Source organism: Scyliorhinus canicula, chromosome 1, assembly GCF_902713615.1.
Source record: "Scyliorhinus canicula chromosome 1, sScyCan1.1, whole genome shotgun sequence".
Classification (NCBI taxonomy): Eukaryota; Metazoa; Chordata; class Chondrichthyes; order Carcharhiniformes; family Scyliorhinidae; genus Scyliorhinus; species Scyliorhinus canicula.
Genome location: NC_052146.1, coordinates 299533208 through 299594155, shown reverse-complemented (window position 1 = coordinate 299594155; position 60948 = coordinate 299533208). Strand labels below are relative to the sequence as shown.

At 51.4% G+C, this 60948-nt stretch overlaps 2 protein-coding genes across 2 annotated transcripts; both read left to right on the top strand.

The window, feature by feature from the left end:
- The first annotated feature begins 5819 nt into the window (after positions 1-5819).
- On the top strand, positions 5820-25151 carry LOC119965098 (DNA-binding protein RFX6-like). The gene is made up of 10 exons (XM_038795435.1): positions 5820-5996; positions 6977-7043; positions 8619-8700; positions 14392-14515; positions 15589-15650; positions 18250-18327; positions 20802-20829; positions 22070-22174; positions 23273-23504; positions 25141-25151. Exons 1-10 carry the CDS (start codon positions 5820-5822, stop codon positions 25149-25151), a joined length of 966 nt encoding a protein of 321 aa, XP_038651363.1.
- Positions 25152-27170: 2019 nt separating this feature from the next.
- On the top strand, positions 27171-41446 carry LOC119965045 (DNA-binding protein RFX6-like). The gene is made up of 9 exons (XM_038795310.1): positions 27171-27264; positions 28404-28453; positions 28543-28643; positions 30006-30064; positions 30216-30366; positions 30753-30847; positions 35325-35442; positions 39625-39747; positions 41259-41446. The coding sequence occupies exons 2-9, from the start codon at positions 28434-28436 to the stop codon at positions 41444-41446; spliced, it is 855 nt and encodes a 284-aa protein (XP_038651238.1). The 5' UTR covers positions 27171-27264; positions 28404-28433.
- The last annotated feature ends 19502 nt before the right edge of the window (positions 41447-60948 follow it).

Sequence of the window (60948 nt, the reverse complement as noted above, 5' to 3'; positions counted from 1 at the left end):
CCATCTGCCCTCACAGGTGGAGATAAAGGATCCCATGGCAGTGTCATGAGGAAGAGTACTGTTGTGTTATGCTTCTTCGTGTGGCATAAGCTGCTTCCTTGATGTATGCTCTGACAAAGGAAGGTTCAGACTTGGAGATAGGTTTAGCACATTTATTGAACAGTTAACAATTCTCCTACTTGAGTTCGACTCTCCTGCTGATCTTACTATAGTAACTCAATCTAACTAACCAGTCTGCTCTAATCCATGCGGTGGGTGTGATGCTTCCTGATCTGCCCCTGTCTTTCTGAGTATCGCCTGTGGAAAGAGAAAGAGCATGTGTGCCCTGTCCTTTTATATGTGTTGCCCCCTTGTGGTAGTGTCACCTCTGGGTGTCTTGACTGCCCATTGGTCGTGTCCTATTCTATGTGTTCATTAGCTGTATATCTGTGTGTCATGATGTCTCTGGTGCTCCCTCTAGTGTTTATTTAGTTGTAGTGTATTTACATTAACCCCTTGTGTATTTACAGTGATGCATATCACCACAAGTCGGGCAGTTCTCCCTGCTATCCACGCCAATATTTATCCCTCGACCAACATCACTAAGATAGCCGATAGTGTCATAATCACAGGACCTTGCTGTGTGCAGATTGACTGCTGTGTTTCCTAAAAATGTATCTAAATGACTGTAAAAGGCTTTGGGACATTTCGAGCACTGTATGAAATACAAGTCTTTCTTTTTTCAAACTTGCTGCCTTCGCAACTCCCCAGTAAGGGGAGTAATAATAATCTTTATTATTGTCAAAAGTAGGCTTACATTAACACTGCAATGAAGTTAGTGTGAAAACCCCCGAGTTGCCACACTCCGGCGCCTGTTCAGGTACACAGAGGTAGAATTCAGAATGTCCAATTCACCTGAAAGCACTTGTGGCTGTTTAACACAGGGCTAAATCGCTGGCTTTGAAAGCAGACCAAGCAGGCCAGCAGCACGGTTCGATTCCTGTAACAGCCTCCCCGAACAGGCGCCGGAATGTGGCGACTAGGGGCTTTTCACAGTAACTTCATTTGAAGCCTACTCGTGACAATAAGTGATTTTCATTTTCATTTCATTTCATTTCGGGACTTGTGGGAGGAAACCGGAGCACCCGGAGGAAACCCACGCAGACACGAGGAGAATGTGCAGACTCCACACAGACAGTGACCCAAGCCGGGAATCGAACCTGCGACCCTGGTGCTGTGAAGCAACAGTGCTATTGTGCCGCCAGTAGCAGAGTTGATTCGTTTAACCTAATATCTGTTGTAGAAGATTATGATGGCGAATGACCTCATTATTTTTAGATACAAACAGAAGAATGGTGAGAGAGGTTAACCTTTCAGCAGCTTATGATGTCCCTTTAACTTCAAAGACTTTCTGGGGCGTGCGCTAAGTGTTTGGTTGGTAAGGTTTGCTCAAAAGCTCTCAGTCACCCAGATAAGCTCAGTGATGTATGGGAATGGTTGTGAAAGTTCAGATACAGAATTACCCCAGACGGTGATATCATGTATCTTTGAAGCTTAATCCTTTCGCCCAGCCCATGTATTTGCTTTGCTCATTGAAGCAGTCCCCAACCCATAGCTTCATTCTGACCTTCAGCTGCCACTACACTCACTCTGCCCCCCTCCATCCACACCCACCACACCAGTCAAGAGGGCAGAAAAGTGTCTCCGAATCTCATTAATAAAACTCTCCAACAGAAAAGTTATATTAATTCATTCCTCAGGATCTGGGCCTCATTGGCAAGATTGCATTGCCCATCCCTCGGGAAGGTGGTGCTGAGCTGCCTTCTTGATCCGCTGCAGTCCGTGTGGTGTAGGTACACCCACAGTGCTGTCAGGGAAGGGGTTCCAGGATTCTGACCCAGCGACAATGAAGGAATGGCCGATATATTTCCAAGTCAGGGCGGCGAGTGGCTTGGAGGCGAGCCTGCAGGTAGTGAGGTTCCCAAGTATCTGCTGCTCTTGTCCTTCTGGATGGTAGTGGGTTTGGAAGGTCTGGCGAGTTGCTGCCTGGTGTAGTACGCACCGTTGCCACTGTGCATTGGCGGTGGAGGAAATGAATGTTGAAGGTGGTGGACAGGGTTGCAATCTGGCAAACTGCTTTGTCATGGATGGTGCATTGTGGCAGCTACACTCACCCAGGCAAGTGGAGAGTATTCGGTTTTTATTGAGGAGTAGACACTTACTAACCCATAAGCAGCCATGTGTAGATTGATCATATAGTTTCATTTGTTTTTCATATTCATTAAGCATTTTCCAATTTGGTCATTCCAATAGACTTTGTATCACTTTTGCAAATGGCTAAAATATCCATTGAAGAAAACTCCCTTAAGAAACAGAGAGGCCGACTGGGAACCAACACCAATCACTGACTCCGAAGCTGCTGTTCATTCATCTTTGACCTGCTTCAAACTGTCTCCACTCACAGCCCACACTGAATGAATACTGTTTGCACTGTAAGCTCGGGCTACTCAGTCCTCTATAAAATAAATGGTTTCCTAGCTGCCAATTTGTCTTCCAATCGTCCTCAAAGAGCCAGTAATTAAACATGAAGGGCGGGATTCTCCACCTCGGAGACTAAGTGTTGACACCGACGCAGAATTCGTGGAGTTCCACGACAGCAAAACTGGCGCCGAACCTGGATCGATTCTGCTACTGTGGAGGGGCTAGCACTGGTGCTGCATGGCACACAATCCATTCCAATGAAAAACGGTGCAGGATTCGCCGGGTCCGTGATTGACACCTGGGAGGCTGACAAGCTGCAGCCGCACACACACATTACACTCCCCACACACACTCATCCCAGCCGCACACACACATTACAGTCCCCACACACACTCATCCCAGCCGCACACACACATTACACTCCCCACACACACTCATCCCAGCCGCACATACACATTACATTCCCCACACACACTCATCCCAGCCGCACATACACATTACACTCCCCACACACACTCATCCCAGCCGCACACACACATTACACTCCCCACACACACTCATCCCAGCCGCACATACACATTACACTCCCCACACACACTCATCCCAGCCGCACATACACATTACACTCCCCACACACACTCATCCCAGCCGCACACACACACATTACACTCCCCACACACACTCATCCCAGCCGCACATACACATTACACTCCCCACACACACTCATCCCAGCCGCACATACACATTACACTCCCCACACACACTCATCCCAGCCACACATACACATTACACTCCCCACACACTCATCCCAGCCCCACACACACATTACACTCCCCACACACTCATCCCAGCCCCACACACACATCACACTCCCTACACACACTCATCCCAGCCGCACATACACATTACACTCCCCACACACACTCATCCCATCCGCGCACACACATTACACTCCCCACCCACACTCATCCCAGCCGCACATACACATTACACTCCCCACACACACTCATCCCAGCCGCACATACACATTACACTCCCCACACACACTCATCCCAGCCGCACACACACACATTACACTCCCCACACACACTCATCCCAGCCGCACATACACATTACACTCCCCACACACACTCATCCCAGCCGCACATACACATTACACTCCCCACACACACTCATCCCAGCCGCACATACACATTACACTCCCCACACACACTCATCCCATCCGCGCACACACATTACACTCCCCACCCACACTCATCCCAGCCGCACACACACATTACACTCCCCACACACACTCATCCCAGCCGCACATACACATTACACTCCCCACCCACACTCATCCCAGCCGCACATACACATTACACTCCCCACACACACTCATCCCAGCCGCACATACACATTACACTCCCCACACACACTCATCCCAGCCGCACATACACATTACACTCCCCACACACACTCATCCCAGCCGCACATACACATTACACTCCCCACACACACTCATCCCAGCCGCACATACACATTACACTCCCCACACACACTCATCCCAGCCGCACATACACATTACACTCCCCACACACACTCATCCCAGCCGCACATACACATTACACTCCCCACACACACTCATCCCAGCCGCACATACACATTACACTCCCCACACACACTCATCCCAGCCGCACATACACATTACATTCCCCACACACACTCATCCCAGCCGCACATACACATTACACTCCCCACACACACTCATCCCAGCCGCACATACACATTACACTCCCCACACACACTCATCCCAGCCGCACATACACATTACACTCCCCACACACACTCTTCCCAGCCGCACACACACATTACACTCCCCACAGACACTGATCCCAGCCGCACACACACATTACACTCCCCACACACACTCATCCCAGCCGCACACACACACATTACACTCCCCACCCACACTCATCCCAGCCGCACATACACATTACACTCCCCACACACACTCATCCCAGCCGCACACACACATTACACTCCCCACACACACTCATCCCAGCCACACACACACATTACACTCCCCACACACACTCATCCCAGCCACACACACACATTACACTCCCCACACACACTCATCCCAGCCGCACATACACATTACACTCCCCACACACACTCATCCCAGCCGCACATACACATTACACTCCCCACACACACTCATCCCAGCCGCACATACACATTACACTCCCCACACACACTCATCCCAGCCAACAAGATGGCACTGGTTGTGCTGGAGCGCGCCCATACAGCTGATGGGTCGGCTGGGACCAGAGGGGGGGATGGCCTGGGGGGGTCACCTATGCAACGCGTGGCCCTATGTTCACCTCGGCTGTTGACAGCATGCGCAGCTGCATGGCTGTCTTGCCCGCTGCGGCAATGGTGCTCTGTGCCTGTCCATCCTGGCCTCACAGCCCACCACCTGGCCACCCCCTGTTACTCCCCCGGGCCTGGCAGCAGCCTCCCTGCCACCAACCTATGGCCATGTTGGACACCTTCCGTACCCCCTCTCTCTCGCTCAGCAGCCACGCCGTCTGTTTCACAATTTTTAAAAGCACAAGTGAACCGCGCTGTTGTAAACTCAGCCCATCAGTGGTGGAGGATCGTGGAGGCCCCGGAGAATACTGGATCGGGCCTGCTAATGACGTGCAAATAGTGTTTACTGTACGTGCGTTCCGGTACGCATTGACGCCGCAGTTGAGGTGACGGAGAATAGCGATTTGCCATCAAATCGGGACCCGCCACAATTTTAGTGTCGGAATGTATTTTCCACTCAATCGCGTTCCGTGATTTCAGTGCCAGCTAACGGAGAATCCCACCTGAAATATCACAGGCACGGCCGTTACTAAGCATACGCTAGACTCTGCCAGTGCCAAGGTAAAAATCCAACTGGAAACAGCTAAAAGGAGAGTGATGAGGAGAGGGAAAGGAAGAGGGAGAGAGGGGGAAGGGAAGAAAGAGAAAGGGAACCACAATTTATTGCGGATGGAAAAGGGGTTTGGAAACAGTTTAATAAACAAGGTTGCTTGACCACATCAAAAGGTTTTGTGGTGGGGAGGAGTGAGACACCCGGATCAAACACATACACCATTAAATATCTAGTTAAATGTTTAACTGGCGCAGGTCACATAGTGGGCACGGACCCTTCAGAAGGAGGGCTAAATGTCACTATTCTAACACTGCATAAAGTGTATAATTGGGGAGTGTTGCTATCTCGATGTGTCACATGTCTCCTCACTCCCTATCCACAGCCGGGGATACGAGCCTCTCCCATCTTATCTTAATCTTAATAGAAATGGCTCTCTAAGGAAGGTGACAGGATGCATTTGATGGAGAACTTTGTCCGTGATAACTCATGTACACTCAGGCTGACCTCCAGTAACGCTTTCATGAGCTTTCGAGTTAACCTGAGATGCAATCCTCTTTCACTAAAGTTTCAAAACCTTATGATACATCAGGCAGGCGGGCGTCTGACAACATGCAGACCGGTTGGTCAGGTAAGGTGCCTTGTACCTGAAAACTTTAATTGTTCTTTCAGTAAACACCACAAATCTTCCATGTTAAAGTGTGGGGCGTTTTGCTGGTTGAAGAATAACGTTGTTACAGTTGAAGTCGGGGAGATTGTTGGCTACGTAACCAGTTGCCCTACAGGACTGGCAATGATATGAAATGGGATTCCCCTTTGAATTGGCAAGATTCACGGGGTGTACCTCGGCTGTGAAGTCAATGGAATTTGATTAAACAAGGGAAGGTGCGAGAATCAAGAAGAAAGTAAGGTGCCATCCACGGCAGAGTGGGTAGCACTCCCACCTCTGAGTCAGAAGGTTGGGGGCTCATAGCCCCACTCCTGGACTTAAGTATGACAGTCAAGGCTGACCCTCCCAGTGCAGCAATGAGAATGTGCAGCACAGCCAGAGATGCCACCTTTCTGATGAGACATTAACCCAAGGGTCGCCGTCTGTCCTCTCCAATGGATACAGAAGGTCCAATGGCACTATTTCGAAGATGAGAAGGGGAATTATCCTGGCCAATATTTATCCATCGGTAAACTACGCAAAAAAGGGGCAGCACGGTGGCACAGTGGTCAGCATTGCTGCCTATGGCGCTGAGGACCCGGGTTCGAATCCCGGCCCTGGGTCACTGTCCGTGTGGAGTTTGCACATTCTCCCTGTGTCTGCGTGGGTTTCACCCCCACAACCCAAAGATGTGCAGACTAGGTAGATTGGCCACGCTAAATTGCCCCTTAATTGGAAAAAATAATCGGGTACTCTAAATTAATTTTTTTTAAACTACGCAAAAAATTAGATTATCTGATCATTATCACTTGCCACTTGTGGGATCTTGCTCTGCACTAATTGACTGTGGTGTTTCCTGCAATACAATAGCGACGGCACTCTATCGCCTGAAAGGATGTGATTGTCAACAATGTTGTGCGGACGCGAGGTTTTCTTTTTTTAACCTTTCGAATTGCTTTTAGTTCGGCATCGAATTTGACACAGCTGCGAACTGTGTAAAGTTGAAAGAGATCGGCCATAAAGAACCAGGTCTCCTCAGGACTCTGGCCTGAGGTGTTAATCAACGTTTTCCTTCTTCAGATGCTGACGGATCTTTGTACTTTTAATATTCTTTTACGCTTTTCGGTTCCGGGTTTAACTTCCTTTCGTCTGACTCCTGCATCTTTTTTAAACTTAATTTTCTTTAAAAACTATTCCAATGGCGAGCTGATTCGGTGAATGAACTTTGCTAAAGGTCAGTTTAGAATCTGGTATAGCAGGACTATAGCAGAGCACTGTTCTCCAGTTTACCCTGTCAGAGCGCTGTGTGTAGCTGGCAGTACGACTCGAGTCTGCTCATTTTTTATTCCGCTATCCTTCATTCCGTGTCCCAAAATATTAGACTTCGACCATTATCAATGTCAGCCTTGATTGTCCCAGGTTCGATCCCGGCTCTGGGTCACTGTCCGTGTGGAGTTTGCACATTCTCCCCGTGTTTGCGTGGGTTTCGCCCCCACAACCCAAAGATGTGCAGGTTAGGTGGATTGGCCATGCTAAATTGCCCCTTAATTGGAAAAAATGAATTGGGTACTCTAAATTCCCGTAACAGCCTCCCCGAACAGGCGCCGGAATGTGGCGACTAGGGGCTTTTCACAGTAACTTCATTTGAAGCCTACTCGTGACAATAAGCGATTTTCATTTCAAATTTATTTTAAAATAAATATAAAAATTGACGCGCCTCCACCGATCTCGGGGGAGGGGGGGGGGGGTGGTAATGGTGGATGTGGGAAGGAAAGTATTTCCCCTCCTCTAATAGCTGTTGTGTGAAGAAGTGCTTCCTAATTTCACTCCTGACTAACATTTTTGCTTATTCATTCGTGGGGCGAGGGCTTCGCTGGCTAGGCCAGCATTTTTATTGCCCATCCCTAATTGCCTTTGAGAAGGTATTGCCATTTTGAACCGCTGCAGCCCGTGTGGTGTACGTGCACCCACTGTGCTGTTCGAGAGGGAGCTCCAGGGTTTCGAACCCAGCGACACAGACCTGACACTAATTTTAAAATGATGTTCTCTTGTTGTGCATTGGCCCACCAAGACGTAACGGCTTCTCTCTATCTACCCAATCAAAACCTTTAATTATTTCAAATACTTTAGCGGGCGGCACAGTGGTTAGCACTGCTGCCTAACGGCGCCAGGGACTCGGGTTCCATTCCGACCTCGGGAGACTGTCTGTGCGGAGTCTGCGCATTCTCCCCACGTCTGCGTGGGTTTCCTCCGGTTTCCTCCCACAAGTCCCAAAAGACGTGCAGGTTAGGTGGATTGTTCATGCTAAATTGCCCTTCGTGTCCAAAGGTTATGTGGAGATAGGGCAGGGGATTGGGCCGAGGTAGGGTGGTCCTTCAAAGGGTCGGTGTAAAATCGATGGGCTGAATAGCCTCCCTCTGCACTGTAGAGATCCTATGAATGTACTGAAGGAGATGCAAATCAGGTTTATGAAACCTGCCCTCAATTGAACCTTTTAAACCCTACCATTGTGATGGTGAAGCTCGGCTGGACCCACTAAGGCAGTGAGGGAAACATCTTCTTGTGAAGGCTGGTGTATCTAACAGAGCTACTATTGCTTTACAGAATACGCTGCCCCAGAACGAGATTCCATTTGCTTCAAGGCGTCACCAGAAACACGCGGCCAGCTGTCTGTGACCCTGAAATGGTAATGAAAGAAATAAAACAATTATTTTTCTATATTCTTCTTGGTAATTAGCTAACAATAGGGTCAGTGCTCTGATGTTTGAACCTAGATATTGCATTATCATAGTTGTCTGCAAAGGAGGCTCGAGGCCAAGAGGTTTCTACCAGAGCGACTGTAATGATGCACTTTCACAGGTTTCATTTGTAAATACCAGGAGGATTTATTAATAAGAAAACAGCAGACTCATGACTGAACCCAGCTCCCTACATGTCTCCTGCCTAAGAGGGGACTCCACAACCTGGGGTAATTATCCACTCTGAGTCTCCATTGATTCCCCCCTCCATACCAGGTGACCCTTACTCTGCTGTGTTGCCCTTAAAGGGATAATCACCGCAAATCATCACAACTATGCTAAAGTAAGGTTGGTTCGGGTGAGATTGTAGTGAAGCAGCTGGGGGTTACTTTTGCCAAAGTGTAAAAACAGGCACTCAAAGTGCTTATCAGGCACATCTGTTTGAACATCTGAATTTAGTAACGCTTTCACTCTTAATTGATGCAATGATTTGAAATTTCTTGGAGGTGTTAAACAGACACCTGCAGATTTAGCATCAAGTGCTGATTAGATACAAGTTTCGGGAAGCAGCATATGTGGGCTGCTCCGAATGTGAGGATATATGAACCTAAATACGAACATACAAATTAGGAGCAGAAGCAGGCCATTTGGCCCCTCGATCCGGGTCCGTCGCTCAACGGCTGATCTGATTGTGGCCTCAAATCCACATTCCGCCTACCCCCAATAACCTGTGACTCCCTTGTTGTTCAAGAATCTCTGCCTTAAAAATATTCAATGACCCTTCCTCTTCCACCGCTCCCCAGGGAAGAGAGTTCCAAAGAGTTACCACCCTCTGAGAGTAAACATTTCTCCTCGTCGCAAACTTAAATGGGAGACCCCAGGCGGTATTCTCCCCACAGCCCCCGCCGGGTGGGAGAATCGCCGGAACGTCGCGCAAATTGCGCTATGCCGCCCCGACCCCCGCACGAGATTCTCCCACCTCTCCGAAACCAGCGCCGCGCGAATCGCGCCGGGCCGCTCAGAGAATCGCTGCTGTTAACCCTTCGTGGGATCTTTCCCTGTATCCTCTCATGTTTCTCTCAGACCAGATATTGCCAGACATCCATGTTTCAAATGACACATCTTTCCATATTATCAATTACACTACCCACATCCACCATTACCACCCCCCCCCCCCCTCCCCACCTCCCCACATAATGGAAATCCCCCAATGGGTTCCCTTGAGGTCCTGCCTCTGGCCCTTCCCCCGGCCCATCCCCTGATCCTACCCCTACCACTTGCTCCGGCTCTGCCCTCAGGCCCAGCACTGCCCCCTGCCAAGGCATGTTCCAGCTATGTCCCTCACCACCCAGGAGTTATACTCACCTCTGTGAGTTCTCCAGATGTGGTCTCACCAATGCCCTACAAAACCAGCACATGAATGAAAGGGGTGACGGAACTTCAAGAAGCATTTGAAACCCACATCATAGTCGCGTTTACTCCAGGAGCAGCGAGCCAGTCAGTGTTAGGTGAGGGATTTAGGACAGGCCCTGGCAACCAAAATACCATGCAGCCTTTTAATGGACGCCAATGGGTATTTCAAAATGGCTGCCCATCAACGAGCCCTCAGGCAGCTGTTACCCGTCCAATCCCTTTAATCCCTTTACCAAGATGGACTAAAGGCAGACTAAAGCAGAATTTCAGTTCAGGGTCACCGTCTGGGTGGAGTCTGCACGTTCTCCCCGTGTCTGCGTGGGTTTCATCCGGGTGCTCCGGTTTCCTCCCACAGTCCAAAGATGGTCGGGTTAGGTGGATTGGCCGTCCTGGAGGGTGTGCAGTGCCTGAATGTGCTGTCTGAAATCACCCCCTCAGGGTTTTAAATAAACTAAGCCTCAATAAAGTGCTCAATGTGAGCAGACACTCAGTTAACACGGACATTGACCCATATTCAGCACAGGAAAGTTGTTTCAATTTAACTGTGCCTCACAGAGAGGTGTACGTGTGTCTTCTGTCTTTGATCGACCACCTTATCTTACTTCAGGCAGTTCCCTTAGGCCGTTTCCATCTATCCAAAAACCTTCCCCTCCCGCCTTCAAATGCTGACTTGCAGGAGTTGTATTATTTGCATCTGCTCCACCATCAGCCATTTATATTTCCCCAGAACTGTTCATAAGGTCTGTTAACGAGCTGTTCATTAACGTCCATTCAGCCCAGAGTCCAACTCATCAAACTGCTGAACCATGGAGCGATTTATTAAAATAACTTCTTTTCTACTTCCACTTGCTAATTAACTCAGGAATGTCTGCAAGTGGCTCAATTAACCAGGGTTAAACGAAAAGACAACCTGTTTGTAGAGTACGGTTGATTGTTTTTCGAATGTGGATAAGTGTAAGGTTATCCATTTTGGTCGGAGGAGTAAAATTGGCAACTTCTTTGGGGCTGGTTTAGCACACTGGGCTAAATAGCTGGCTTTTAAAGCAGACCAAGGCAAACCAGCAGCACGATTCCCGTACCAGCCTCCCCGAACAGGCGCCGGAATGTGGCGACTAGGGGCTTCTCACAGCAACTTCATTTCAAGCCTACTCGTGACAATAAGCGATTTTCTTATCAAAATGGAGAGAAAATTCGAAATGCTTCAGAGGAGAGGGATCTGGGTGTCCTCGTACATGATTCGCAGAAGGTTAGTTTTGTGAGGGTCACGAAGAATCCGGCATGAGTTTGTTAGAGTCAAACAAAAAGTAACTTTATTTATGTTACAACCTGCCTGCTTACCATTGGCTGAGGACTAATGACAATCCCACAATCCTGTGGGAGTATAAGCTTCCCCAATGAGGGGGGGGGGGCGGAGAAATCATTAGCAGACTCCCTGCATAAATAGAGCCGGCCAGTTTGGAACCAGCAGAGAGAGAGAGAGGAGTGAGTTGCAAGGGTAGTTGCTGCTGTTGTATATATATGTTATCGTAAATAAATGTTATTTCTTTGTATCCTGAACAAAAAGCCCTCACAAAAATTTACAACAGCCAAAGAGAAAATGCTGGAAAATCTCAGCAGGTCTGGCAGCATCTGTCGGGACAGAAAATAGCTAACGTTTCGAGTCTAGATGACCCTTTTGTCAAAGATGAGTCATCTTTCATTCTCACTCCACAGTATAAATATTTCCCACTCTGTCTGTTAGCTTTGACAAAGAGTCATTGGACTCGAAACGTTAGCTCTTTTCTCTCCCTACAGATGCTGCCAGACCTGCTGAGGTTTTCCAGCATTTTCTCTTTCGTTTCAGATTCCAGCATCCGCAGTAATTTGCTTTTATTTACAACAATATGTACACAGGGCCAATAGCTCACTCCTGGTTCCATCTCTAGCCGGTACCACACTCGCCAACTCTATTTATACAGCTGCACTACTAATGATTGCCCCCGCCACCCCCACTCCCACATTGGGGGAGCTCATACTCACCAAGTAACCAATTATCCCCAAGCAATAGGATCCGGGCAGGTTCTAACAGTTAGTATGCGACACAGTGACACAGTGGTTAGCACTGCTGGTTTAGCACACTGGGCTAAATCGCTGGCCTTTATAGCAGACCAAGGCAGGCCAGCAGCACGGTTCAATTCCCGTACCAGCCTCCCCGAACAGGTGCCAGAATGTGGCGACTAGGGGCTTTTCACAGTAACTTCATTGAAGCCTACTCGTGACAATAAGCGATTTTCATTTCATTTCATTTCATTTCGTAGTGCCAAGGATCCAGGTTTGCTTCTGGCCTTGGGTCCCTGTGTGTGCGGAATTTGCACGGTCTCCCCGTGTCTGCGTGGGTTTCCTCCGGGTGCTCCGGTTTCCTCCCACAGTCCAAAGATGTGCAGGTTAGGTGGATTGGCCATGATCAATGCACTTGGTGGTGGGGATAGAGTGGGGGAGTGTGCCTAAGTAGAGCGTTCTTTCGGAGGGTCGGTGCAGACTCAATGGGCTGAATGGCCTCCTTCTGCATTGGTAGGGATTCTATACTATCCTATGTAGGTGCAGCAGATAATAAAGAAGAAAAATTGAATTTTTGCATTCATTGATAATGGATTCGAGTATATGAGTAGTGAAGTGCTGTCGCAACTGTACGGGGCATTGATGAAACGGCATCTGGAGTACTGCACAAAGGTTTGGTCCCCTTACTTGAGGAAGGATGTAAATGTTTTAGAGGCAGTTCAGAGAAGATTGACTAGATTAATTCCAAGGAGGAAGGATTTGACTTTTGAAGAGAGATTGAGCAGTTTAGGCCTATACTCACTCGCTGGAGTTTACAATAATTTTTTTTTTCTTTTTACAAATTTAGAGTACCAATTCTTTTTTTCCAATTAAGGGGCAATTTAGCGTGGCCAATTCTCCGACCTGCACATCTTTGGGTTGTCGGGGTGAGACCCACACAGACATGGGGAGAATGTGCAAACTCCACATGGACAGTGACCCGGGGCCGGGTTCAAACCCGGGTCCTCAGCGCCATGGTGAAGTTTACAAGAGTGAGAGGCGATCTAATTGAGGTTTATAAGGTGCTAAAGGGGATTGACAGAGTAGATATAGAGTGGATGTTTACCCTTGTTGGGCATCCTAGAGTGAGAGTATTGACTGGTGGGGTAGGCTCGAGGGGTGGAATTGCCCCCTGGAATCAAGACCCCAGGGGTAGAATTCCCGCCTGCCAAGAACTGCCAGCCAGTCAGAGGCTGCAGCTCTTGTGCTCAACAGCATCAAAGGGGAGGCTGTGGCTGCGTCCGGAAAGGCAGCCTCCAGAGCCCCAGGTTGGTGATGTGAGGGGCGTAGGGTCTACGTGGGACGGGGATAGGTGGGTGGGGTTTACTTGGAGCCGGGGGGGGGGGGGGGGGGGGGGGGCAGCTCGTGGGGAGAGGGGTGCGGGCCATCGGCAGCAAGGTGTCCCCACCCCACCTCCTGATGTCCAGTCCCTCAGCTCTGAGAGCCTTTGATCAAGACACCCCCGGGGGGTTACCTGGCCACAAGGGTTTAGCTGCTGGGCACGCCTTTTGGCAACAGATCTGCCTGCGGCTGGGTTAATACCTGGAGTCCCAGGATGTGGCCCTTAACTGGTGATTAATTGGCCACTTAGGACTTCAATGATCGACGGGGCAGGAGGGTTGACAATGGGCCTTCTTGCCTATAACCTAATTCTGGCAGAGGCGGACGGGTTCTATAGTAGACCATCATCCTGCCTAATATTAAATGCCCTCCCCTCCACGCTCTGCACTAGCAAGAGCTGCCTTTGATTCCCGTCACATTATACCCACTTTGCTATAATCTGACAGGAGGTTCTCCTGACCTCCAACCCATGACGATGGCAAAGTCGAAGGCAGGATGTTGATCTCGCCTGAACATTTCTCCCCTTCCACCCAAAGACAGGCTTCGTACACAAGTACCAAAGGCTGGAAATTAATGGGCAAAGAAATCAGGCCGGGCGCGTGCGTGTGAATCTTCCCACTGGATTTGCTTCTCTGTGCTCCATTGTGAGGTGGTGTTTAACACAGAGGGGGTAAAGGCCTGAAAACTGTCCTCTCTGAAGTGGGAGCATCTGCTGGGCCGCTGCTTTCTAAACCCGCTAAAACCTTCCTTCCTCCTTGACCGTTCTTCTTTTGAAATGCCGATAACGCCAACGTGTTCTTTGCTGCCAGGCTTTTGGACACCTATGAATATGCGGAGGGAATCTGCCTCCCCAGGTGTGAGCTGTACGCCCACTACCAGGACTTCTGCCAGAGGAGGGAATTCAAGGCAATCAGCCCGGCGAGTTTTGGCAAAGTGAGTACAAAATACGGGATTCTAAACCCCCGAGGCCCAACCGTGAAGCAGGACGGACGAAAGGACCAGGATCAGGAGTAGGACCCTTGGCCCATCGAGCCTGTTCCTCCAGTCAGTAAGATCATGGTTGATCCTCTACCTCAACCTGTGCTGTCCTTGTATCCCGTAATCTGGGACTGTAGTGACTTTCCTTTTATTATCCCAAAATTAATGATGCATGTCGATGGAATATTGCTGTGTGTAAATGGTGCGCTACCAATGATGCAGCACCCCCTCAGTATTACACTGGGACATCAGCCTAGAATTTGTCCTTTGTGGTGGTATGATTAGCATAGCTGCCTGCCATTGGTGCAGAATACCGGCTTACCATTGGCCCTGTTCGGTCATGTGCCTCTCGACCGGTTGGTTGAGACCAGTCATGTGACGGCTCCCCGATTGGTCGAGAGGCTGAGTTAACCCCGCCTCCAGGGCGGAGTATAAATACCCAGTACTCCCGGCGGTCGTCCTTCTACTGTAATCGACCGCAGGGCTTAACATCTAGTATATTAAAGCCATACTTTTGTTCAGCAACTCGTCTCGTGTTCAATTGATGGTACATCATCCTTTCAGGTATTTACGTGTTAAAGTCACTCTACAAATGGAATTATTCACAATAATACATTGACTGTAAAAGACAGGATGTGGAGATAGGCCAGGGAAGAGGAGATGGGATAGAAAATCAGCCAGGATCTTATTGATAGTCGGAGAAGGTTCGAGGAGACATGCTGACTACTTCTGCTGTGACTTAATTTGTTTTTAATCAGCCTTTCCCTATAGCTGTGGTAGTTCAGCATCTTTAAGGAGCTTGCCTTGACTCGGGGCCTATTGTGCAGTGGTGCATGAACCCCGACTACTGGGGAAAAGGCGCAGGCTCAGGGAGTGAGCCCGGGAGCCAGAATGTGAAGGCCTGTATTGAGACTGTGCCTGTATATAAGTTATCCCTTTTAGTTGCCAATAAACACTGTTATCCCTTACCGACATCTACCTGGTATTGCCTCGAGCCATCACAATAACTAAGATCTCCTGATTTACAGCTGATAAGACAACAGTTTCCGAAGTTGAAAACCAGAAGACTCGGCACCAGAGGTCAATCAAAGTACGTGCCAGAATTCTTTTATACTCTTTAAGCCCGTTCCCATCAGGTGTAGATAATCTTTAAATATTCAGCCACTCTCGTGAATGCTGTAGATCAGGGTTTATCAGGGCGGGTGTCAGGGGGTCGCACAGCGATCTGTCGCAACATTCTCGTGATGGTCCCGATAGCGGGAGAAGTGCCCAACGGCCGCTACCAGCTTTTAATTTGAGAATGGCGGCCATTACCGCTTTTTAAAGAAAAGAAATAAGGCTGTGTGCAGTCCTCCGGCCAGCAGCAGCAGCAGCGAGCAGGTCACTCGCCCTGCACATACACTTGATGTCAAGTGTCCTCCGTATATGTGTTTTTGGTGCCAAATCACGGAGCTGAGGGGGCTTCCATTTTCCAGCTGCTGGCAGGGGGACTGTGAAGATGAATCATTTTCTTCAAAGTAAGAGATGGCCATTGTGATGAATGATAACTGTATACTGTATAGCTGTACCTTACCTTTAATGCGATGGCCCCTTTAAGACCGGGCTTGGAACCCTGGGGGACTCCAACTCTGGCTCCGCCCCCAGGAAACTGTATATAAGGTTACGTTTAGTGGGCAGCGTGCAGTGAGCACACTTCTCGGCAGCGGTCCGGTTCTCTGGTAATTAAAGCCTTTGAATGACCAATCTTCTCTCCTGTGTCGTAATTGAGGGTATCTCAGCCAGAGACTTAAATAGGCAGCGTATCTACTGGACAGGATCTCACAACAGGATCTGCTGGAGAGAACTGCTCAGGAGAGTCCAGGACAGGACAGAGCTGTGCTACTGTTCGCTCTGTACAGAGTTCCAGGGCCTCTGGTTAACAGCCTACAAAGCAGAAACTTAACTCAGGAACAAAGCTATAAAGATGATTTCCTGAGGTAGCAGAGCAGTTTTTTCATACCTACTGTCCTGACCCCACATGATGTTGAACACTTCTATCAAATCTTCTCATCTCCGAGGAGATGAGGCCCAGATTCCTTTACTCCCATTTCAATGCTGCCAGCTCGGAACTTATATTCCGGCTCCTCCTGTGTGCAATGAGCTCTTCATTGGAAGCAGATGCCAGTCAGACACTGCTCGGCTCTGAACGGAAGATTTGGCCTATTGGCACCGTGACCCTAAACTGTTGAACACCTTATTGGGATCATCGCTGTAGAGTACATGGCGCGGATTTATCCACAAGCTTTCCTGACAGCTGAGGAGCCAATCACGTCCGTGGAATTGTATCGGGCTGGGGGCTAGAAGCCGGGTGCTTCTCCCAAGAAGAGGTGGGAGAGAGAATCCATCCGGGATCATTCTTTTACAATTCCCGTTGGCCTTGGGTGCAGATTGCTCAGTCATCCTGACAGCTTGACCCTGGAGTTGTAAGTCCCTCAATCTGCTGAAAGTCAGAATGCTGTGTGAACGGGCTTTGTGCAATTCCAATCCAGTTTATTTTAATAGGTTCGTTTTTGGTGTAATAAGGTCAGCATTTATTGCCCATCCCTAATTGTCCTCTAACTGAGTGTCTTGCTGGGCTATTTCTGAGGACAGTTACATGTCAACCACATTGCTGTGTGTCTGGAGTCACACAGAAACAATGGAGAAACAGCGATATAGATCCAAGGTATTTATAGATATTTGCCTGAATGAGTGCGGCTCCAACAATCAGTTTGCACCAATTCAATATAAAGCAGCCCATTTGATTGGCCACCATTCACCACCTTAAACATTCCCTCCCCCCATCACTGATGAACAGTGGCAGCCGTGTGCACCATCTACAAGATGCACTGCGGTAACTTGCCAAGGCTCCTTAGGCAGAATCCTCCACGACCGCTACCATTTAGAAGGACCAGGGCAGCAGATGCATGGCAACACCGCCACTTGCAAGGTCCCCTCCAAGTCACTGACCATCTGACTTGGCAATATATTGGCCGTTCCTTCACTGTCGCTGGGTCAGAATCCTGGAGTTCCGTCCCTTACAGCACAGTGGGTGTACCTACACCACGTGGACTGCCGAGGCTCAAGAAGGTGGCTCACCACCACCTTCTCAGTATGACGCTGGCCTAGCCAGCGATGTTCACACCTCAGGAATGAATGGGCGGCACGGTAGCACAGTGGCTAGCACTGTTGCTTCACAGCGCCAGGGTCCCAGGTTTGATTCTCGACTTGGGTTACTGCCTGTGTGGAGTCTGCACGTTCTCCCCGTGTCTGCGTGGGTTTCCTCCGGATGCTCCGGTTTCCTCCCACGAGTCCCAAAAACGTGTTGTTAGGTGAGTTGGACATTCTGAATTCTCCCTCTGTGTACCCGAACAGGCGCCGGAGTGTGGCGACTAGGAGACTTTCACAGTAACTACATTGCAGTGTTAATATAAGCCTACTTGTGACAAAAAATATTATTATTAAAAGAATAAAAAAGCTAGAAATATTAATCATGTATTCTATATGGTCCCTACACTGGCTTATTGAAGTTGCAGCGTAGAACACGGTCAATTTACTGGACTGACTGATTGAAGGCTCCACAGAGAGAAGGAGCTGTAAATGCAATTCCACACATCGAGTTGTACAGACAGTGATGGAATGCCATAAAGCATGTGTTTCTCTGTTCTCAGGTATCATTATTACGGTATTGGAATTAAAGAGACATCGATTTATTATCAGTCGGTGTACAGTGGATGTGGCCTAACAAGGTACAGTACTCACATACACTGTCAGACACCACAATGCCAGCCATTCACCCTGCCACAGCCTCGCGATAAGGATTGATTTTATTTTCAGACTGATAGGAGGAGTGATTGTGGAACTTTGCAATTCCCCATCCGAGGGGGTTGTGGATGACCTGTTGTTGAATATATTAAAGGCAGGGCGGCATATGACACAGTTGTTAGCACTGCCGCCCACTGCGCTGAGGACCCGGGTTCGAATCCCGGCCCTGGGTCGCTGAGTCTGCACATCCTCCCCGTGTCTGCGTGGGTTTCACCCCCACAACCCAAAGGTGTGCAGGTTAGATGGATTGGCCACGCTACACTGCTCCTTAATTGGGGAACAAAAATAATTGGGCACTGTAACATTTTTTTTTTAATATTTCAAAGGCTGAGATCATAGAATCCCTACAGCGCAGAAGGTGGCCATTTGGCCCATCGCGTCCGTACCAATCCCCTGAAAGAACACCCCATCTAGGCTCAAACCCCCACCCTATCCCCGTAACCCCACCCAGGGGCAATTTCTCATGGCCAATCCACCTCACCTGCAGATCCTTGGGCTGCGGGAGGAAACCGGAGCACCCGGAGGAAACCGGCGCAGACACGTGGGGAGAAAGTGCAAACCCCACACAGACAGTGACCCAAGGTCGGAATCGAACCTGGGACCCTGGAGCTGTGAGGTAGCGGTGCTAACCACTGTGCCACCATGTCGCCCCTGGATTTTGATTCCTGAGGGAATCAGGGGTATGAGGAGCGAGCGGGAAAGGAGTGGAGGACAAGGATCAGCCACAATCTTCCTGAGGGACAGATGAGGCTGGATTTAAAGAGGGGGTTACTAGGATTTTTTAAAGGGGAGGGGGAGGGGGGGGGGCACAGTCTGTTCCAGCCCCAAAGGGAGAAAAAAAACCCGAGGAGTCAGGGCTTTGGAAGATTGGCTGACTATAACCGAAGGGATTCTTTTGAAATCTGTTCCCCGCTCGAGGCTGGTAGGAATCTCGTCGGCAAAAATAAATATTTTTTAAAAACGCAAAATCCAAAACAAAAATAGCGAACGTTGCGAATCCACAGGGCGTTCATTCCAGATTTCACCATCTGGCTGTGACAGACACTTCCTTTGGTGTTTAGTTCTGAACCTTCAGTCACCCCACCTTAGAGAAGCTGCGAGGGTCCTCGAGAGGATCCAGGGATGAGGGACTTTAGCTCCGAGGTTGGGTTGGAGAAAGTGGGGTGTGATGCGACCATCGACTCACACGAGACAGAGAATAGAAATGAACAGTAGCTTTAATCAACTAGAACAGTGCCTGCCTGTGACTGATCTGCACTGAGAGCCACCTACAGGGCAGCTGCTCTATACACCTCCCCTCAAAGGGGCGGAGCCAGGGGCGGAGCCCATAAGGGCACCAACATGATACAATCAGTGCAGTACAGTACAATGGTCCATAGGTGGAGCCCACATGGGCAACAGTGTGGTACAATGTAGTACAGTGGTGAATGGTTACCATAATATGTTCACCACAGGGTGGTTCTTCTTGAAGTAAAGGATGTTGAGATGAAACTTGATTGTATGTGATTGTACATGATTAAGGCAGATTTAGATAAGGTAGCTAAAGGAAAGCTGTTGCCATTAAGTGATGGGACAAGGCCTCGAAAGAAGATTATGTGGGCCTGTGTGTAGAGAGCCCGTCTGTGAGCCAGAAGCTCTGCATTTGCATCCCACCCCAGGACTTGATGGCCAAGGAAGTTGTGCCTGTAATGCCGCAGGCGGTGGGAGCGGGAGATATTTCTGGTCAGCCGTGCGATGGAAAGAAAATTGGAGCCTCCATCATCACCGTCGGTGGCTCTAGGCTATACCATATGTGTAAAAGTGCACGTTGCCGCAGCAGCTCGGGCATCCTGACTGAGCTGTAACACACCACTCCCACAAGGACTAGAGGATGCCAGATTCCCGGTTTTGGGAAGAGGTACGTGAGGAAGAGCCAATTTTTAACGCAGCGAGCCATAGAGGCCAGGACTCACTACGTCTGAGGTTAGTGGGAGCATAGATGACAAATGATTTCAAATGGAAACTGGATGGGAACGTGAGGCAAATAAACTTGCAGGGTCTACGCCAATAACGTGGGGGGGATGGGAGGGGGGGCGGATGAGATTGAATGGACTGCCGTATAGAGAACTGACAAAGACTCAATAGCCCCCCCTTCTGTGCTATTATGACTCTGTGATTCAAGTAATGCTATCTGAATTTAAAAGGCTATCGAGGTACTTTCAACAACCTGTGCTTTTTAATGATATAAAATATTGAACCATTAGCTGATTAGTTAAGCTAAAGCGAGCCAATGTTTCTTCTTACTTGCCTGCACAGCGTTTTCACTCAATGTAACAATGGGGGCCACGGCTGATGTTCTACAAAGTTTGATTCATTTTATTTTGTTGTGTTTAACTGTGACCTCTCTTTTAATTTTAAGATTTTCAGGCACCAAGGTTAAAACTGAGGTAAGAAAAGCACAAATACCAAAACTTAATGTAAAACCAGGGTGTTGAAAGAGCTCTCTGAACTGAGTTAAGTCAACTTATTCAGTTCCTTATCATAGCGACCCTGTCACGTTTGTAGGTTGAAGATGCCAAAAGCAATGGAGTTAAGGTAAGTAGACCATTCAATAGCGAAGCAGGCTCAAGGGGCTGAGCAGCCTCTTCTGTTCCGTTGCTGATCCAGCCACCTTGCCATTGCTGAGTTAATCCCTCCAACGTGGTATCAGTTGAGGATGTACCCACTTTTAGTGCTGAATCTGGAAACCCTATTTCATTGTTGTCACCTGTTTTTTTTTAATATAAATTTAGAGTACCCAATTCATTTTTCCAATTAAGGGGCAATTTAGCATGCTCAATCAACCTAGCCTGCACATCTTTGGGTTGTGGGGGCGAAACCCACGCAAACACGGGGAGAATGTGCAAACTCCACACGGACAGTGACCCAGAGTCGGGATTCGAACCTGGGACCTCGGCGCCGTGAGACAGCAGTGCTACCACTGTGCCACCGTGCTGCCCTTTTGTCACCTGTTTTTAATCGCTCAGTGCTACAAGCCATGCACGCCTGAGAGGGCTGCCAGGCTAACCTCTCCTTTGTGCCTCTTAAACCGCCAAGCACAAGGAGAAATAAACGTGAGGGACGGCCAGCAGGGGCCACCTGGTTCAAGATTGTGCAATGTAATTTTACATGTGTCCACCAGATGGAGCCTGAGCTTGGAGGTTGTGGATTCAAACCCCACTCGGGGAGAAAACCGAGGTGACCACTCGCACTGCAGTATTGAGGGAGCGCCACACTGTCTGAGTCGCCATCTCAGGTGGATTGGAAGCAATTAGTGAGACGTTACGAGCAGGGGGAGGGGTCTATCCCCCGTTGTCCCACAGTGCAAAGATGGGCAGGTTAGGTGGATTGGCCATGATAAATTGCCCTTAGTGTCCAAAAAGGTTAGGTGGGGATACTGAGTTACGGGGATAGGGTGGAGGCGTGGGCTTGGGTAGGGTGCACATTCCAAGGGCCGGTGCAGACTCGATGGGCCAAATGGCCTCCTTCTGCACTGTAAATTCTATGATCTACGGTCCCGGGCAATATGTATCTCTCATTACTACCACTACACTAGTGGTTTATCTGGTCATTATTTGCTTGTGGGACCTTGCTGTGTAACTTGGCTGCTGCATTACAACAGTGCCTGCTCATTTTCTTCTGTTGCAGGGAACGTGTAGAAAATACTCTTTGAGTTCCAAAATCGGGACACTCTTACCGGACTTCCCAGATGCCGAAAGCTTAATTCTGAGCGACGAACTTCGACACGAGGAGGTAAAACGATCTTTGCAGTTATGTGTGAAAGGGAGAGGATGGGCACTGGATAACTATCGTGGAAGTCAGTCTATGTCCCATGGGAGAGGGATAATAAACAGACAATGTCCATCATTTTCATCGTTTATTGGCCGTTTTTCGGACGGGTGGTGTGGAGATTTGAAGGGTGAATTCACTGAGGCGCAGAGAGATGGAGAAAAACTCCACAGGGAAAATTACTGCCGCATCAAAGAATATATATATGGGCTGGATTCTCCGCCCCGCCGCGCCACATTTCTGCCAAGGCCCGCCGGCGAGATTCTCCGTTACGCCGGCCGGTCAATGGGGTTTCCCATTGTGGGGCAGCCTCACGCCGTCGGGAAACCCCCGGACGCCGGCAAAACGGAGCATCCCACCGGCGGAGAATCCCGAATTTACACCTACAGGCCATTCAGCCCATCTGGTGTTCAGCCTTCACTCAAGCCTCTTCCCATCCCCACTTCATCCCACCCCATCAATAGATCCCTCCAGTCCTTTCTCCCCCATGTGTTTCCCTCGCTCCCCCTTAAACCCACCTGCTGGTGGGAGCTGGAGTGAAACCAGAAAGCTCTGGAAACACACAGCAAGTCTCTGCCGCATCTGTGGAGAGAGAATGAAAGTTTCACGCCAACGGCCTTTAACTGGAACCCAAACAGTTACCTCGATTAACTTTTCCACAGACCTTCTTGTTGAGCATTCTTGTTTATTTTTAATTTCAGATTTCCAATATCTGCAGTGTTTTGTTTTGGTTTCGGCAGGGGCTTTAGTTCTTCTCACTGGCTGCCATGTCTTGTGAGCGGTAACTTTCACGGTCATCTCCTATAAAGCTTGACCATTCCTGCCTGTGCTTGCAGAGGCCCTGGCGCTCTTAGATGAACATCAAAGAGCCCATTGCACCATGGGCCAAGCAGTTCTATCCTGGACAGCAGATAACCTGTTGGTGGGATTTCGCTGTGCGCAAATTAACTCGGGTCATTTCTCCGTTACAACAGTAACTACACCAGAAAGTACTGAATTGCCTGTAAAACGCCCTGGGTTTGTGAAAGGTGCCATATAAATGCACATTTTTTCTTCCCTCAGGTGAATACCTTCCTGCTCATGTATCAACTACACTGTCAGAGGATCCTGGACATGGTCATTGCGGCCAGTTTTGATGAGGTGCTTGGTTTTATTACAGTTTTGGTTGTCTGTAGCCCCATTTCAGCTGTTACAAGCCAGCCCGTGATGACCGGCACCAACTTCTTCAGGAGGCAGGCAGCAGATCTGAACCGGGTCCTGCTTCAGGACCCCAGTAGCTGCTTCAGGGCTCAGAGTAACATAGGTCTCACTCTCCCCTTCCCCCCCCCCTCCCCCTGACATTGCAAGGACCGATAGATCCGGTTCAACAGTTCCTGAATCATGGCAAAATGAGGAATTCCTTGTCCCCGAAATTCTGAGCCGCGCGATCCACCACATGTGGTGGGTCAAGACCCCTGTCTGATCCATGCGTCCCGACACTGACCCCATCAGCAGATCCTGGGGCCAGCTCACTGGTGGGTGGGGCAAAGGCATGAACTCTGCCAGTAATAAATGAAAGGGATATGGGGCAGCACAGGGCTAAGAGTTGTCCTCCTCTTAAAGCAGGACCTGCTCACAGGGGAGTTTATTCATGGCCACAGTAGGACTCTGGGAAAGTGGATAGGGCAAAAGGGGAGCCCCAGATTTTCACAAATACAACCACATTGCAAAAATGGCAGAAGAGGCTGAAAATCAGAAGCTCTTACCCCCAAAACACGGCACCTCCCATTTTGGCATGGCGGGAGTAGTCTCAGGCTGGGATTTGTGAATGTGTGTGAAACCCGACCTGCACAGGTTAGACCTGACAGGAGCAAATCTGAACTTTGTCGAGTCCTTTGGAGACGTGGGGCATCCCTTTGGATATTTTGCTGGATACCTTTTTGGGAGGTCAAGTACCCTTTTGGGGAGGTCAGCTGCCCTTAAGGGACGGTCAGATGCCCCTTCGGTGGCGCATCAGTGTCGCCGAGGGACCAATGACCCAATCACCTGAAGGATCGTCCTGTGTGTGCGGTAAGGTGCCTTGGGATTGTTAAAAGTAGGCATGAAGGTGCATAAAAAGTGCATAAGCTCATTGACTCTCAAACTCATTGGAATTGTCATGAATGTAAATAACGAACTGCCAAAAACAACTATTAACCTGTCAAGGCTAAAACTCCTGTTAGAACTGTTAAAAGTCCTTCCCTGTAAATTTGTGGATTTAAAAAAAATCATTGTTTGCTCTTTCACTCTGTCTGTTGACATGAGCTTGCGTGTTGCCATTACTGGATTAGTGCCACATGGCTGATTTCACAACCTTCAATTAACACACTAGGGTGTCTGCCAATTCACAGTTTCATAGAATCAAAGAACTAGCAGTGCAGAAGGAGGCAATTCGGCCCATCGGGTCTGCACCGGTCATTGGAAAAAGCACCCCACCCACGCCCACACCTCCATCCCAACCCGATAACCCCACCTAACCTTTTTGGATACTAAGGACAATTTAGCATGACAAATCCACCTAACCTGCACATCTTTGAACTGTGGGAGGAAACCGGAGCATCCGGAGGAAACCCACGCAGAGACGGGGAGAACGTGTAGTCTCCACACAGACAGTGACCCAAGCCGGGAATCGAACCTGGGACCCTGGAGCTGTGAAACAACAGTGCTAACCACTGTGCTACCGTGCCACCTTGCAATTGATAGTTCCAAGTTATGGACTGTTGAAGTGCGCCTATGAATTTCAATGCTTGTTTTTGTGATATGGACTTGAATTAAATTTTGTTCTAAAGGGATACAGATCCTTAGAAAATAGGCAACAGTTTTAAATAGAGGATCTGGATTGGCACAGGCTTGGAGGGCCGAAGGGCCTGTTCCTGTGCTGTAATTTTTCTTTGTTCTCTTTGTTCTATAAGAGATTATGTAGTTGAAAGAATGTAAATGTAAGGGGGAAAAGGTGGTGGGTAGGGGGATGGGTTGGCATGAATCAGCATTAAGTTGGCATGGGACTGTAAAGGGCCATAGGAGTGGGCAGCAGGTCATGAGGTGACATAGAGATTATGAGATCCATGGGGGGGGACACCATCGGTTGGCATAGATGGGGAATGGGGAATGTGTTGGGGGATGAGAGGGTGAGAGAACTGAAGGGCTATTTTGTGTTTTTATCAGGTTTATTTTTAAACTTTAACGCAGTGCCGGAGCACCGAGGCAGGCCTTCTGTCCAGCCTGCCTATCCACCCGGCCACCTCCACACTCTCCGGCAGTGACGGGCCTGACTCATAGGAACCCTGGGCAGCACGATTAGCACAGTGGTTAGCACTGTTGCTTCACAGCGCCAGGGTCCCAGGTTCGATTCTCGGCTTGGGTCACTGTGTGCGCGGAGTCTGCACGTTCTCCCCGTGTCTGCGTGGGTTTCCTCCGGGTGCTCCGGTTTCCTCCCACAAGTCCCGAAAAACGTGCTGTTAGGTAATTTGGACATTCTGAATTCTCCCTCTGTGACTCGAACAGGCGCCGGAATGTGGCGACTCGGGACTTTTGACAGTAACTTCATTGCAGTGTTAATGTAAGCCTACTTGTGACAATAAGGATTATTACTATTACACCACGACAGCGCTCCCAACATCTGGGGCACTTTTCCCCAGGTCGTGAGTCCGAAGCCAAGAACAGTTCCGGCAGAGTATTCATGGCCGTGAAGCAGAGTGACGATTCAGTCTAAAGTTTGAGAATTTCAAACGGTGTTGACTGTCGATCGATATTGAACACCTGCTGGGTCATTATCTGAGCTCCATCCTGCAGCCTTCCTCGTGTGTTTAAGGAGAAGTGGAAGCACAGCTTTGCCATTACGGTTTCAAACACCTCGCCACCGCTAACCCTTTGTGGGTGAGACAAGCTAATCGCATCATCTAAAACTGACACTGCTGTGGATTGAGAGCTACTTTATTGGCAGTCACAAGTTCGATATTAAACAAAGGCCCCCCGCCTGTCGGCTCTGGCTAAAGGTTCCATGGCCCTGTTCCAAGGAGGGTACAATTCTCCTGATCTTCTGGCCAGTATTTAACAATAATAATCTTTATTGTCACAAGTAGGCTGACATTAACACTGCAATGAGGTTACTGTGAAAAGCCCCGAGTCGCCACATTCCGGTGCCTGTTCGGCTACACAGACGGTGAATTCAGAATGTCCAATTCACCTAACAGCACGTCTTTCGGGACATGTGGGAGGAAACCGGAGCACCCGGAGGAAACCCACGCAGACACGGGGAGAACGTGCAGACTCCACATGGACAGTGACCAAGCCGGGAATCGAACCTGGGGTCCTGGAGCTGTGAAGCAACAGTGCTAACCACTGTGCTGCCATGCCGCCACGGAGTGTTGCCGAGGGACCGATGAACCAATCACCTGAAGGGTCGTCCTGTGTGTGCGGTGGCTGCCGCCCCGTATCAGAAGAAAGTACACCTCACACGCAATCCGTTTGTCGTGAAGTGTTTCAGGACATCCTCAGGAGGGGAAAGGTGCTATACAAATGCAACCTTGTGGGAGCGATGCGTTTTGAGAAGAAGGGGCCTCCTATTTGAAACTGAGATGCGGATAAATGTCTTTTTCCATCAGTGGCCACTGGTCTGTGAAGTTCCCTTCCCCAGAGGGCAGGGGATTCTGGGCCATTGTTTAGGCCGAGTTAGGGGGATTCCAGATGGGCAAGGGAATCAAAAGGGGTCGGGGGTCAATAAGAGAGTGGGGTTGAGGCCGCAATCATATCAAGACACAATCTAATCAAATGGTGGACCAGGGTCGAGGGGCTGAATGGCCTACGCCTGCTCCTAATTGTGCGTATGTTCTTTTAATTCTGTTGCTTATTGGATCCCGAATCCAGTTGTAAACTGCTGCTTCTCCCCCCCCCCCCCCCCCCCCCCCCCCCCAATGTCACAGGTTCCTGGTTTGCTGCTGCACTTTTGGCAAGGATTACCACGTCACCTCCACTCGCTGCTGAGAGAGGAGCTCATTGTCGATACCGTCGGCTTTTACGATTCCATTCTGTACAAGGTAACAGCTGGATACCGCTGCGATTCCTCTTGTTCAGGGTGTAATTGAACACATTAGGCATGAAATGAAAATCGCTTATTGTCACAAGTTGGCTTCAATGAAGTTACTGTGAAAGCATATGGCATGCTTGCCTTCATTGGCCGGGGCATTGAGTATAAGAATTGGCAAGTCATGTTGCAGCTGTAGAGAACCTTAGTTAGGCCACACTTGGAGTAATGTGTTCAATTCTGGTCGCCACACTACTAGAAGGATGTGGAGGCTTTAGAGAGGGTGCAGAAGAGATTTACCAGGATGTTGCCTGGTATGGAGGGCATTAGCTATGAGGAGCGGTTGAATAAACTCGGTTTGTTCTCACTGGAACGAAGGAGGTTGAGGGGGGACCTGATAGAGGTCTACAAAATTATGAGGTGCTTAGACAGAGTGGATAGTCAGAGGCTTTTCCCCAGGGTAGAGGGATAAATTACTAGGGGGCATTGGTTTAAGGTGCGGGGGACAAGGTTTACAGTGGACGTACGAGGCAAGTTTTTTACTTGAGGGTAGTGGGTGCCTGGAACTCGCTGCCGGAGGAGGTGGTGGAAGCAGGGACGATAGTGAGGTTTAAGGGGCATCTGGACAAATACATGAATAGGATGGGAATAGAGGGATACGGATCCCGGAAGTGTAGAAGATTTTAGTTTAGACGGGCAGCATGGTCGGCACGGGCTTGGAGGGCCGAAGGGCCTGTTCCTGTGTTGTACTTTTTTTTGTTCTTTGTTCTATGAGTGTGTCTGAAGACAGGGTGGAGGAGAAATGATCGATTTTCACATTTGAAGTGTTTTTTTCCAAACTTACATATTTGTTTTCCCAGATAGTTTTGAGCTCCATGGGCGGGAGGCCCTCTACAGGGGGCCAGCACGGCGCTGGAGCAGTTCGCGTCGCTCCAGCTGCCGATCCCGGCGCAAACTGTGCGCCACAGGATCCGCGCATGCGCCGATTCTCCGCTCTGTGGAGAACCGCCTGCCGGCGTCGGGGCGGAGTAAGCCGGTCGCGGGGATTCTCCGGCCCGGCCCAGGACTGGGAGAATCCCACCCTATTCAGGACTATAGCACTAGGTCAAATGTAACATCTGAAATATTCACAGACCATTTCATTTCTGACAGGCATTTATTGATGTCTTAATACCATCCTCAATGATGGACATACCAGAAGGGTAAGGCCCCATTTATAATCCTTGGGTATAAGTTATCAACACAAATTTTTAACCTGGAACACAAGTGCTGATCTGTTATCTACTTTCAGTTTAACTACAGAACTTATGAGCTTCACAAAGCAACTACCTGGGTGGTTGGCCTATTCTCTGGAGGGAATCTCACCTGGAATTCGGAGTAAAAAAACACAAGGTAGCATAACATTGAATAAATTCTCCTCGTGTATCTCTCTCATTCTTTTATAATGGTGGAAACCCCCACCCCGCCAGAGTTTAGTAAATGTTTGCCCAATCCTCCAGGGTGCAAGGTGTGTGCAGGATCCTCATAAAATAATCTTTCTTGTCACAAGTCGGCATTAACACTGCAATGACGTTACTGTGAAAAGTCCCGAATCACCACACTCCGGTGCCTGTTTGGGGACACCGAGGGAGAATTCAGAATGCCCAACTTACCTAACAAGCACGTCTTTCGGGACTTGTGGGAGGAAACCGGAGCACCCGGAGGAAACCCACGCAGACACGGGGAGAACGTGCAGACTCCGCACAGACAGTGACCCAAGCCGGGAATCGGACCTGGGTCCCTGGCGCTGTGAAGCAACCGTGGTAACCACTGTGCTACCGTGCCAGAGATATAAAAAAGATAGAAGCGATCAGAAGATGTGCTGCACAAATCAGTGTGGGAAATGCACCAGAATCACATCCTTGATCAATGATTTGGAATGGGAATGACTACAACAGGTTTGAAGGGCCAAATGGGTTCCTCCTGCTTCTATTTTCCATGTTTCAGAGCGGAGGAAGTCAAGGAGGGGGGGGTCCATAGAGGGAATTTGAAAACAAATGCTAGCGGCAACACGTCTAAAATAAACTGTTTACTGCTGTCATAATATACACCAGTATATCATGGTGCAGACACACACACTGATGGACACACACTGGGACCAATCAACATGCACAAACACCGCAGCCAATCACCAGTTAGAATACACGCACTATAAAGGCAGAGGGCACCACGGTTCCCGCTCATTCTGGGTGCTGCCTCTCAGTAGAACAAGAACTCATCAAGTCTAGCACAGACTCACAGCACGTGCTGAGAGATTCAACTGGTTCGGACAGGCACAGGTCTCTGGTTAAACTAGCATAGTGTAAACCCACAGTTATCGTATGTCGATTAGTTAATAGTTAGTTAATAAAATAGAGTTGAACCTCCCTCAGTGTTGGTAGTCTATGTTAACCTCGCAGGTCTGCATTATCCAACACTTCAACTGCGGAGTTAAAATAGCCCAGGCCTCACGCTGAGGAGTCCGAGGGAGATATCTGTCCCAAATTAAAAATCCCCCCACCCACCTGTCTCGATGGTGAGATTCCTTCTTCGATCATTCTTGTAGTTGGAACCCTTTCCTTAAACATTAAAACATTTTTAAAACTCCTTTTTTGAAGCGAAATGCAACCTCCTTTAAAAGTACACCTGCTGATGAGAGACATTTGTGGAACTCTGTTTTATAACGTGCCTTCTCCCCTGTCTCGGGCTAAGAGTTGTTTTTTTTATATATTCTAGTTGCCCGGACCACGCTAGGATTGATAAAGAGGCAGATCTCATTCCTGTACATTGCCCAGGTGAGAGGAGCAGGTTTACCTGTTCGTCTAGAAGGTGTGAGAGTGTGACCAGGTAGACAATGGGAATGAGCCAAGGCCATTCAACCCATCTAACCCGCACCGCTGTGGAGTAACTGTTCATCGATGTATTTTATTTACCTCTTCCTCACAGGTAGCAAGGTCAGTGCTATCAGACCAGAACCATGTGGCTTGTATGATGCAAGATTTGCTGGCGTTAGATTTGAACATTGCATTCAATCAACTTCACATGGCAGCCGGACCCAGAGATAGTTTCCCTGTGGACAAGTCATCAGTTCTCAAAGGTACATCGACGGTCTCAGGCCTGATGTTTTTACTTGTTCATGGGGATGCCGAAAGATGTGCTTGTTAGGTGAATTGGACATTCTGAATTCTCACTCTGTGTTACCCGAGTGCGGCAACTAGGAGATTTTCACAGTAACTTAATTGTTAATGTAAGCCTACTTGTGACAATAATAAAGATTATAAGGATGTGGGCCTGGGCCAGCATTTATTGTCCATTCCTGAGGGCATTAGGAATGAACCACATTGCTGTGGGTCTGGAGTCACATGCAGGCCAGACCAGATATGGGCGGCAGATTTCAGATAACCCTGGTGATGTTCGGCGAATGCTGGAATGTGAGTGAGCCTTCAACAGTTAGCATCAAACAATTCTTATCTTTACTTGCAGGTGTCAAAGAGTTTCAGTTACTTCTGCAGAAACCTGCGTCCATAGAGACCTTCACGAACTGGCTCGATAGCATTGTGGAGAAATACGTTTCAAAGGTATCGCACAATCCGGCAGCGCACAACTTCTTGAGTGACCATGGCAACTTCCCCTTGTAACAGAATTGTTAAATGCAATTAGCAATGGCAGTAAGGGCGGCACGGTGGCACAGTGGTTAGCATTGCTGCCTACGGCGCTGAGGACCCGGGTTCGAATCCCGGCCCTGGGTCACTGTCTGTGAGGAGTTTGCACATTCTCCCCGTGTCTGCGTGGGTTTCACCCCCACAACCCAAAGATGTGCAGGTTAGGTGGATTGGCCACGTTAAATTGCCCCTTAATTGAAAAAATGAATTGGATATTCTAAAATTTAAAAAAAAAAAAAAAAAAAAAAAAAAAAAGCAATGGCAGTAATAGCTTCTTTGAGAATTTGGAGGTAGTTTCGCCAGCACTTCGGGTTGAGGGCAGGGTCAGGGGAAATGCCGATTCGGGGGAGCCACGGGCGCAATTCTCCCCCCCCCCCCCCCACCACGCCGGGTGGGAGAATCGTGGGGGCGCTGAGCGAGTCCCGCCACGCCGCCCCAGCACCCGCACGCGATTCTCCCAGCCCCCCCAAAACGGCGCGCCAAGATTCACGGCAGGCCGCTCGGAGAATCGCTGCTCGCTGTTTGTAACGGGCGAGCGGCGATTCTCCGGCCCAAATGGGCCGAGCGGCCTGCCCAATACGACGGGTTCACACCGGCGCCAACCACACATGGTCGCTGCCGGCGTGAACAGCGCGTGAACGCTGCGGGGCCGGCCTCTGGGGGGGGGGGGGGGAGGGAGGATCGAGCACCGGGGAGGCGATCAAAAGGGGTCTGGCCCGTGATCGGTGCCCACCGATCGGCGGGCCGGTGTCTCTGAAGGATGCACTCCTTTCCTCCGCCACCCCGCAAGATCAATCCGACATTACTTGCGAGGCGCCCGCGGGGAGGACGGCAACCATTTACGCGGCGCCTCTTTTACACGGCGCCAAGGCCCGGCGTGCGTAAATGACTCGGTGCCGCTACTAGCCCCTCAGGGGTGGGAGAATAGGGGGCGAGGAGCGGCCTCCGACGCCGGAGTGAAACACTCCGGTTTTCACTCCGGCGTCGGCACTTAGTCTCACGTTGGGAGAATCCCGCCCCACACATTTGAGCCAGGGAAGTGGGACGGAAATGGGAGGAGAAGGGGATTAAGGCATTAAAAGATTTGGTTCTTGGGTGGTCGGTTTGCAGGATTGAGGGAGCTGGGAGCAGGGAGAAATGTTTAGATACATGCAGGTTCGGGATTTTGCCAGAAAGGAGATACAGAGCTTCCCGGTGGATCCGACCTCCACATTGCTGGAGGAGGTGCTGACGACAGGGAGACTGGAGAAGGGGGTAGTGTCAGCGGTTTATGGGGCTATTTTGGAAGAGGAGAAGGCTCCGCTGGAAGGGATCAAAGCAAAGTGGGAGGAAGAGTTGGGAGAGGATATGGAGGAGGGGTTCTGGTGTGAGGTGCCCTGGAGAATGAATGCCTCCACCTCGTGCGCGAGGTTGGGGCTGATACAGCTGAAGGTGGTGTATAGAGCGCACCTTACAAGGGCGAGGATGAGCTGGCTCTTTGAGGGGGTAGAAGATGTGTGTGAACGTTGCAGGGGAGGCTCCGCAAATCACGTTCACGTGTTTTGGTCCTGTCCAAAGCTGGAGGGTTACTGGAAGGAGGTTTTTAGGGTAATTTCTAAAATGGTGCACGTGAAAATGGACCCGGGCACTCGGGAGGCCATATTCGGGGTGTCGGACCGGCCGGGGTTAGAAACGGGTGCAGAGGCAGATGTTGTAGCCTTTGCCTCGTTGATCGCCCGAAGGCGGATCGTGATGGGATGGAGAGCAGCCTCTCCACCCTGTGCCCTGGCGTGGCGGGGGGACCTGTTGGAATTCTTGACTCTTGAGAAAGTTACGTTTGAGCTGAGGGGAAGGATGGAGGGGTTCTACAAGTCATGGGTGTGGTGATTGTGTATCAGTGTAGATGCAATACAACTGAGCAAGCACTAGAGGGAGCACGGGAGAGCTATAAATACAGAGGGACAGGAAGTGAGGACACACTTCACAGAAGGGGGACTTGGCAGCAGGACAGGCTGGCAGCATTTGAGGTAGCTGTAAGTTAAGGTCTGAAGACAGAACAAATTCACAATAAAGCATCTTCTCCAACTTTGAGACTACTAGCTTTATTAAGACACAAGAAACAACACAATGGGCATTATTCATTATGCACTTTCAAGAATTGGATAACATCAAACATTAGTGGGGGGGTGGTTGGGAGGGTTGGGGGGAGGGGAACTGTATGTGTAAATGGTGACTATGGGTAATCCCTGATTCCTTTTTGTCATTTGCTTATGTGAACATGCGGGCTAATGTTTGGGGGTTTGGTGGGAGGATGGATCGTTGTTATTGATGTGGGGATTGACATTACATTCATTACTGCTTATTGTTTATTGTTGGTGGGTGCAAATTTGGGAGAAAATGTGAAAGAGGAGAATAAAAATATTTATTTTAAAAACACAATGGCAGTAGCGAAGGAGTGCTGCAGGGGATGGGAATGCCATCTATCGGATAAAGCATTCACCTGAAAGACTGTCAGTGCTCTTTGGCAAAAGATCGCTCAGCACTACTTTGAAGAAAAGCAGTCCCTCTCGTCCTCTCCCAATATTTATATCGTGACCAACAACACTATGGGGGCAGCACGGTGGCGCAGTGGTTAGCATTGCTGCCTCACGGCGCCGAGGTCCCAGGTTCGATCCCGGCTCTGGGTCACTGTCCGTGTGGAGTTTGCACATTCTCCCCGTGTTTGCGTGGGTTTCACCCCCACAACCCAAAGATGTGCAGGCTAGGTGGATTGGCCACGCTAAATCTCCCCTTAATTGGAAAAAATGAATTGGGTACTCTAAAATTATAATTTACATTTTTTTTTTTAATTTTAAAATTTTAAATTAAAAGACCAACACTATGGAACAATTTATCTGATTACTTATAGCAATGCTGTGTGTCTACCCATAGAATCACCACAGTGGAGAAGGAGGCCATTCGGCCCATCGAGTCTGCACTGACCCTCACCAGGCACCCGCCCTATCCCTGCAACCCCACCCAACCTGCACATCCCTGGGCACGAAGGGATAATTTAGCATAGCCAATCCACCCAACCTGCACATCCCTGGGCACGAAGGGGTAATTTATCATGGCCAATCCACCTAACCTGCACATCTTTGGACTGTGGGAGGAAACCGGAGCACCCGGAGGAAACCCACGCAGAGATCAGGAGAACGTGTATGAGGCACAGTACCTCACACACGTGTGGGAGCAGACTGTACGCAAGTCGGCTGCTGTGTTTACTACATTACAACAGCAGCTATAGTGAGGTTGTGAAGCCATTCTGGGACACCCCGATATTGTAAACGGTGCTATAAAAATGCAACATCTTTCTTTCTCATTGCTCATCATAAACTCAATGTTCCTTCAAAAAGTGCCCCTTTAACCCCCTCAGACCGAAGTAGGGAAAATGCTAACTTCTTAGGTGTCTTTTCAAAACTGTAACTCGTATCTCTGGTAAACTGCACTTTCTTCTTATAACAAAGAAACAACAGAAGGGCAGCACGGTAGCACAGTGGTTAGAACTGTGGCTTCACATCTCCAGGGTCCCAGGTTCGAATCCGGCTTGAGTCACTGTCTGTGTGGAGTCTGCACGTTCTCATCGTGTCTGCGTGGGTTTCCTCCGGGTGCTCCGGTTTCCTCCCACAAATCCTGGAAGACGTGCTGTTAGGTAAATTGGACATTCTGAATTCTCCCTCTGCGTACCCGAACAGGCACCAGACTGTAGCGACTAGGGGCTTTTCACTGTAACTTCATTGCCATGTTAATGTAAGCCAGCTTGTACAATAAGAAAGATTATTATTATATATGTGTATATAAATATTTCACATTTTCAGGATGTCCCAGGCCACTCCACAGGCTTTGTCATGTAGTCAAACATAGCGATCACCAAACAGATCCCCACAAACAGCAAGAGATGGACATCCAGTCCATCTGTTTTTAGTGGTGTTGGTTTTGGGACCAAAGTTGGCCAAGACAAGTAGGAGAATTCCCCTAGCAGCTGTTCTCTGAATATATGGGACCTCCTACACCCACCTGAACGGGCAGACAACACCTCAGCTTAACATCCCATTCATAATTCAGCACCTCTGACAGTGAAGCACTCCCTCAGTACTGCACCGAGTGTGAGTCTGGATTACGCTCTGGGATTGGACTTCAACCTGCAGCCTTCTGACTCAGAGACCATTGAGTTGACATAGTAACGATGCCAGTACTCACAGCAGCCAGGGAAATCATTATCCCCTCCCAGCTATACATTAACTTCACCTTCAGCTTGTAGCTGGTGATGATTCTGACTCCATAAATGGACCATTAAATAAAACACAGCAGCTTAAACCGCTCTTTGTCCGATTGCCATTGGCTCTTTCTGACTGCGTCTTTTTGCTCTCCACAGTACCGTAAAGACAGGAAATCCCCTCTTCAGGATTGTGTACGGGTCCTGACTCTGCACTGGAACTTCCTGTCCTCCAAGATATTGCACGAGCTGACTCTCCGACAGGCAAGAAGCTGTGGTATGGAACAGCGCATCACCTCCAAACGCACCCCCTTATTGTCAAGGGTCATGGGTAGGCAGTGGGCAGCAAAGTGGAGCCGAGGGCCTGATTTTCCGGCCCTTTCTGCCAGTGGGATCTTCCAGTCCTGCCATCCCAATGGCAGCCCCTGCAGCAACAATCAATGGCAAAACGTCATTGAAACGTCTTCCGGGGCAGGAAGATCTCGCCATCGGCCAATGGCGAGCCGCTTCGCCACCGGAAAACACGCCGCAGGGGTGTGGAAAATCCCATCACAGTCAGATCCGTCATGATCTTATCGCATGGCGGAACAGGCTCGATGGGCTGAATGGCCTGCTCCTATCTCTTACCATCAAGGAAACACATTCAGACTCTACTTTGTTGGTTGAAAATTTAGGATTTTGATGAAGTGCAAATTTGCATTTATTCGGCACATTTCATGACCTCAGGTCCCTCAAAGTGCTCTGTGATGTGTTATGTACTCTGGGATAACACAGGCTGCAACTCGATGCAGCTTTGACCAAAAGATACTCCAGACTTTGAAGTAAGTTCAACGTGATTTATTGAACCATTAGCACAGTTGTCTATGAGTTTGACTCTCCTGCTAATCTTGCTGTAGTAACTCAGTCTAACTAACCAGTCTTCTCTCAGCCACGTGGTGGGTGTGATGCTTCCGATCTGCCCCTGTCCTTCTCACTAGGTGTCGCCTGTGGAAAGAGACAGAGCATGTGTGCCCTGTCCTTATATATGGGTTGTGTAATACCCCCTTGTGGTAGTGTCACCTCTGGGTGTCTTGACTGCCCATTGGCCGTGTCTATTCTATGTGTTGATTAGCTGTATGTCTGTGTGTCATGATGTCTCTGGTGCTCCCTGTAGTGTTTACTTAGTCGTAGTGTATTTACATTAACCCCTTGTGTATTTACAGTGATGCATATCACCACACTCTGCAGCCAGTGAAATACTTTTGAAGTGTCGCCACTGTAGGAACCACAACAGCCAGTTTGTGCACAGCAAGCTCCCAGTGATGTTGCTTCAGGGACGACTATTAATCGGGATGGGGGTCAGCGGGACAAGGAGTGGGTGGAAACAGCTGTTCATCTCAAAGTGGTGCCGAGGAATTTTTCACATCCACCTGAGAGAGCAGAAACGTCCTCGGTTCATCATCTCAGCAGCAAGACGGCATTTCCAATGGCACAGCACTCCCTCGATGCTGCACGGGAGGGCCAGCCTGGACTATGTGCTCAGGTCTCTGGATACAATGTTAACTCCTTCTGACTGAGAGACCAGAGTGCTCTCCATGGAGCCCAAATACCCAACGTTCACACCTATGGGTGGCACGGCAGCACAGTGGTTAACACTGTGGCTTCACAGTACCAGGGACCTGGGTTTGATTCCCGGCTTGGGTCACTGTGCGGAGTCTGCACGTTCTCTCAGAGTCTGTGTGGCCTTCCCGTACCAGCCTCCCCGAACAGGCGCCGGAATGTGGCGACTAGGGGCTTTTCACAGTAACTTCATTGAAGCCTACTTGTGACAATAAGCGATTTTCATTTTTCATTTCATTTCATTTTCCTCCGGGTGCTCCGGTTTCCTCCCACAAGTCCTGAAAGACGTGCTGTTAGGTGAATTGAACATTCTGAATTCTCCCTCTGTGTACCCGAACAGACGACGGAGTGTGGCAACTAGAGGATTTTCATAATAACCTTATTGTTAATGTAAGCCTATTTGTGACACTAATAAAGATTTAAAATTATTATTAAGCTCTGAGGGTAGCACGGTGGCGCAATGGTTAACACTGCAGCCTCGGGGCAGCACGGTGGTGCAGTGGGTTAGCCCTGTTGCCTCACGGCGCCGAGGTCCCAGGTTCGATCCCGGCTCTGGGTCACTGTCCGTGTGGAGTTTGCACATTCTCCCCGTGTTTGCGTGGGTTTCACCCCCACAACCCAAAGATGTGCAGGGTAGGTGAATTGGCCATGCTAAATTGCCCCTTAATTGGAAAAAAAAAATTAATTGGATACACTAAATTTAAAAAAAAAAAAAACACTGCAGCCTCACGGCGCTGAGGACCTGGGTTCGAATCCCGGCCCTGGGTCACTGTCCGTGCGGAGTTTGCACATTCTCCCCGTGTCTGCGTGGGCTTCACCCCCACAACCCAAAGATGTGTAGGGTGGGTGGATTGGCCACGCTAAATTGCCCCTTAATTGGAAAAAAAATAATTGGGTACTCTAAATTTAAAAAACATTATTAAGCTCTGCACTCGGAGGAGGTTTTGGGTGTCTTACCCCAATGGAATGATTACTTTATGTTTTAATTATGTAGAAACCAATAGGCCTGGAATATATTCCAAAGCGTAAACTTTCACAGAGCAATTTAACTGACCACAGTAAGAAGTCTTACAACACCAGGTTAAAGTCCAACATGTGCTCCGAAAGCTAGTGATTCGAAACAAACCTGTTGGACTTTAACCTGGTGTTGTAAGACGTCTTACTGTGCTCACCCCAGTCCAACGCCGGCGTCTCCAATTTAACTAATTTAACTGATGACATTCCCCGGACAGTATATTATCTGTTGTGTGCACACCTTGCATCATTTAATTTTACGACCTTGTGCAATTTTCCAGAGGTTAACACTTTCCACAATTACAGCTCTGCTGTTATGCGTGGCTCTTTCAACGCCCATTTCCACGCTGGAGTCAAGTGTCATTGCATCGTGGGAAGCACACTTTTTTTAAAGCATTTTTTAAAAAATGAAACCCCGAAAAAGACAGCAGGTATATCAGCATTATGAACATAGGAACAGGAGGAGGCCATTCAGCCCCCTTGAGACTGTCCAATTAGATCGTCGTCGGTCTGGGTCCGAATTTCACTGACCTACCTTAGTGATTTGACCCTTCAGATCCTTGAGAAACTAAACTCAGTTTTGAAATTTTCAATTGTCTCTCAGCTTTGTCAGCTTTTCGGGGGAAGAAAGTTCCAGAGTAAGCAACTGGATTTCCAACAGGTGCAATCGGTTTTGAATTAAAGAATGATACAAGGTAGAAGATGGCCATTCGGCCCATCGTGCCTGAGAGAGCTATCCAATCGTTCTCACTCCCCTGTCCTTTCCCACAGCCCAGCAAACCTCGCCCCTTCAAGTAGATAATGAAGGGGCAATTTAGCGTGGCCAATCCACCCACCCTGCACATCTTTGGATTGTGGGGGGTGAATGTGTAAACTCCACACGGACAGTGACCCAGGGTTGGGATCAAACCTGCGACCTCGGTGCCGTGAGGCAGCAGTGCTAGCCACTGCGCCATCGTGCTACCAAGTATATCCATTTTAACCACGGAGCTTCTTTCAGTCGCCTCCCACAGCCTCAGAAAACCGTGTCTATCCATTTACTTACAGACAGCCTGTGAAAACAAAACTCAAGGCCTTTTACTGTCCTCATTTGAACCTTTATTCTGGCTACACTCTATGTTTACAATCCAATCTTATATTCCTGGACAGTACACAAGGGAACAATGGTAGCCGTCCAATTGGCAAATGGTCCCTCACCAGGGACTTGAGCACAAACATTAACACTGATTCTTCACTGTGATAATGAGTGAGTGCAGCACTGTCAGAAGTGCTGGCTTTTGGATAAGATGTTACACCGAGGCCCCGTCTGCCCTCTGGGGTGGCCGTAACAGACCCTCTGGCACTATTTTGAAGAGTTAGCAGTGGAGCTATCCCCGGTGTCCTGTACCGATATTAATCCCTGGGTCAACATCACAAAAACACTCCAGCTGGTCATGATTGCATTTGCCGTTTGTGGGAGCTTGCTGGGCACAAATTGGCTGCCGCTTTTCCTACATTACAACAGTGACTCCACTTCAAAAGTACTTAATTGGCTGTAAAACCAGAGGCTGGTCACGAGAAGGGCTACACAAATGCGAGACTTCATTTCCGTGTTTGTCTGACCTTCTCTGATTCTTCCTTCAAGCGTCCTATACCTTCATCCACGTTTCTGTGTCCTTGCTGGGTGGAAATGAAGACTTACCTCACTCTCTCCTACTCATAACGTCTTTCTCAGGGTGCTCAGCGTTACTTCCTGCTTCATATTGTCTTCTCTACTGTCCTTTCCAACCAGTGATCTCCTGCATGAGGGAGCGCCGGACCTCACATTGACAAAATGCAAAGGCTCTCCTCTGCTTTCCAACTGCAGGTTCCTTCATTGTGATCCATACCCTGTGTGAGGAATATCTGAACCTCATCCTCGGCACACTGGCTGTTCAGCAGACGGAGGAAGAGCTGCTACGATCATTCCAAACACATTCCAAGAAACCAGGTTTGACGCTGCAGCAGCTCAGAGAATCTAACAAGGACCAAAGCAGGCCATTCGATCCATTACTCTTGTGCCAGCTCTTTGTATCCACTGGTCCCACTCGCTTGTTCTTTCCCCCGCCCTCCCTGCAAATGTTTCCGTGTCATTCCGGGCAAAGGATTATTTCCTTTTGTTATTCCACATTATTGGTTCTACAATCAGAAAACTTTGACTCCTACTTAGCAACCCAATTCCAAAAGAAGGGAGAACGGGCTTTAATTTTTCCTCTTCAACAGTCTTTGAATTTGATCAAAATAGCTCAATAAAAGGATGTAACACCGGGGGAGGGTGCAGACAAAGGCCAGAAATCTCCAGCCGTTAGGATTCGCTGTTCTCGCCGGCTCCAGGCGGAATAGGGTGATAGATTCCCGCCGCCATCGAACGCGCTGCCAAGAAACACGCGACTGGGGGACCGGAGAATCCCACCCAAACTTTACAAGGATGATACCAGAAATACAAAAGGATGCTATCAGGAATAGATTGACAGGCTGCGTGTCTTTCCCGTGGAAGGGGAAGGCCGCGGAGTGACCCAATAGATAGCTTTAAAATTCGGAAAGGTTTCGATTGAGTGGATAGCGCGAGAATGTTTCCCCTTTTAGGGGAGACCATAACTAGAAACCCTCAATATAATGTCCTCAATATAAAGTTCTTTACCCAGAGAGCAGTGAGAGTGTGGAACTCGCTACCACAGTTGAGGTGAAGAGTGTTTGTTGGGAATCTGGACAAAGCATATGAGGGGGAAGGGAACAAAGGGTTACCATTATAGATTTAGGTGGAAAAGGATGGGAGGAAGCTTGAGTGGAGAATAAAGACCAGAATGGACTGGTTGAGCTGGATAGCTCTGTGCTGGATATACTCTGTGGTGGTGACTTACAGTTTACTCCGGGAGTCTAAGTTGCTGTGGCAACATGGATTTCATAGTCAGGAGCTATGAATGGTGATGGTGGAGACTTCAACGTTCTTCCCATCGCATGACTGATCCTGCTCTCCCTGCCTATCACGGAGAATCCAGCCCCTTTGTTTCTTCTACTCTCTATGTTCCCAGAGTGACTTTCTCTCCCAATATTCCCGTGTAACATTTACCCTAGTATTCCCAAAGTGACATTCTCTCGCGGTATTCCAAGCAGAACATTCTACTCCCAATATCGCCAGAGTGATATTCATTCCCATATTCCCAGCATAAAATTTTCCTCCAGTGTTCCCAGAGTGACATTCTTTCCCAATATTATTGTGCAACATTTTCCTTCAGTATTCCAAGAGGCAATTTTCTCCCAGTATTCACAGTGTAACATATTACTCCTAATATTCCCAAAAGTGACATTTGCCCCCAATATTCCTCGGGTGTTATTCACTTCCCATATTCCCGGAGTGACATTCTCTCCCAGTATCTCTCGAGTGGCATTCTTCCCCAGTTTTCCCAGTGTCACATCTTATGCCCAATATTCCCAGAGTGACATTTTCTTCCATATTCCCAGGGTCACATTTTACTCCCAATGTTCCCAGAGTGACATTCTCTGGCAGTAGAGTGGCATTCTTCTCCCGTTTCCCCAGTGTGACATATCATTTCCAATATTCCTCGAGTGACATTCTCTCCCGTATTCCCAGTGTGACACTTTACTCCCAGTGTTCCCAGACTCACATTCATCCAGTGTTCCTAGAGTGAAAGTTTCCCTCCCCCCCCCCACCCCTCCTGTCACTCCTCTCCCCGCTAGCTAATGGAATCTGTGCTCGGGATAAATTGGGAATCAGTTGGGAAATCCACTGATGATTCGCATATAATTTACAGGAATGGTATTCCGGCAGACCTCGGGATCAACTCACTCGCTCCGGGGTCTATCAGCTCCCTCTCGGCCTGGATCTGACGTCGAGCCCGTCACGTGTGCCAGCGCGTTCCGTGCCCCTCGCAAGGACACCCCGTGGTCACGAGGTGCCGCGGGGGGCCCAGCGCTGCAGATGGATGCCCATTTCACCGCCACCTCCGTATGCCGCGGGAATAATTCGGGCTCGCCGACATCTTTGCCAACCGACGCTCCCGGGGCCATTAAAGGGTTCTCGCCCTCACCCCCGGTGGAACCTAACCTGCCATCTTGGAATAAGGAATATCATCCCAGTGGGGGGCTCGAAAGTCTCTGGGATCCCCAAAGAGTTCATCAGGGATCACTGCTCTGCATGGGCAAGGGGGACCAACGCTCCGGCAGATATACCCACAGCAGCAGCGGATTCGAGTGTGATTTTACTCCCAATCTTTACCAAGGAGAATTGTGCTCCCAGGATCAAGGGATACCTCCAGGTAAGGCCTGATGTAGATTCTAGCTATTTGACAATTGAATCGAGGCGATAACGTAAGCTGTAACTCAGCGTCAACAAAACACAAATACTGTGAAATATATCAACAGAGAATTCGGGAAATACTCAGCAGGCGTGGTGTAGTGGTAATGTCACTGGACTAGTAATCCACTAATGTCACTGGACTAGTAATCCACTAATGTCACTGGACTAGTAATCCCCTAATGTCACTGGACTAGTTATCCACTAATGTCACTGGACTAGTTATCCACTAATGTCACTGGACTAGTAATCCAGGAACCCAGGCTAATGCTCGAGGGACAACCGCCACACACAAAAATTCAACTGCAAGGTAGCCTCAGTGATAAAACTTTCATCGATTGTCGTAAAAACCCATCTGGTTCACTAATGTCCTTCGGGGAAGGAAATCTGCCGTCCTTACTCGGTCTGGCCTACATGTGACTCCAGACCCACAGCAATGTGGTTGCTGCTCAACTGCCCCCTGACATGGCCCAGCCGGCCATTCAGTTCAAGGGCAATTAGGGAGGGACAACAAATCCTGGCCTTGCCGCGATGCCCACATCCCGAGAAAGAATTTTTAAAAAAAAAATCTGTGGCCAGGGAAAAACCGAGGGAAAAAGTCGATTAGCCTTTGTCAAAATGGAGTTTCTCTCTCTCTCTCTCTCCACAATTGATTAAGGGACCTGCTGAACCTTTGCAACATTTTCTCTTTCGAGTTGAGTGGTAACGCACTTATCTCACAGACAGGTGGCCATTAGTTCAGGACCCATTCTGGATACTTAATCACATAATTGAGGCTGAGGCGATACTGATGGTGTGTAGCACTGCCAGAGAGGCAGACATTTGCATTGCTTGTTAAATTGAGGCCCTCGTCTGGCCCCTATTTAACATGAAAGATCACAAGGCAAAATCCAAAGAGTGGGGGGGGCGCTGTCCCTGGTTTACTGATGAATATATACACCTCAACCAACAGGATAAATGGTCATCATCACATGACTGTGTGTTGGATCTTGCTGTGTACATTTATTGCTTCTCCCTAGTTCCCCTGAGCATTCTCCAGGAACCAATGATTGTTTGATGCAGCTGAGAAGGTTGGGAAGATACTGGGCCAGCATTTATCGTCCTTCCCTATTTGCCCTTGAACTGAGTGGCTTGCGCAGCCATTTCAGAGGGTAGTTAAGGGTCAATCACATTAGGGGCAGCATGGTTCCGGAATGGTTAGCACTGCTGCCTCATGGTGCCGAGGACCTGGGTTCAATCCCGGCCCCGGGTCACTGTCCGTGTGGAGTTTGCACATTCTCCCAGTGTTTGCATGGATTTTGCCCCCATAACCCAAAAGATGTGCAGGGTAGGTGGTTTGACCATGCTGAATTGCCCCTGAATTGGAAAAAAAAAAGAATTGGGTACTCTAAATTTGTATTAAAAAAAGAGTCAACCGCATTGCTGTGGGTCTGCAGTCACGTGTAGGCCATACCAGGTAAAGACGGCAGATTTCCTTCCCTAAAGGACATTACTGAACCAGGTGGGGTTTTGTGGCAATCGACAATGGTTTCATGGTCATTGTAGAATCTGCATTCATTTACATATTAAGCGACCTCTGCACCTCACACAACCTTCAGGAAATCCCAAACTGATTTCTACCCAATGCAGTACTTTTGAAGTGTGGCGCCTCTTAGGGAACTCCATTACCTGGTTGTTAAGTCAGCGCAGTTTCCGAATGATACATCACAGTTGTCACTTTGAATTTCCGTGCTGCCTCTGTAACTCTGTTGGAAGCAGTAGCCTGTGCATTTCCACGTTAATTCCAGCCAGGCAGCAGAGTGGGAGCACATCTGAAAAATTCCAGGCTTTTGTCACATTCCGGAGCTAATTCCCATCACACAGGTAGAGAAGTCTCCTGTTGGTAGCGAACCAACAGCAAACACTAGAGGGCAGCACATGCATATGAAAATGAAAATCGCTTATTGTCACAAGTAGGCTTCAAATGAAGTTACTGTGAAAAGCCCCTAGTCGCCACATTCCGGCGCCTGTTCGGGGAGGCTGGTACGGGAATCAAACCGTGCTGCTGGCCTGCCTTGGTCTGCTTTCAAAGCCAGCGATTTAGCCCTGTGCTAAACAGCCCCTATAGTGACGATCATCCCAAATGCAGGAATGTGGTTCCATTGACACCTCCTCACAGCTACACCTTTAACCCTTTGTGCTGAGAGATTTAAAAGAGTTAAATCGCAGTGCAACTAGGGGAGATGGTGGTATCCAGGTGATGGCATTTGAGCTCATAATCTACAGGCCCTGGCTATATGCTCTGAGGACATGGGTTCAAATCCCACCCGGATAGTTGTTACCCAGTGCTGACCGTCACACCCATGTGTAACTAGCAGATTAGTTTGAGTTGGTGGGAGACAGGTCTGAGGAGGCAATTCACTAAACTGCCAAATACCCCCCAGGCAGTGTGTGCCATGCTCTTTGAGGTCAGACGTTTATGGTTTGTCGTCTCCATTGCCAACGATGCTCCAGGCCACATCGTCCTCCTCTTTAAGGTGGTGCACAGGTGCATGGGTCCACAGGCCTATGAGGGACGAGAGGACGGTGATTTCAGCTTAGCAAGAAAGGAGGAATATAATTGAAAGTGTTTAAAATGACGCAAGATTACATAGTGGCAGATGGTCGGTGAGATACTCCCCTGCCAAGTTGGATTGCCAACTCTGGTTGGGCATATTCCCGGAGGATTCACCAAATGTGCTCCTATATCTACTCATAGAGTCAACTCCAACATCCTCTCCCGCCACATTCAATATTTTTACAAGCGGCTCCAATTATGCTTTATCCTGTGTTAATTATTGCACTGTGCAGGAGATCAATCTTTGCACAAACTCCGGGACCATCCTGAAGTGTTGGCAACCTCGCCGTTGCAATCCCAGTTAACTGGACGGGAAGATCCCAGAATGGAACCCTGGCTCAAAAGACGGTGGGCAGGATTGCCCGGTCGGCGATGCTGCAAACCCGTTCGCTTTTACAATGCTCGTCCCCTCGAAAACGGAGTACTTGCTTATTTGGTGGGCATGACCCTTTTGAATCCATGTTCCCCAGAGCATTTGCTGGGTCCCACATTAATAGTCGAGTGACATTACCACAACGCCACCATCTTCCCCCTGTATAATTTATAAAATCATTGAATTATACAGCACAGAAAAGGCCATTCTGCCCATCACGCCTGTGCCAATCCCTTGATTGAGCTTTTTCAATTAATCCCGCCCTCCCCGCTCTTTCCCCATAGCTCTTTAATATTTTTCCCTTCCAGTATTTAGCCAGTTCCCTTTTGGAAATTACCAGTGAATCCATCACCTTTCAGGTAACACATTCCTAATCACAACTGACTGTATGAAAATATGTTTCCTGTCACCTCTGGTCTTTTTACCAATCATCTCCATTGGTGTCCCCCGATTACCGACCTTTCTGCCACTGGAAACAATTGCTCTACACTCCATCGAAACCTTTCATGATTTTGAAAACCTCTATCAAATCTGCTCTCAGCCACCCCTGCTCTAAGGAGTGTTGTAATCTGCCTTTAAAAAAAATAGCAGCATGATATCACTGGAAGGGAAGTGTGTCATGTGATCCAGTCACGGTTTCACTTTTGCTGAACACAGCACACACAGCTCTGCCGCTGCGTTTCAGCACCGCGCTCCTGATCTTTGGTCACCAGGTGCGGAGAGCGGCGGGGAGGGAGGAGGACCTCTTTGTGGGCCTGCTCCGGGGCCTGACCAAGATGGCCTGTAATCACATTTTGTTTTGATGTTTTATGGTTCCTTTGAGATTCTGTTTACTTTGATGCAGTGTCCCTTTAAGGAACTGAGTTTTTAATTTATTCGATGGTTTGTTGATTTAGTGATACGACCATCAATTCATTCAAAGACACGAGTGAAGTAAACTATGGCTTTAATCTGCTTACAACTGAGCCTGCCTGCGACTGAACTGAATTGAGGGCAGACTCGTAAGACCACAGCACTTATACTTCCTGCTGGGGGCGGAGTCAAGGGCGGAGCCCTATACATGCTCCTCATCTCCCCCTGTGGGCAGAGCCGCGCAACAGCTCACAGATGGAGCCCACAGGAACACAGTGATATACAGTGTGAATTTATAGGTTATACATTCACCACATCTAGTTTATTTGGCTCATGAAAAGAACCCCAACTCTGCTGCTAGTGTCTTCAAGCTTCCTACCTTTGTATAAAGATTCCCATCTGTCTGGTCTAAATAAATGAACCCACAATGTGTGTACCCAATCCCTTAAGAGTGATTGATACACTTACACCATTATAAACACACAACATGATGCTCAGTGGCAGCAAGGTTAAGCACAGCCACGACATGGTGAACAGCCTTAAACCGAGCCACTTGGCATAAGGAAACCCTCAACATTTTGGTCAGACTGCAACGAAGCCGTCGCATCGGAGAATGTTGAAACTGCAGCGCGGGGACTGCAAAGGAAAGCTTCGAAGACACGGGGCCCGATTCTCCGGCCTTGTTACGCTCTCGTTCAAGTGAAATGAGGCTGGTGAATAGCGGAAGAGGCCGAAAACGAGATCCACGCCGGGCGCCAAACAGTTAGCGATGTAACCGGCCCGCTCTCGTCGGCAAAATCGGGATCTCGCCATAGCGTGCCGAGAAACCAATTATCTCCACTTAAGCCTCATTTCCATATAATTGAATTGAACGACCTCATATCCAACGGCCTCTCGTCATACAGCGGCCTCCCCAGCAGGTGGCGCCGATTAGTACTCATTTTGAAAAACATGAACCTGGCAGAAGGGCTTCTGTGGGGGAGCCGAGGTGAGTAGCCATCTTTGTTCACAGACAAAGAGCCCGGGGGTGCTGGGCTTGCCCGACCCTGTGCTCGGCAGGGGGGTGGGGGAACCTTCGGCTGTGGGTGGGTGACCCTCCGTAGGGCGTAGGGGTGGGCCGCCATGAGGGGGCAACCGAGAGAGGGGGCAATTGCTCACAGAACCACCATCCAACCCTAGATTGTGTTTACCCATTCCTGGGGCAACCCCTCTCCCTGCCCGTCTGCCCCACCGATCACCCGTAACCCCCATCGACTACTGAGGCCTCTGGCTGCGCGGCTAAAGGCTATCGCTAAGGGGGAATTGGCAATCATGGTTACATGAGCACTTCACGCATCCCAAGTGGATTCCGGTGGGTGGGTGGGCCATGCAGCATGTGGGAGCCATTGCCCAGCATCCCAATCAGACCGTGATGTCTGGACACTGTGTGTGAACACTACGGGAGGCAACACCACACACACAACATCCGAACACCCAGGGGATGGGTCACAGCTCCGGCAACCTGTCGTCAGCTGGAGGGTGGGTGAGCACTGGGTGGGGGAGGCAGGGATGGCTGGCGATTTGGGCAAAGGGTCTGGGGTCAGCCCGCATTGCGGAAGAAAGTGGCAGAAGCATCATAATGGTTGTGCAAAAAGGAGTTTCATGTGCCGTACAATACCCCACTCCCAGTTATGTCACCCCAGATCTCCACCCCTCCCTACCCCCAACCTCCCCACAACATGGCGACTCTCTGCGAGCTCGCTCACACAGATCCTCTTCTTATATCTCCTATAACCAGACCCTCATCAAGGTCAGCCTGGTACTGGGTGACATCCCCAGTGAAGTAGACAATCTGTTGAGACCCTCAGCCATGGCCGTCACCAACTGCGCGACGCCTTGGACACCTTCACACATGGTGCCAATGTCGTGCACCAGGCTCTCCACTGCGGTCACCACCCTAATTGGCCTTGATGCCACGCATTGTCGGCGCCATCACCTGCGCCCATAGCCGCTGGGATTCATCCAAGCGGCTATGGATCTGCTGGAGCGACGCTGACATTTCCCTCTGAATGTCCCGGCTGTTATCGTCTCCATCAGCTCCGGGTAACCCACTTCCAGAGGCCCAGCATCAGGCTGGGACCCAGCTGGGTCCTGGGATCCAGCAGCCCTCTGACTGCTGCCTCGCCCGGGGGTTCCTGCCTCCACCTGATCTACATCAGCAACAATGTGGTGCTCACCAGATTGTGCCCCCGAAGCCTGTCCACTGACATGTCCCACCGAGGTGTGAGTACCTGTGCTGGTGGAGGGTGGGGGTGACAGCTGTGCCGCAACTATAACAGTTACATCCTCGAAGCTCCCCTCCGAGGGGTTCTCCTTGGAGTCAGGAGAGGGGGCCGCCCGGGATGGGCCGGCTCTGTCAGCTGGAGGACCTGCAGGAGAATGGACATGTGGTCAGTGGGAGGTATGGGTCAGTCAGTAAAGCAATAACAACTCACAGGTCCTCCGGGTGGAGCCGAGTGGTTCCTCACCTCTGCGGCGCCCGCCTGCTTCTGCGTTTGTGACCTCCCTGTCCTGGGCCGTGCCGGACACCACCGGGGCCAGCTCCTCGAAGGGGTGAGAATTCTTGGCCAGGATTCTCCGACCCCCCCGCCGGGGCCAGCTCCTCGAAGGGGTGACAATTCTTGGCCAGGATTCTCCGACCCCCCCCCCCCCCCCGGAGCCAGCTCCTCGAAGGGGTGACAATTCTTGGCCAGGATTCTCCGACCCCCCCGCCGGGGCCAGCTCCTCGAGGGGTGAGAATTCTTGGCCAGGATTGTCCGACCCCCCGCCGGGTCGGAGAATCGCCGGGGGGCGGCATGAGTCCCACCCCCACCGGGTGCCGTTTTCACCATTGCTGGGGTTTTGGCCAGGGGCGGGAATCGTGCCAGTCGGCGGCCGCTAACAGCGCCCCCCCCCCCCCCCCCCCCCGGCAATTCTCCGGCCTGCGATGGGCCGAGTGGCCGCCCGTTTTCAGCGGGTCCCACCGGCGTAAATTACAACAGGTCCTTACTGGCGGGACCTGGCTCCACGAGCGGCCTGCAGAGTCCTCGGTGAGGGGGAGGGGGATCTGCCCCGGGGGGCTGCCCCCACGGTGACCTGGCCTGCGATCGGGGCCCACCGATCCGCGGGTGGGCCTGTGCCGTGGGGGCACTCTTTCCCTCCACACCGGCCGCTGCCAACCTCCACCATGGCCGGCGCGGAGAAGAACCCCCCTGCGCATGTGCTGGGATGACACCAGCACACGTTGGAGCTCCCGCGCATGCGGCAACTCGTGCCGGCGCCGGCCTAGCTCCTGAAGGTGAGGAGGATTCCGCACCTTCGGGGCAGCCCAACGCCGGAGTGGTTCATGCCACTCCTTGGCGCCGGAGTAGCCCGCCCCGCCGGGTAGGGGAGAATCCTGCGCCTTATGTCTGACACCCCATAGGCAGTCTGGGCCCTCTCCTGCTGGTTGTGGGAGAGCTTTATCTGTGGAGACACAGAGAGGGCATTGTTAGCCACTTGCGTGGTTCACAGCTGCCAACACCTCGTCCCAGGCAGCACTGGCTGCCGTGTGTCTCACCCTCCAGGACCCTCGGGGGAACAGGACATCCCTCCTGGCCTCCACCGCATCCAGGAGCCTCCCCAGGTCAGCAGCCCTGAATCTTGGGGCTGGTCTTCTCGGCATCATTGTTGTGAGCTGACTGGGGTTGGCTGAGCAAGTGCTGCTCGACCTTGTTAGCGGGGGACTGGCGCGAGCGGTCTCGGCAAATGAGCTGGCGAGCCGTCATTTGCGGCAAGAAGCCAGTGAGGCCTTGGTAAGTGGACCAATTAATGTTGAATTGCGTTGCCGGCCTCGTCGGGCCGAGCGGCGGGAAGCTCGCGGCAATTCATGCCTGTGACAACACTTAGAAATTATTCTGGAGAATCGCAAGTGTCGGGCAGGTAAGTTGGAAGGTTGGGGGTGATGGGTGGGGGTCCTAGAAGGGAGGGGGTGCTGTAAGGGTGCTGGGGAGGGGGGGTTGAAGTGGGGGGACCCCCAAAGACCCCTTAGCGGGGTGTCCTCACACAGGGCGCGATTCTCCCCAATAATGTCTAAGTTAATTTGTGGTGGGTTTTTCAGGGAGTTTCCCGCTGGCGAGTTCCCCACTGGCGAGTTCCCCGCTGGCGAGTTCCCCGCTGGCGAGTTCCCCGCTGGCGAGTTCCCCGCTGGCGAGTTCCCCGCTGGCGAGTTCCCCGCTGGCGAGTTCCCCGCTGGCGAGTTCCCCGCTGTTATTCAACACTTTTTTGGGCCCTGTGGAGTCTCTCACCGGCTTATCCCACACTTAGAATTTTTTTCAGCACTGGGGAGCTGAACTCCGAGATCGGCCTGCCATTTTGAAAAGGTGCCCGGATCTCAAAGGGAGCTTGTGGGTTCCCCCCTACCCCCACCCACGGGCTTTGTCACTCCCCACATACATGGACACCACCACACACACCCCCAAGTGAGGCTATGGGATCCCTGGGTGCCCCACCTCTTCAGGCCTCCACAAGCTGCCTTGCAGCACCCTCTCCCTTCTCGGACACCTCACCCAACATCCCCCAACCTCCCAGAGGCCCTGCACTCCCCCACCGTTCAAACCCCCCCCCCCATCCTCATTTCATGGGCATGGCCTACCTCGTTCCCTGGCCCTTGGCACTGCCACCCTGCCAGTGCTCCTGCTGGCTTGGCAGTGCCACCCGGGCACCTTGGCAGTGTTACAGTGATAGTGCCACGCTGGCCATGTTCCAGGGGGAGGGCCAGGTAGCCACCCTGCACTTACCCTGACCACCCAGAGGTGACCCGGGAGCCCCGCTAGGAGCCGTTCCGCCTGTTCCACGTCTGTGTGGACCTGCACTGAGCGGCGCCCAGCTACAGCCTCCCTGGGGAGGCCGGAGAATCGAGGGAGGCCGGTGGATCCCGGGTGAATAGGCTGTAAACAGGTTTGTGACCTACTTCTGAGAGCGGCGTTTCGTCTCGCCCATTTGTGGTGGAGTTCTGACTCCGAAGCCTCGCGGGATTCCAGTGAATCTCGGGAGGCGCAGAGGCTGTTGGGAAGCTCACTGGAGGCCATCCCGGGATTCTCCGGCTACGTTGTGCTCTCTCTCGGAGCGTAACGCGGCCGGAGAATCGCGTCCACTTGGATACTGCTCAAACAAAGAGCTGGGAGCCTGTCCATATAACTAAAGTCACTCAGCCCTGGCACCATTCTAGTGAATCCCTTCTGCACCCCCTCCAAGGCCTTGCCATCCTTCCTAAAGTGCATGTGTTACCCAGAATTGGACAGCCTGAGGCCTAATCAGTCTCTGAAGTATATCTCTGAGTATTACGGTCCATTCTGTTACTACCCTGACACATTCCAATATTACAAGCTGAATAATTGAAAACGCAGGACAATAAGCTTCATCCTGACTCACACATGACTGTAGGCTTTGAAACTAACAAAGTATCTATTATAGAGTTGTCAGCCTGGTTTCACATCAATAACAAACCTTAAGTTGCTTTGTCACCCTCTAACCCCCCCCACTCCCCAACACCGCCACTCCTCTCCTCCCCCCCACCCCCCCCCCCCCCCCCCCCCCCCCCCCCCCCCCCCCCCCCCCCCCCCCCCCCTCCCCCACAGACGGTTTCTTCTGCAGGAACAAGCTGGGCGAGTCATTTTCCATTCTGGTTCGCCACATTGCATGTTGGAACTTGGTGCCTTGTCAGTGGGAAAGCGCTTGTATCGAGCACTTTGTGAGGCTCCATCTTGTCCTAAGGAATACCCACCACGCCTGGTTTCCCTCTCCACCTCGAACAAAAAAAGAACAAAGAAACGTACAGCATAGGAACAGGCCCTTCGGCCCTCCAAGCCTGCGCCGACCATGCTGCCCGTCTAAACTAAAATCTTCTACACTTCCGGGGTCCGTATCCCTCTATTCCCATCCTATTTGTGTATTTGTCGAGATGCCCCTTAAATGTCACTATCGTCCCTGCTTCCACCACCTCCTCCGGCAGCGAGTTCCAGGCACCCACTACCCTCAAGTAAAAAACTTGCCTCGTACATCTCCTCTCAACATTGCCCCTCGCATCTTAAACCAATGCCCCCTAGTAATTGACCCCTCTACCCTGGGAAAAAGCCTCTGACTATCCACTCTGTCTATGCCCCTCATAATTTTGTAGACCTCTATCAGGTCGCCCCTTAACCTCCTTCGTTCCAGCGAGAACAAACCGAGTTTATTCAACCGCTCCTCATAGTTAATGCCCTCCATACCAGGCAATGTCCTGGTAAATCTCTTCTGCACCCTCTCTAAAGCCTCCACAAAGTTCTGGTAGTGTGGCGACCAGAATTGAACACTATACTCCAAGTGTGGCCTCCCGCAGTCTCCGTCGTGGCTTGGTTGGCCGCACTCGCGCCCCTGAGTCAGGGGGTCACTCCCGGGTCTTACGTGAATTAGGAGCAGGCCATTCGCCCATCGAGTCTGCTCTCCCATTCAATACGATCGCAGCTGATCTGATTGTGGCCTCAACTCCACTTTCCCGTCAGTCCCCCCATAACCCTTGACCCCTTTGCATCAAAACGCAGCCTCGAGTAAACCCAACGACCCAGCCTCCCCTGTTCCCTACGGATGAAGATTCCACAGACGAAGGTCCCTCTGAGAGAAAAAAAATTATCCTCATCTCAATCTTAAATTGGAGAAGCCGAGGGCTGGATTCTCCGATCCTGTGGCTCTGTCCGCAGGATCCGTCTGGTCTTACGACCAGAAAGTCGGCGGCGCCCCCGCCCTGATCCTCTGCCCGGTGGGGGTGCTAGCAGCCACGCAACGTAAAGCCCCCGGCTTTACAGCCAGCTTCGCCACCCCTGGGCCACCTTCCTCATCAGTGCCCCCTACTCCGCCGAAGCCCCCCCCCCCCCCCGCCAGCGGATCGGCTCCCCCCCCCACGACTGTGGACTCAGTCCACATGTGTCCCGCACCGCCGGGGACTCGGTCCATCGGGGGCGGAGCATCGGGGGAGGGCCTCAAGTGAGGCCTGCGTGGGCAGCACGGTGGCCTAGTGGTTAGCACAGCTGCCTCACGGCGCTGAGGTCCCAGGTTCGATCCCGGCTCTGGGTCACTGTCCGTGTGGAGTTTGCACATTCTCCCCGTGTCTGCGTGGGTTTCGCCCCCACAACCCAAAGATGTGCAGAGTAGGTGGATTGGCCATGCTAAATTGCCCCTTAATTGGAAAAAATAATTGGATAATCTAAATTTATAAACAAAAAAGTGAGGCCTGCGTCGGAGATCGGAGAATCTCGCCCTTTATTTTTAAAATGTGTGCCCGAGTTCCAGGCTCCCCACAGGGGCAGCACAGGCTGAAACTTGTCAATGTGGTTAACAGTCCTGACGCTGTTATCTTTCAGATGAGCTGCTTTCCTGAGGCCCAGGTGCAGAGAGCCCTGTCAGCTGGATCGAAGCAATCCTCGGGCCTTATTCAAAGAAGAGCAGGGGTATTGTGTACTTGGCCACTTTTTAACAAACAGCATTGAAACAAAATACCTCATCGCAGTTCGGGGAATCTTGCAGTGTGCAAATTGGCTGCTCATTTGTCTACACTTCAAAAGTACTCAGTTGAGTATAAAGTGCTTGGGGATGGCCCATGGTTGAGAATGGTGCTATATGAATGAAAGTCTTTCTTGTGCTCTCCCTGTCTCCGTGGTGCCGTTCTCTGGGACCTGGACTACGACAATTGCCTCTGGAGGAGAAATCACATCAGGTCGTGTGACATGTACTCCACACAAATGTGTTTCCTTCAGGATTGTGATCGGGACTGGGGACAAAGAAGATTTTAAAATCGCTCCGCCTGAGGTATCGTTTTGCCCAGGACTTTTTTTATTAATTGAATGTGGGCATCGCTGTTGCCCATCCCTAATTGCCGCTCGAACTGAGAGGCTTGCGAGGCCATTTCTGAGGGCGGCTCAGAGTATGGATGGGTAAAGATGGCCTTTTCCTCAGTGAACCAAATGGGTTTTTACAACAATTGTTTAAATTGGACTTTTCATTCCAGATTTTTTTTAAATTGATTTCAAACTCCCCCCGTCTGTCACAGTGAGATTGGAACCCGCGTCGCTGGAGTGTCGCGCTGGCTCTCAGGATTATTGCTCCAGTGAAAATCACACCATCTCCCCAAAAGAGGGATGAAGAGTTATCGGGGGAAAAACAATTTAAATTTTTCCTTTATAACTGCTATGTTTCTTGTTTGCTACCTGATGGAACCATCAATTCACCAGACACGTATTTCCGATATGAATATAGGCTTTAATCTACTTACTACAGAGCCAGCCTGTTACCCGTTGATGAACTCTCAGTGAACTGCAGGCTGACTCTGGACAAGGGTATTTATGCAGCAGCACTAGGGGGAGGAGTCGTGGGCGGAGCCAAGGGTGGAGCCCTGTACAAGCTCCTGAGCATTCTCAGAGCTACTCCCCCCCCCTAGTGGTCGGATAACGCTACTGCGCTTACAAAGATATAGTGTGAATTATCATGTTACATTCACCACACTACCGACAGCTTAAAGAGGAGTAAACAAGAACAAAGGATCTCGGAGCAGGGGTCGGCAATTCAGCCCCTCGAGTCCACTCCGCCATTCACTAACAATAATCTTTATTGTCACAAGCCTTACATCAACACTGCAATGAAGTTACTGAGGAAAGTCCCTAGTTGCCACATTCGGGTAGATTTGATTTGATTTGATTTGATTTATTGTCACATGCACCGAAGTACAGTGAAAAGTATTTTTCTGCGGCTGAGGAACGTACACAGTATGTACATAGTAGACACAAGAATAATCAACAGAGAACATTGACAAATGGTACATCGGCAAACAGTGATTGGTTACAGTGCGGAACAAGGGGTCAAACAAAGCAAATACATGAGCATACGGATGGAGAATTCAGAATATACAATTCACCTAACACGATCGTGGCTGACCTCATCTCGGCCTCAACTCCACTTTCCTGCCCGTCCTCCATAACCCTTCAGCCCATTACTAATTAAAAATCTGTCTACCTCCTCCTGAAATTTACTCACTCTGGGGTGGTGAATTCCAGATTCACACCTTTTTCAGAGAAGTAGTTTCTCCTCATCTCCCTCTTATCCTAAAACTATGACCTCTCGTTCTAGATTACCCCACAAGAGGACTATCTGCTCCACATGTACTTTCTCAATACCTTTTATCAGCTTTATGGGTGGCACGTTGGCACAGTGGTTAGCACTGTGGCTTCACAGCGCCAGGGTCCCAGGTTCGATTCCCGGCTTGGGTCACTGTCTGTGCGGAGTCTGCACGTTCTCCCCTTGTCTGCGTGGGTTTCCTCCGGGTGCTCCGGTTTCCTCCCACAAGTCCCAAAAGCCGTGCTGGTTAGGTGAATTGGACATTCTGAATTCTCCCTCTGTGTACCCGAACAGGGGCCGGAGTGTGGCGACTAGGGGATTTTCACAGTAACTTCATTGCAGTGTCAATGTAAGCCTACTTGCGACAATAAAAAAGATTATTATTATCTGAGGTACCTCAATTAGATCTTTTATTCTTCTAACTTGAGAGAGCAGAGCCTTAAACTGCTCAATCTCTCTTCATGAGACAAACCCATGGGGCGGGATTCTCCGATGGCGAGTCAGAGTGTCTGCGCCGCCCTGAACGCGCTAACGGGCCGCCGGCAGCATCGATTCAGCCAGCACGGACCAGCACCGGGGTCGCGAGACACGCGGTGGGCACGGTGCCAGAGCGGCGCCGTCAGCGCGCGACGCCCAGATGACCCAGCGCCGCATCATTTTATGTGCGCGATCCGCACGCAAGCCCTGACACAGGAGAGATGGCTGCGCCCCGCCGTGCCGCTCCCAGGGTCCGGGACTATGACCTGGAGACACTGCTGGACGCAGTGGAAGAGCGGAGGGCGATCCTGTGTCCAAGACGTGGCCACCGGCCCCCGGCCAGCACAGTCAGGCGCAGCTGGCGTGATGTGGGCATCGCCGTTAACGCTGTGGGGCACACCCCACGCTCGGGAGAGCAGGGCCGCAAGAAGCTCCACGACCTGACGCGGGCAACCAGGGTAAATATTCCGAGAGTTCCCCAGCCACACACCCCCCCACCCCCCACACACGTGTCGCGCCCCCCCCCCGCCCACGCAGCAGGTGGGCCACCACATACCACATGACCCACATGGGCACCACACCGCCCTTGCGAGCTGCCATGGCGTGGTGCCCAGTGCCCCCCCCCTCCAGTCACAATGTTGCCAACATCTGTGCGTCTTGCTGTTGACCGCCTAACTCTGATGCTCCCCCCCCCCCCCCCCCCCCCTCCCCCCCCACAGGATAAGACAGCCCACAACCATCGTGAGTGTTCAAGACCGGAGGGGGATCAGCTGTTCCGCACCCCCTCACCGTCCATGAGCAGAAGGCTCTGGACCTCGCTGGGGGAGCCGCCACCCGGGAGGTAGCGCCATGCCAGGGGCGCAGGACCAAGTCAGACTCCCCTACCTGGTTATACTCCCTCAGCTCCTCACCTCCCCCTCCCACTGCACCCCCTCCCACTGCACCCCCTCCCACCCTCACACTGCACCCCCTCCCACCCTCACACTGCACCCCCTCCCACTGCACCCCCTCCCACCCTCACACTGCACCCCCTCCCACCCTCACACTGTACCCCCTTACACTGCCCCCTCCACCCCCTAACCCCCCTCACACTGCCTCCTCCACCCCCCAACACCCCTCACACTGCACCCCCTCCCACTGCACCCCCTCCCACCCTCACACTGCACCTCCTCCCCTCACACTGCACCCCCTCCCACTGCACCCCCTCCCACCCTCACACTGCACCCCCTCCCACTGCACCCCCTCCCACCCTCACACTGCACCCCCTCCCACCCTCACACTGCACCCCCTCCCACCCTCACACTGTACCCCCTCCCACTGTACCCCCTCCCACCCTCACACTGTACCCCCTTACACTGCCCCGCCACCCCCCAACACCCCTCACACTCCACCCCCTCACACTGCCTGCCTCCACCCCCTAACCCCCCTCACACTGCACCCCCCCCCCACCCTCACACTGCACCCCCTCCCACCCTCACACTGCACCCCCTCCCACTGCACCCCCTTACACTGCCCCCTCCACCCCCCAACCCCCCTCACACTCCACCCCCTCACACTGCCTGCCTCCACCCCCTAACCCCCCTCACACTGCCTCCTCCACCCCCCCTCACACTGCCTCCTCCACCCCCCCTCACACTACCCTCTCCATCCCCCTCACACTCCACCTCTTCACACTGCCCCCTCCACCCCCTAACCCCCCTCACACTGCCCCATCCACCCCCGACCCCCCTCACACTGCCGCCTCCACCACCAACCCCCCCTCACACTGCCCCCTCCACCCCCTAACCCCCCCTTGCACCTGACTCAGTGTGTCTAACGATAAATGCTTTATTGTGTATTCCAGGGCCAGCCGCCGATCGGCCCCGAATGTCTCAGACAAGCCACCGCCGTCTAGGTCCACGTCCAGCCGCCCACAGGGACGCACGCCAGGGAGGGGCAGGAAGATGGACAGGAGGGTCCTTGCCCGAAGCCAGGCCATAGGAGACGGACGCACAGAGAACCGACACAAATGTCACTGACGAACACAGGACGGACAGTCAGGACACTGACGACCATGAAACGGACGAACAGAGGACGGGGACTCTGGACAGTGACGCACAGAGGACGGGGACTCTGGACAGTGACGGACAGAGGACGGGGACTCTGGACAGTGACGGACAGAGGACGGGGACTCTGGACAGTGACGCACAGAGGACGGGGACTCTGGACAGTGACGGACTGAGGACGGGGACTCTGGACAGTGACGGACAGAGGACGGGGACTCTGGACAGTGACGGACAGAGGACGGGGACTCTGGACAGTGACGGACAGAGGAAGGGGACTCTGGACAGTGACGCACAGAGGACGGGGACTCTGGACAGTGACGGACAGAGGAAGGGGACTCTGGACAGTGACGCACAGAGGATGGGGACTCTGGACCGTGACACACAGAGGACAGTGACTCTGGACAGTGATGCACAGAGGATGGGGACTCTGGTCAGTGACGCACAGAGGACGGGGACTCTGGACAGTGACGCACAGAGGACAGGGACTCTGGACAGTGACGCACAGAGGACAGGGACTCTGGACAGTGATGCACAGAGGTCGGGGACTCTGGACAGTGACGCACAGAGGATGGGGGCTCTGGTCAGTGACGCACAGAGGACGGGGACTCTGGACAGTGACGCACAGAGGACAGGGACTCTGGACAGTGACACACAGAGGACAGGTACTCTGGACCGTGACACAAAGAGGACGGGGACTCTGGACAGTGACGCACAGAGGAAGGGGACTCTGGACAGTGACGGACAGAGGACAGAGACTCTGGACAGTGACGCACAGAGGGCGGGGACTCTGGACAGTGACGCACAGAGGATGGCCAAACAGATGATGGACAGACCGGACACGGCCCCTCACACAGGCCGGGGAAAACGTCCATCGGTCCAAGGCTCGACCCAGGAGACCCCAGACCTGGGGTCCGATGAGGACATGGACCTTGCGTCACAGCTGTCACCCACACCCTCCACCATCGCAGAGACTCTCACCTCGGTTGGGCACATTAGTGATGAGGCTTCTGGGACACTGACTGGTGCTCACCACACAGCCGAACTGGTACAGCAGCTGGAGGTAGGAGCAGCCGAGGGGCTGGACGGTCGGAGGGCAGCCCGGCCCCAGCAACCAGCTGCCGTCCAGACAGTTCCCAGTACCCTGGACTTACCAGACCCACCCACAGACCCAATGTGTTTGGAAACCCAGGGAGTGGACAACGGGATGACGGCCGTCTCCCAGCAGCTGCCCTCTCACAGGCAGCCATGTGCCAGAGCCAGCTGGACATTGCCGCCGTGCTCCGAGGTCTGGCCCAGTCTCAGCAGGCCATGGCCCAGTCCCAGCAGGCCATGGCCCAGTCCCAGCAGGCAATGGCCCAGTCCCAGCAGGCCGTGGCCCAGTCCCAGCAGGCCATGGCCCAGTCCCAGCAGGCCATGGCCCAGTCCCAGCAGGCAATGGCCAAGTCCCAGCAGGCCATGGCCCAGTCTCAGCAGGCCATGGTCCAGTCCCAGCAGGCCATGGCCCAGTCCCAGCAGGCCATGGCCCAGTCCCAGCAGGCAATGGCCCAGTCTCAGCAGGCCATGGCCCTGACCCAGCAGGCCATGGCCCAGTCCCAGCAGGCAATGGCCCAGTCTCAGCAGGCCATGGCCCTGACCCAGCAGGCAATGGCCCAGTCCCAGCAGGCCATAGCCCAGTCTCAGCAGGCCATAGCCCAGTCTCAGCAGGCCATAGCCCAGTCCCAGCAGGCCATGGCCCAAACTCAGCAGGCCGTGACCCAGTCTCAGCAGGCCATGGCCCAGTCCCAGCAGGCCATAGCCTAGTCTCAGCATGCAATGGCCCAGTCCAAGCAGGTCATGGCCCAGTCACTGCAGGCTGTGGCCCAGTCTCAGCAGGCCATGGACCAGTCTCAGCAGGCCATAGCCCAGTCTCAGCAGGCCATAGCCCAGTCCCAGCAGGCCATGGCCCAAACTCAGCAGGCCATGGCCCAAACTCAGCAGGCCGTGACCCAGTCTCATTAGGCCATGGCCCAGTCCCAGCAGGCCATAGCCTAGTCTCAGCATGCAATGGCCCAGTCCCAGCAGGCCATGGCCCAGTCCCAGCAGGCCATGGCCCAGTCCCAGCAGGCCATGGCCCAGTCCCAGCAGGCCATAGCCCAGTCACAGCAGGGCATGGCCCAGTCCTAGCAGGCCATGGCCCAGTCCCAGCAGGCCATAGCCCAGTCTCAACAGGCAATGGCCCAGTCCCAGCAGGCCATAGCCCAGTCTCAGTAGGCCATGGCCCAGTCTCAGCAGGCCATGGCCCAGTCCCAGCAGGCCATGGCCCAGTCTCAGCAGGCAATGGCCCAATCCCAGCAGGCCATGGCCCAGTCCCAGGAGGCCATGGCGCAGTCTCAACAGGCCATGGCCCAGTCCCAGGAGGCCATGGCCCAGTCTCAGCAGGCCATAGCCCAGTCTCAGCAGGCCATGGCCCAGTCTCAGCAGGCCATGGCCCAGTCCCAGGAGGCCATGGCGCAGTCTCAGCAGGCCATGGCCCAGTCCCAGGAGGCCATGGCCCAGTCTCAGCAGGCCATAGCCCAGTCTCAGCAGGCCATGGCCCAGTCTCAGCAGGCAATGGCCCAGTCCCAGCAAGCCATGGCCCAGTCTCTGCAGGCCATCGCTGAGAGCATCGGTGGCTTTACCCACGTGCTGGATGGTGTCGCACAAGCCCAGAGGGAGGTTGCAGTCCCTGACAGGGATGGCGCACTCCTTGAGCTCCATCGCTGCGAACATTCAGCCACAGTGGGTCTCCAGGAATGGCAGTGCCAGGTGTCAGTGGTGCCACGGGGCTTGTCTCCGCTCACACCACCGTCCCATAGTGAGGCCCAGGGGCCACCGGGCTCCCCGAGGGAGGAGGAGGTTCCGGGGCCCGTCACGGTGACTCCTGCAAGGGAAGTCCCGGAACACCTCGGATCCTCGGACTCCTCCCATCCTGTTCCTGGTGCATCTGGCGGACAGCCATCCAGCATGCCCACCGCGCAGCCTGGCCCATCCAAGCCGGGCTGCCCCAGGAAACACACGCCGACGGGGAGCCAAGTCGCAGGGCAGGGGTCTCAGCTGGAGTTCGTCTCCACTCCTGCTGTACCATTTGGGGAAACATCGTTGGTCTTGAACGTGGCTGGCTGTTACTGCTACAATTGGGTTGGCACAGGCCGGATCCAAAATAGACAGAACACATGACTGCTCTCTCTTTTATCCCTCTGGGATTTCGCACTCTTTGGGACGGTCCTTAACCTTGGACCCAATAGTTCGACAGGGCTCTGATCACGGTCTTCGATTTCGGCCAATAAAGGGGTGGGTGGCTGGGCGGGTCCTTAGAGGTCATTGACCTTGGCAGT

Coding starts and splice junctions, on each gene's coding strand:
- LOC119965098 (XM_038795435.1), top strand. CDS start 5,820: ATGCATTTGATGGAGAACTTTGTCCGTGATAACTCATGTACACTCAGG. Junction 7,044..8,618: donor GATCGGCCATAAAGAACCAG/GTCTCCTCAGGA, acceptor ATTGCTTTACAG/AATACGCTGCCCCAGAACGA. Junction 15,651..18,249: donor GGCACCAGAGGTCAATCAAA/GTACGTGCCAGA, acceptor CTCTGTTCTCAG/GTATCATTATTACGGTATTG.
- LOC119965045 (XM_038795310.1), top strand. CDS start 28,434: ATGATGGACATACCAGAAGG. Junction 28,644..30,005: donor TCGGAGTAAAAAAACACAAG/GTAGCATAACAT, acceptor TATATATTCTAG/TTGCCCGGACCACGCTAGGA. Junction 35,443..39,624: donor CCGACAGGCAAGAAGCTGTG/GTATGGAACAGC, acceptor TTCCAACTGCAG/GTTCCTTCATTGTGATCCAT.